The sequence below is a fragment of the Barbus barbus genome (genome assembly GCF_936440315.1).
Source record: "Barbus barbus genome assembly, chromosome: 25".
NCBI classification, from domain to species: Eukaryota; Metazoa; Chordata; class Actinopteri; order Cypriniformes; family Cyprinidae; genus Barbus; species Barbus barbus.
Genome location: NC_136753.1, coordinates 10,400,264 through 10,472,352, shown reverse-complemented (window position 1 = coordinate 10,472,352; position 72,089 = coordinate 10,400,264). Strand labels below are relative to the sequence as shown.

Here is a 72,089-nt window from a genome sequence, read left to right as displayed (position 1 = left end):
GTAACTACATGGAACAAGGGGGGAACAAGCACCACATTAAATTACAGCCCACAACTATTGTATTTACACTCTATCTACATGGAGCAAGAGGGGAACAAGTACCACTTTAAATTACAGCCCACAAATGTTGTACTTTGTATCTACATGAAACAAGTTGGACTTAAACACAGAACAAGTGTATATTTGCACAGTAATTACAGAGAAAATTGTTGTACTAGTTTTAATTTAATTGTTTGATCACCAAATGAAACCTCTACTTTTATTTATTTTTTTTGTTATAAAATCATCACAGTATACATCCACTGAAACACAAGTGATGTATCATGTTGTATTTTTTTCCCAGCAAACAGCTGGAAAGAGGTAAGCATTGGACTGCATTAAGCTGCATTGAACCTTGATGGTATATCATGCAAAGTTATTTGGTTATAGTGGTGTTGGGAAGTTGCTGGTGTGACTCAGCTGAGATCGACCAATTGTTTTAATAAGGTAAGTAGACTGGTGAATTAAAATTCATAGCAGAAACTCATTAACTCATTTCACTAGATGTCGAGTTTTGTTGTTCAGTAATCTCCATCTTGTATCCTTTAATAATAGAATATCTATGGGGGGCCATAAGACCACGATATGATAAATTTTAGATCATTATATCTAAACAATATTCACATATACACCCACATACTGTCAAGTTGTGGTGCGGGAGAGAAGCATTAATACGATGAAGATAACAATAAACAGTATTTAATAATCCACATATGGGTAATCCATAGCAAGGAAGCAACATACACACACACCAGGGTAATACAGACGTAAGACTGGATGAAGAAACACTGAACTGAATACAACTTATATAGGGACGTTAATTGACAGGACACCTGAACATAATGACACAATCAGACATAGACAGAAACTAGGTCACAAAGAGCACATGGGGAATGAAAAACACAACAAAAGAGTCCTGGGGTGTGACAGTTCGCCCCCCTCCTGGAAAGCGTGACCACGTGCAGCAGAAAAAAGGGCGGGATGGAGGGGGACTATGGAGGAGGACAAAGGATTGGATGTGGGATGGTAAAAGATGATTGGAGGAGGTTCAGGTGGTGGCCGGATGACCGGAAGGAGGACGACTAAGAGTCCAGGGTGGATCAGACGGAGGGAGGAGCCAGGACGGAGACAGGAGGGACCCAGGCCACAGCCATGATGGCGGCCCATGGTGGAGCCGACGGAGGGAGGAGCCATGGAGGAGGAATGGCCGCCGAATCCAGGGGGGCGACCAATGGCGGCGGAGCAGGTGGAGGTGGAGCCAAGTGGCGACAGAGATCTGGAGAGCCAGGATGAAGCCGAGGATCCGGAAGGCCGTGGTGGAGCAGGAGCGACAGAGAACTGAGGTGGAGGGAAGGAGGAGCCCAAAGGAGCCACAGGGATGGAAGGATGGAGCAGAGTTGGAGGAGTGCAGTCCCGAGGTGGAGGTAGGGGGACGACTGACCAAGGCAAAACCAGAGGGACGAGGGAACCTGGCGGAGTTGGTGGACTGACGGGCTCCGGTGGAGACGAGGGAGCTGGAAGCCATGGTGGAGCTGCTGGGTCGCAGGACCAAGGCGGAGTCTGGTCCTTGGAGGCTGAAGGCGGAGTCGAGGGATCCTCCAGACTCAACTCCAATGGAGTTGGAGATGGGCAAACCAGCGGGGAGCCCACACAACAGATGGTGAGCTGGGGGTGAGCAGAGGGGCTGACATGATCCAGTGGAAAGGGCGTTGAGGAAGGGAACAGATCAATTAGAGGCAGTGGGAGAAGGAGGTTTGTTGGGATATTTTCCCAGGCACACAGTTCAGGTGATGGCTGAAGGATGAGTATCTCTGAGTGAAAGTCTAGTAAATCTCCCAGGTCCAGTTTGTGCTCACCTCCAGCGGTGGCGCCATGGGCAGGGCTTTCCATTGCCCCCGTGATCTCCACAGCTGTATCCACTGTTGCTTGTGCTGTCAGCTCTCGCACCTGGTCAGACACTTGGGGCTCAGGCTCCGGGGCGATCGTCAGCTCTGTCGCTCCTGATGGCGATGGCTCAACGACAGCGGCAGGCTCTGGCTCTTCATCTGCGGTGGGCTCAAGCAGCTCCCGAGGACCGTCCCTGGACAACTGCACTCGTGTGGAGGTGTTCAGTCCAGTTTGATAAAACGAGCAGAGGCAGCTGTCCAGGTAGTGTGTTAGGTTGGCAAGAAACAAAGTCTTCGGTGTGGTCTTCAAGACAGCGGCCCCCCTGCTCCAGCAGGAGGACGAGGACAGCAGGAGCGTCCATGACAACAAACAAAAAACTGGCAAAAACGGAAAACAAAACAAGGGGAAGACGCCACTATACTTTATTTTATAGGTCTGGTCTTCTGTCACGGTGTGGTGCGGGAGAGAAGCACTAATATGACGAAGATAACAATAAACAGTATTTAATAATTCACATATGGCTAATCCATAGCAAGGAAGCAGCATGCACACACACCAGGGTAATACGGACGTAAGACTGGATGAAGAAACACTGAACTGAATACAACTTATATAGGGAGGTTAATTGACAAGACACACCTGGGGTGTGACACATACCTACCTACCTACATATGTGCATAGTTATTTTGCTATATAAGAATAAAGAAGCAAATTACAAACCATAAGATAAATATGATAGATAAAGTTAAATATGAAATAAACTAATTTTTTCTAATACTGTGGGTTTATTTAACATGTATACATTTATTTAACATCTTTTGTTGTTTGATTAACATTAATGAAACATTTAATTAGGCTGCTGTCCCTTTAAGACTGAATTAATGTAATATACTGACACATCCGGTTTTCACCCACCTGTTTACGTTATTCGTAAGCCATAACAGACACTGTATTTACGTGAGATACTCCACACGAAGGACATTTTGACAGCTATGTGTGTATTTGACAATGGCGCAAGGAGAAATGATCGCAGAACTGGGATTGCACAGGCACGCATCCAAGAGAATGATTCTGGTGTCTGTCATTCAGCATGATTCCGCCTATCTATCCTGCCTTCACTTACTGAAAGCTAATCTATAACGAATTGTGATTGGATTGTAATTTTGTACTACGAGAAGCTTAGTTACCTTTGATCAGGCTGTTCTCGCGTGACATAACACTAATACTACTTGCTCTGATCACCCAGGCGTAAAGAAGCGTTGAAATACTGGACAATTTACATTACATTACATTACAATTAAGTCGGGACACTAAAATTAGAGCTGAAATACGGTACTGTCCCAGGAAAAACGGGACGTCTGGTCACCCTATATAAATTGCAGGCTGTAATCTAAAGCGTTACCCAATAATCACTTTAGAATCCATACAACTATAACAGGGGATATCTATTATGCTGTTGCACAGAACTGAGAAAGAACTTATGATGGCACAGGTTTTTCTAACCTAAATGTAAAAAATGAAAAATCAAGCTGAATTCTTGTTTATTTTATTTTTGAAAAAGGCATTGTTTTATTGTTTTTCTGCTTTCAGTATAAAAAAAACAAACAAACAAATTAACACAACATACATGGACCCCAATAGCATACCTAAGAAAGAAGTTTAGTAGTTTACTTGCTGTTGCTTCTTGTCTCAGATGAATCACTGATCATTTTGCAACCTTTTCATAACCCTAAGAGTACTTGATAATACAGGGCTTCATGTTTTCATATCATCACAAGTAGTCTGGACACTTCATGCTACATTAATGAAGCACCAATTACTCAAAGTACTGAGCTGGCCTGACCTTCCTAGAACATGATGTTCCTAGGTGCCAGAGCTAATCTGTGCAACGTAATTAGCATTCTCAATAAACAACTCACTCTTTAAAAGCTGCATTGCCCAAGCCCTTTTTCAGAAAGAGAGAACGCAACACTTCTCGTTCACCTCTTTGACACCTCTGGAATTGTTGGGGTCACTCTGATTCTGTGAGGCTGTGTAATTATCCTGAGGTCACTGTTCCTGTTTTCCCCCTGTGGAGGCTGAGTGGTCTTGGGTTTAGCTCTGCCCTGTGATGCTGCATCAGCAGAGCTTTTAATTACCTGCTTACTTTTACACGGATTAAACACTGACACTGAATTATTCATGTCCTTAATCCTTCTGTGTGAGAGGGATAAAGATGGGGACAACTGCCAGTGTTATCTATCTATCTATCTATCTATCTATCTATCTATCTATCTATCTATCTATCTATCTATCTATCTATCTATCTATCTATCTATCTATCTATCTATCTATCTATCTATCTATCTATCTATCTATCTATCTATCTATCTATCTATCTATCTGCCATAATAACTTTTTTTCTCATTATTAATTACCTCCTGGGTGCAGAGTTCTGTTGAAAGCAGGATTACTGTTCACTGTACTATCAAACATTATGGTGATATAATGTTCATTATGGTGGCAGCTTGGAGGACTCGAAGATAGCATCCCTAATAATTGTCCCTCTTTGTAACTGAGTGTGCTTCATGTTTACCAAAATTCTAAACATGGCAATAGAGCTTAATTTCAACAGTAACAACTGGTGCAGTCCTCAAATGGAGACAAACATATGTGGCCTCATCACCATGACAATACTGGGAAAATAATAACAACAAGGACAACAAAAATTGGATAGTTCATTTATCTAATCAGGGAGGAAGCCTCCAGCAAGATCTCATTTGTGCAGTGCTGAAATTGTTCAGAGCAGAGTGATAAACCCCTGGGCTTAGCCAAATAACAGCATTAGTGAGGAAACCATGGCTCCCTATACATACATTTGTGTGGATTCATTTTTAGAATTTTAAGTCTTTTTTTGTGATATAACCCTCTATTTGTGTTGCTATAAATTGACCTGGTGATACTGTATATTATTTTTTCTGTGTTCATCTCTCACCGAATAATGAAAAGCATCAGTTTGCACAAACCACTCATAATTTTTCAGGCGTCTCCAACTTGACTCAACAAGATGAGAGTAATACACTTACTGACAAGCAACAGTATTCCATTGTAAACTTATTTGTCAGGATTTTCTCAAGAGATTTTAGCATCCCCTCTCTAATGGTATCACCTAGTTTACCATATTATGCAAGCAGGAACCCATTAGCTGACTAAAAGTCACATTTGATTATACACTAAATGCTCTACAGCCTTTGGCCTCCCATAAGAGATTGTGACAGATGGGAATGTTAAAGCCAGATTTGAAGACAGTCTGGTTTTGGTCAGTGAAGAAGATTTGGACAAGTCATATAGAGGGGAATAGCACATGCCAGTTTAAATAAATGCAATTGAAAAGGGACTTTCCAATGACTACAAATTAGAGGAGGGACAAATAATTTAATTACCCAATAGGTCCTTTGAGAAATATATGTGATTTAAATGTGAAATACAGATACTGTCTCTAATCTGATGAAATGAGTGTATACATTTTCTTAGAAATCTCCAAAGCAAACAGATTAATTACCAGCTATCTGGCCACTGAATTCAGGACACCGTTTGTATCTAAAACCCACATATGAAGAGAGAGAGAGAGAGAGAGATTTCAAACTTCATTTTATTACAATAAAATGTACATACAAAAATCCCCAGAAAAAACATCCATTTTATGCAAACATAAATTACTTCAACAGAAAAGAAAAACACAGCTCTTCTTCCACTACTTCACAAAGAATCCCATTTAAACACCAAATAATTTCAAACATTAGAAGATCATGTATTGATTTATGATAATAGAAATAAATTAAAATCCTAGATTTTACAAGTTTAGAGAAAACAGCTACTAAACTTTTGTTAATATTCATGTCAATTTTCTCTTTTCTAGTGACATAAATTGCCTTTTTTGCTTGCCCCAACAAAAAATTCATCAACTGAGACTAATAATACCTACTTTTAACATACTTAAAATCACAAATGAATAATTTCATTGTAAACATGACATTGTATGAATTAAAAAGCATCTCCAGCATATCAAAAAGGGGTTTCAGCCTTTCACAATACATAAATGCAAAAAAATGCACAATACATAAATGCATGAAAAAGGGTTTCTCTTTGTAAACAAAAAGGGCAACAATAAGTACCGTCAGAATTAAACAAAGAGATAAAAACATTTACAGCAATGGCACCATGCAAAATTCTCCATTGCAAATCCCCAGTTTTCTTAGCCAAAAAAGGTGACTTATATAAAGCTCTCCATTCTGGTTTTCATCTATATTAAGCTGAAGTACATCTCTCCAAGGTGTGTCAGATTTATTGTTCAAAAAAGTTTTATTAAAAGCTTTTACACAATTTTTATATAAACATTTGCCAGGTGCAATTTCTGAACCCACAATTATCAAATCTTCACAGTCTAACAGCATACCATTACATTCTCCCATAATTGGACATATACTTAAATTCGGAAAAGGGTCTTTACAATTAAAATGAATGGACCCCTTTGAATGTTAGTCTAACAGTTCTTTTTCCTCTCCAGTGAGGGCCGAGCTCCAAATTTCAAGAGCCTTTTGCACAATTCTACAAGATCTGAGTCTCAAATGTTCAGCAGTTGCAGTCACATTTATGAAATCAGGTCCTGCTATTTGATACAATTGACTGACTGTTGTCACCTCAGCAATCCGCAAAGTTCTTTCTGGTATTGCAAATATGTTTCATGTGACAGATCCAGAGAAGAGAAAAGAGAAAGACCAATATTTCCTCTATTAATTCTGAACAGAGACCACACTTTAAACACATTTCGATAAAAAACTGGAGAATCAGTTTTAGTCTTTGAGGATCCAGCCAAAACAAAGCTTTGTCCAGGCCTAAACCTTCAATGTTCCAGAGAATTGCACAGGCAACACTCACCGAACTTGACTCCATAGGAAACAATAAAAGTCTTTGTATATACTGAAATCAAAAAGCAGCCATCCTGCTCTGCAAATGTATTAGTCCAAGTCCTCCTCCTTTTGACAGGTACAACACACTTTTCTGTACCCAATGCAACTTATCCCAGAAAAAGTCAATTAAAATTGACTGGAGATTTGCTAATACATCGGCTGGAGGGTCTATACAGATTAAACGGTGCCACAGTGCAGAGGCTACTAAGTTATTAACAATCAAGATATGACCCTTAAAGGACATTTTTGGGAATAAATACTACTTATCCAGTCGTCCTTTAACTTTCTCAACAATGCCTTCAAAATTATTTTTAACAAAATTTTCATTTCCTAATAACACTCCTAAATATTTAAAACCATCTCTAGTCCACTTCAGACCATCAGGAAGCCTTGGTTCCCCTTTTAACCATTTACAACTAAAAAGGCTTCACTCTTTTTCCAATTCGCTTTGGCAGAAGAAAGAAAATTAAAAGCTTCCAAAATCTTTAACAATAATTGACATCATTGGATCCACTGATTAAAACAATCACATCATCAGCATAAGCTGATAACTTAAAACTGTGACCGCAATTGGGTATATGTAATCCACACACATCAGATCTTATTTTATTTAACAAGGGTTCTAATGCTAGGGAATATAGCATTCCCGACAGTGCACAACCTTGTCTGACACCCCTATATACTCTAAAAGGAGAGCATAAGTCACCATTCATTTTTAAAACACTCTCAACTTCACTATATAAGGTTTTTATCATTGAAATAAAACCAGAATCAAAACCAAAGGCTTTCATAACGCTCCATAAATATAAATGCTCGACTCTATCAAAAGCCTTCTCTTGGTCAATCGCTATTAGCCCAAAATCTAAATAAAAAAGTTTACCATATCTCCATAATATCTCTAATAAAATAAATATTATCAGAAATTCTCCTGCCTGGCACACAATAATATTGTTCAGGATGAATCACACGTTCCATAGCTTTACCTAATCTAATTGCAAGAGCTTTAGAGAGCAATTTATAATCAATGCACAACAGGCTTACAGGCCTCCAGTTACCAATCTCATTAAGATCACCTTTTTTTGGTAAAAACGTTATAACTGTCCTTCGGCAGCTATGTGGCAAAAGGTCATTTTTCAGACTCTCGTTAAAAATTGCTACTAATTCTGGGCCTACCTCTGACCAAAAGGCTTTATAAAATTCAACCGTTATACCATCTATTCCGGGTGTTTTACCATTTTCCATCATCTTCAATGCCTCTTCAATTTCTTCTAAGCTTAATGTTTTACTAATTTCATTATTAACATCATCGGCTATCTGTGGTAAATAAAAATAAAAAACCAAGATGATCATATTTTACTTCTATCACTTTTATATAAATCCTTATACAACTGTACAGCTCTTTTCCTGATATCTACAAGACTAGTCAATAAAACTCCATTTTCAGATCGCAAGGCATGGATACGTTTTTTCTGGCCATTCTTTTTCTCCAGATTTAATTTTTTTTTTGAAGGAGCGTCCATTAACTCAACACTTTGATACTGAGATCTAATTATAGCACTTGTGTAGTCAAACCCAACAACTCAGCTAATAAATAATTTTTCTTCTTAACATTTTCCATGACATTGCCTTCTTTCGTAAATATTGGAACATCTTGTAATGTTATTAACTCTTCTTCCAGGACAGTCATTGACTCTTTAATTTTCTTTGTGGCATTTTGCGTGTACTGCTGACTTAATTGCTTAATTTGCACCTTTACAAATTCCCACCACTGTTGCAATGACAAAAAAAGTAGATTTCATAATCTTAACATTCATCCAAAATTCTTTAAAAACTTCTCTAAAAAAGGAATCACACAACAAACTATTATTGAAATGCAAATATGCACTTTTTGCCTTTATATAATTATTTGTCATAACACACTTGACCAAACTGTGGTCAGAAAAACATACTGGAGTTATCATGCATTCTCTAAACATGCTTAACCGATGTTTAAAAATATAAAATCTATCAAGCCTTGCCAAAGATATTTGATTATCATGAGCATGAGCCCAAGTATATTGTCTCTGTGTGCCATGAAAATTCCTCCAGACATCAATAATGCTATTCGATTTCATTAGTTGAAATAACCTCTTCCATGTGAAGTTCGACATGATTGCTATCCATACCACTTTCAGTACAATTAAAATCTCCTCGTAGTATTAAAAAATCATTATTGTTAAATTCACTCCAAACGTTATCCAAAGTGTTTAAAAAAATCATTCTATCTAAAGCATTAGTTGGGGCATAAACACAAACAAATACAAAAGAGCTGTTTTTAAAAAACACATTGATCTCCAACAATCTTCCTTTATTAACTTCTTCAACATTGTAAGAATGTGGAATAAAATTCCTTGAAAATAACACGGCAACACCACCACTTAACGAGGTATAATGATTTAAAATTGCCAAACAATTAAATTCTCTAATCCAATCTGCAGTATTTTCTACATCACTATGAGGGTCTTGCAGAAACAACACATGCTTGAACTCTCTTCCTAACGTCTCTCGCTCCATTTATATTTAAAGAAGCAAAGCTTATTTCCCCCATAGAAAATAAAGGAGAAAAGCAAAAAAGACAAAGAAAAGAAAAAGGATGTACCAAACTACCCATTTTAGCTGTTTTCTTTAAATTCCTCTGACTTTAACTTCGTAAGAATTTTCTTCAAACGTACCGTTTGGTTACCTCCTGGTCAGTGAAGCAATTTTCACTTCTGAACGTCTTTATTTTTTCAATGAACTGCATTATGTCTGGAAAGTAATCTTCTATTTTCACCTTCCTCAGATTCTTCGTTGTTTTCAAAAAAGACTTAATGTCATCAACAGTGTAAATTCGACTGGGAAAACCACCCAGAGGCAGACTAGCACTGAAACTGCACTCTGAAACATCGCTTTCACTATCCGTGTCCGTCTGACTTAAACCAAAACCATCTTTTCTTTTACCTTGTTTATGACATTCCACCAACTTCCTTTTTTTGTGGAGTTTTAAAACAGCATCCATCATCACTCAACACTGGAACCTCAACCTCAGGATTTTCTTCTTCAATTACCTTTTCCTCCTTTTTACCATTACTATTATCTGACTCACCTAATTCTTCCGCTATCTGTTCTACTCCCGAGGAGATTCTAACTTCTTCATTCTCACTTGCAGCAATTTCATCTTTTCCAATTTCTTCTGAACATTCCATCGGATTTTCTGGAGCAACAAGTGTCGTACTTGGACCCAGCATCTCCGCAGCAACCGCTGCAACATCATTTTGCACATTTTCAGTGACAACAATCAATCCATTCCTATCATTTCCTTTCTTTGGACATGCACGGACGAGATGACCATTTTCTCCGCAACCATAACTTTTCATTACATTTGTCGTGGCATAAATGACATAATTAACATCATCATGACAGAAATTAAGAGTCAGATCAAGTTCATCAATGTTATCCTTCAGAACCATGTATGTAAAACGCCTGAAAGTCATTACATGTTTTAACTGAGGGAACTTAACTCCAATCGGAATCATCTTTAAGGGAGAAATCAATTTCCATACCTAGAAAGCATTCCGGCTAAAGTCTCATTCTTGATAAACGGTGGTACATTAGATAAAGTTACCCTCTTAGAAGGAGTAGAAAGAGGGAGCACTGAAATAAATATGCCATCAATCTCAATACCACTCTCTGTTAGCAAGTTTGCTAACTCAACCGTCCTAACAAACAAAACGACAGCATTATTCATCTGTGGCGCCGATAGAAGATTTTCATTCCCAACTCCTGCACCTATCGCTAAAGCGCACTGCTGTACACTCGCAGTCGTATCCACTTTTATTCCATGACGCCTTGTTAGAAAATCTAAACTTCTCGCACTTGGAGCCGCCATGCTCCCAGTACACAGACTGGGAGCGTAAATAAAATGTTAAACATGGTATTATTTCTCAGTTGATTCATTTGATAATAATAATAACAATAATAATAATAAAAATGCTGCATATAGCCTCCATATCAAAATTATTCAAAAAAGTGACTTTAGAATAAAGTCGTTACTTTGTAAAACGTTACTATAACATTGTATCATATTTCCCATGACAAAGATACAACACTCATGCTAAAAAGTAAGCATTTAAGCTAAAACCACTAAGCAGAACAGGAAGCATCCATATACAGTGCCCTCCAAAAGTATCGGAACGGTCAAGACAAAATTGCTCTGTTGGCTGTGGAGTCAAGACATTTGCAAATATGATTAAAAGATGAATATGAGACAAAACTACATAATGTCACATTTGATTATTAGTTTTATTATAAGTTTATTATAAGTTTTGGGACAGTTGAACATAAGGCAGATATAAAAGATTAAAAGCTATTATTTAGTTGCAGATCCCTTGTGTACAATCACAGCAGTGAGTCTGTGACCCATAGACATCACCAGACTCTTGGTCTCATCCTTTGAAATACTTTTCCCAGCCTTTAATGCAGCCAATTCCAATTGTTGCTTGTTTTGGGGAGTTTCTGCCTTTACTCTCCTCTTCAGCTGGTGAAATTCATGTTCAATCAGATTTAAATCTGGAGATTGACTGGGGTAATCTAAGACTTTCCATTTCTTTGCCCTTATAAATCCCTTGACTAAACTGGCAGGGTGTTTTGGGTCATTGTCCTGATGCAATATGAAGCACTTCTCAATGAATCTGGTGGCATTATCTTGAATATTGGTAGGCAAAATGGTTTTGTACCCTTCCAAATTTATTCTGCTACTGTCATCATACATTAAGTCATCAGTAAAGTTGAGAGGGCCTTTTCCTGAGGCAGCCATACATGCCCATGCCATGACACCACCTCCACCATGCTTTACAGATGAGGCTGTATGCTTGGGATTATTAGCAGTTCCCTTTTTATCTCCAAATTTTTGCTTTCCCATCACATAGATAAAGGTTCATCTTTGTCTCATCAGTCCATAAACACAGTTCCAAAACTCTTCTTGCTCACCTTTGTGCTTTTTTGCAAACTCTAATCTTGCCTTTCTATTTTTGGTGCTGGTCAGAGGTTTGCATCTTGCTGTGTAGCATCTGTTATTCTGTGTCAAATTCTCCTGAGGACAGTAGATTGTCAGAGCATCACCCCAGCTTTCTGGAAGTTGTTGGTGATTTTACAGACACGTCTTTTAGGGTTAATTTTCACAGCTTTTATGATTTGTCTGTCATCAATTACTGTTGTTTTCTCAGCTGACCAGGTCGTTGTTGGTTGCTGGTGGTTTCCAAAATCTTGATTTCTCCATGCCCTTTGTTTTTGCTATAGCTCTAATTGACTTCCTCTTTTCTTTTAGCATCCAAATTGCTTGCTTTTCTCTCAAAGTCAGCTCCCTTATCTTCATCCTGGTTTGTGTTTGTCATCATCGATTGCAGAATTCAGAAGTATTGGATATAACTGATACAACACATTCCCTGCTTTTAAGATCTGAAGAATTAATGCAACAGGACACAGCTGATCACTTAGAAAGGCCTGTTCGGCAACTGTTCAAATACTTATGCTCACATCAGATAGGGGGATGAAACTCTAAAAGTGCCGATCTTCTTAGCTGGTAAAATTGGTTGAATCACCCAATAATAAAATGTGACATTCTGTAGTTTTGGCTCATATTCATCTTTTAGTCATATTTGTAAATGTCTTGACTCCACAGAAAACAGAGCAATTTTGTCTTTACCGTTCCAATACCTTTGGAGGGCACTGTACATACATCTTAGGATCCTGTCACTGTGGTCTGTTGTGTTTGCTGACAGGATCATGACACCCATGTTCCATGTTTTTTGTTTGCTTGTTTTTGTGTCTGGCTGTTCACACATCTTCAGGGTTTTTTTCCTTGGCTGTCCACTTTCTACTTATTGTGCTTGGAGGATGGGGTTTGGATCCTGTCGCTTCTGTCTAGTTTATTTTTGGTTCACTGTTTGTATCTTGATACTCGTGTTCCATGTCTTTTCTTTCATTGTGAGCAAATCATGGGAGTTATTTGTTCCTGTGCCATGCACTCTTGTGTCTTTTGTCAAGCACATGGACTACTGTTGTGTTTGTTTGCCATGCGCTCTTGTTGTGTTATGTTTATTTTTTGCATATGGCTTGTATTGTCATGTTGGGTGTGAGCCATAGCTTCTGTCATATTTGTTTGTGCTATGTGCTCTCATGTCTAATGTCTTGAATCTGTCCCATTGTTTTCTCGTTATTGTTTCATTCACCCCATATGCTCTCCCTTTTAACATCCTCATTTACTTCCCTAATTATTCTCTCTGTGCTCTATACTGTCAGATTTTCACCAAAGAGGCATGGGTATAGAGTTATATGTGTTTGGACTCAGAATTGAGACACTCTGCTGTCACCACACCTGGTCCAGACACCTAGTTACAGATTCCAAAGCTCACAAATCACCATGGAAACACAACAGATAATGGGAGAGGCATCAGTGCCTCAGCCTTTGACTATATTCATTGGCAAGTGTGAGCTGTGTGTGTCCAGGATGATGGAAACCTATAATGGTACACGCCACTGAGACTATAATAAGTATATTTGTATATTTAGATTTGAGGTGTAATAAGTATATTTGTAATTGACATACGACAGAGCATTACATGTTTAAAACACACAGAAAACATTTATATTGTTTAACAAGTTTTAAGGAAATATGATCCACAATACCTTATTTATTTGGCTGTAGATGCTATGGATTTTCTGTTCCTTCTGTGTTTGTGCGTGTGTGTGTGTGTGTGGTACCATCTCGCTGAGCTCATCTGGATGACTGTTTGAGGGGGGATGAATGTTGATGGGCAGAGACAGAGAGACAGACAGAACAAAGAGAGAAGGGTGTCATCACAGATTAGTGTACTGATGGTAAATGAGCCGCAGGAATCTAATGACTCTTTTACTCTGCATTGCAAATCAGGGCGATTCTGACATGACTCAAGATGGAGGGTCTCCCTGACACCCCTGAGGGATGATGACTCTTATGGTGCCAGGATATCTGATTCTGCACTGGATTATATAACCACAAGACATGCGGAAATTAAGGAAATTTCAGTTATTTTCACACATCAGATATACTTCTTAAATTAAATACTAAAATGACTTTAATGTTTAATGTTTTAACCTGTACAGTATTTACCTGTATTTTTTTGTTTGTTTTGTTTTGTTTAGGCAGCTACAATTTTATTGGTTTCACATTTCTGGCAAACGCCATTATTGGCTAATTTATGAGTCCATTGGAAAAGCGATATTTCAGCTCAGAGTGGCAAACGTCAAGAGAGAAAATTTAATTAGCTTTTTCAAAAATGAATTTAAATTGTAATGCATACACATATCCTCAAAGAGGAGAAATTGCAGTTTATTTTTAATTATTTAATTATGCTTTATTTATTTGTTTATTTATTTTAAGGATATATGTAAGGACTGCATAACTACCCAATCCCATACCACCATGTGAGGAACCACTGTGTGTCTAATCCTCAGAGCTCAAGGGTGACAAAATGTCTCTCTATTTTTGACTATTAATTTAAGTGAATCTTTCCAGTTTAAATGATTTTGATATCAACTGCTGAGAAGTTTTAACAGCTTTGTGAGTGTTTGAGTGCAGCTTTATTAAACAAGCCATTGATAATGAAGAACCTCTCTATGCATTTTTTTTTTTTATGTAGAATTTTATATATTGTTTAAAATTTATTTTATTTATTATTTTATTACCACATAAACAAAGGTAGTGTGATTTCTCTGGCCGGTGTTTAGTTGAAATGCTCTGAAATGCAAACTGGTATCTCCACGTACAAAAAAGGCATTTGATGTTAATCTGTTAGAGGGCTGGATGCACATTCCCAGAATTTCATCAGAAATGCAAGAGACATGCTGAGAGGCTGCTTCCTGTCTGTCAGTAATGAGAATTTCATTCCAGCTGGGAGAAATCTGCATGTGGAGATGTCAGCTTTTGAACATAACCTTGAATTGTGCTTATAATGTGGCCTCTCTGGCTGTGAGTATGAATATTCACCAACCCTTTTGTTTCTTCCTGCCCTGAGATGGGTTAACATTTCGCTATGCTTAACACTACAGTTAGCAACTGTACCTATTTTATAACTGTGACAGCAATTCATGGGAATCTTATTCATGTGCGATTTTATAGAAAACAAAATCAACAACAACAAAACAATCTCATGCTTCTTTCAGGATGACACTAATGTTCAATAGTAATGGGGTCATTTTTAATATTTTGAATTGAAGCTCCTTATGCTCACCAAGGCTGCATTTAATTGATTAAACATACTATAAGAACAGTAATAGTGTGAATTATTACAATTCAAAATTGCTTTTCTATGATAATAATCTAATTTAATCTATGTGTGTGATGGCAAAGATGAATCAAGCCATTACTTCAGTCCTCAGTGTTGCATAATCTTTCAGAAATAATTCTAATATGATGATTTGGTGCTCAAGGAACATCTCTTACTATTATCAACTTTGAAATCAGTTGTGCTGCTTTTGTGGAAATTCACTTTGAAAAATATTCTGTTTTTCCCCCTTTTTCGTAAAAATGTAAAAGACTGTACTTTCACTATTGATGAGTTTAATCAGAATCAGAATCAGAATCAGAAAGAGCTTTATTGCCAAGTGTGTTTGCACACACAAGGAATTTGTCTTGGTGTTATGAGCTTCCAGTACAGAAACATAGTGCAGACAACATATAATTAAGGTGATAAAGAACACTAATGAAGAGAATATACAATAATTAAGAATAACAATAGTAATAAAAATAAAAATAAAATTATACAGAAAAGAGACATGACCATAGACAGAACTGTGAATGTGCATGTGTCCTATGTACAGATGAAGGTTTGATGGGTTATTTACAGATGTACAGTACCGGGGTGTGTTATGTGTTGTTCAGGTGGGATACGGCCTGGGGGAAAAAACTGTTCTTGTGTCTGGCTGTTCTGGTGCTCAGTGATCTGTAGCGCCGGCCAGAGGGCAACAGTACAAAGAGAGAGTGAGCTGGGTGTGAGGGGTCCAGAGTGACTTTCTTAGCCCTTTTCCTCACTCTGGAGGTGTAAAGTTCTTGGAGGCTGGGCAGAGGGGCACCGATAATCCTCTCAGCAGTCCTAACTGTCCGTTGTAGTCTTCTGATGTCTGTTTTGGTAGCTGAACCAAACCAAACAGTTATAGAAGAACATAGGACAGACTCGATGATTGCAGAGTAGAACTGTTTCAGCAGCTCCTGAGGCAGGTTGAACTTCCTTAGCTGGCGGAGGAAATACAGCCTCTGCTGGGCCTTTTTCGCAATAGAGTCAATGTGATTGTCCCACTTCAGGTCCTGGGAGATGGTGGTTCCCAGGAATCTGAATGACTCTACTGAAGTCACAGTGCTGTTCATGATGGTGAGTGGGGGGAGAGCAGGGGGGTTTCTCCTGAAGTCCACTATCATCTCCACAGTTTTGAGCGTGTTCAGCTCCAGGTTGTTAAGACTGCACCAGACAGCCAGCTGCTCAACTTCCTGTCTGTAAGCAGACTCGTCACCATCCTTGATGAGGCCTATGACTGTAGTGTCGTCCGCAAACTTCAGGAGCTTGACAGAGGGGTCCTTTGATGTGCAGTCATTCGTGTAGAGGGAGAAGAGCAGTGGGGAGAGAACGCAACCCTGAGGGGCGCCAGTGCTGATGGTGAGAGTCCTGGATGTGAGTTTGCCCAGCCTCACTAGCTGCTGCCTGTCTGTCAGGAAGCTGGTGATCCACTGACAGATGGAGGAGGGCACAGAGAGCTGTCTCAGTTTGTCTGAGAGAAGGTCAGGTATGATGGTATTGAAGGCCGAGCTGAAGTCCACAAATAAGATCCTTGCATAATTCCCAGGTTTGTCGAGGTGTTGCAGGATGTAATGCAGTCCCATATTGACAGCGTCATCCACAGACCTGTTTGCTCTATAGGCAAACTGAAGAGGATCCAGCAAGGGTCTAGTGATGTTCTTCAGGTAGGCCAGGACCAGTCTCTCAAGTGACTTCATGACCACAGACGTGAGTGCGACAGGTCTGTAGTCATTAAGTCCAGTGATTTTGGGCTTTTTGGGGACGGGAATGATGGTGGAGCGTTTGAAGCAGCAGGGAACTTCACACAGCTCCAGAGATCTGTTGAAGATTTGTGTAAAGATGGGGGCCAATTGGTCAGCACAGACTTTTAGACAGGCAGGTGAAATACCGTCTGGTCCTGAAGCTTTCCTAGATTTCTGTTTTCTGAAGACCCGGTTCACATCCTCTACACAGACTTTAAACGCAGGTAGAATGGTGGGGGATGGAGTAAGGGGGGTTGCAGGGGGGGAAGGTGAATGTGTGAAGTGTAGATCAGAGCAGGTGCTGGGTGTCAGTCTGGCCTTTTCAAATCTGCAGTAAAACACATTGAGATCGTCAGCCAGTTGTTGATTCTCCACAGACTGTGGGGGTGGTGTCTTGTACATGGTGATGTTCCTCAGACCAGTCCATACCGACGCCGGATCGTTGGCTGAAAGTTCTTTTTTCAACTTCTCAGAGTAGTTCTTTTTAGCCACTCTGATCTCCTTTGTTAGTCTGTTCCTGGCCTGGTTATACAAGATTTTATCCCCACTTCTGTAAGCGTCCTCTTTGGCCTGACGAAGCTGTTTGAGTTTCCCAGTAAACCACGGTTTATCATTATTGAATGATAATGCACCCTTGCTTAATAAATGTATTCATGTCTTAACAACAACAACAACAACAATAATAATAATAAAATCATACTGAACCCAAACTTTTGATTGGCAGTGTACATGTAAAATAATTTGTAATTCCAAATAATTTTATTTATTTATTTAGATAGTTAATTAGTTAGTTTAGTTTAGTTTAGTTTAGTTTGTGCTATCATATGTACCCTGGGGTTAAAAGTACCTACAGTATTCCTATAATACGATTCCAATGTATTATTATAAAAAGTGTATCTTCTTACTAAATCAGTCCCAAACATAAGTTTGTTGTTTAGCATAGGTCATTAATATTAGAATAGGTACCCCTTAGTTTCAAAATACTTACAGGATAAATTACTTGTAACTTTTTCCAGTTTGTTACCCCTTTATTCCACAAACTTTGCATATGATTCCCTTATACCTATGCGGAGGAGCTGAACAGGTAAACAATAATTACAAAAAAAATTATGCTGTAAATTCTGTTTACATAAGCATGGGTTTTGAAAAGCTATAACTTAGGGTTAAGAACCATGTGTACCATCACTGTACCGTGGTACTACCACAGTATTTATTTATTTATTTTTTTTGTAAGGGATGTGCACACACATCCTGGTGCATAGATGACCAGCTATCTTATGAACATTGTCTTCGTTTATCTCATGTTACTCATTCATCTCAATACTTTAGACTCTTCATTTCATGGCTGGACCTCTGCTACTCACTGTTTGACAGCTTTTTGTATCTTCCACACATCTCTTCAAGCATATCAAAAATGTTCAGATACTCCCATGTTACATATAGGGTTCTCACTCAGCTCCACAAATGTAACCATCATTGCCCATCCACATTTCTTCAAGATTCAATAGCTTACCTGCACAATTCCCTTGTGAAATCTACAATGTTAGTATTTACTAGAATTGGGCAAAGGCCAGCTTAAGACATTAGTTTCTTATTTAATTTATTTGAAAATCAAGTAGTATGTGTGTTTGTTACTTAACACCTTTGTCTTGCAAACACAAGAATGCATGTTCTCTTCAGATAAAATGTTTGGAATATTTTCATGAAACAAATTCTGAAGATCCCCTTGCAGTCCTTTCAGTATCCAAGTAAAAATAATATTTTTGTATGAAAAGGTTACACAACAGTCAGTTAATCCTAATAAAAAGCCTCTCATTGTTTAAATTCTCTAAAACATGAGGGGTAAGCAAAATGTCTGCTGTAGGTTTCCATATTCCGTGATTTGTTTGTTTCAGTTTTCAGCAGATGATTTTCCTTGCTGGTCTAAAAACACTTTATAGCAGGGGTGCCTACTCCTGTTCCTGGTGATCTACCTTCCAACAAAGTTCAGCTCCAACCCTGATCAAACACACCTGAACCACTTGAATTTTATATTCAGTAACAGAGCTCAACATTAATGCTTGTCTGGGAGAAGTAGATTTTTTGAAGGGGCAAGTGAAAGAGAATTTTACTTGCCCAACCTGACAACAAACTTGATTAAAACATCTATTTAGGGAATCATCAAAATTTAAATGAGAATGATTCTGATTTTATTACATTTGGTGCAAACGACAATTTATAGTGGATAATGTACTGACAGTGACAGGGTGGCACGGTGGCTCATTGGGAATGTACTGACAGGTGACAAGGTCGTGCAAAGCTGCGTGTGAAAGAATCTTGTGAAGAAATCTAAAGAAATGAACGCAACTGCACACAGAAGAAACATACCGTGGTAAAAATGTAGTTTTTATATTTATAACATTTGATAATAGCCTAGGCAAGCAACATGACATGACCAAAAGAGTGCAGTTTACCTTGAAAAGCAGTATGACTGCAAATTTGACATTGAAGCAAGAGTTCAAACAAGTAGTTAATATTAAGTGATTTACATTTTAGACACAGTCAATGCTTACTGTTTGTGCTCGATTTAACGAAAATAGTTCCAAACAAAGATCACAGCATTAGTCGCACATGTCTGAGCAACACAGGAAGGGTTTCCTTACCAAATGATTCAGTGTATTGAATGAATCAATGATTCAATAACTCATTAATAAAGACAGGCACTTGGTTCATTCTTGAATGAACGAGTAGTCTGAATGAATCATTTGAATTTATAATTTAGTAGCTTAAATGTATTCATGGCATGCTTCATTACATTTGTCTATGTAAAAATGCATCTAATGGCTTGTTTTCACCGAGCGGTACGTACAGTACGGTACAATTCGGTTTCCGAACACCCTAATCCAGCTTGCGTTCCCATCGCCAACATTACCCTTACTTTATAGGCGTGGTGTATGCCAGAAAGTAGCAATCGATGATAAAGCGTGATAATAAGCACAACTCTGACACTTTTTGTTAAATGTCAGTTTTAATGAACAATAATAGCCATTATAAAAGTATAAGTACAAAGTATAAGAGGCTTATATAAGAGGAAATAAAGACAAAAGCAAACAATTCAGTCAAACGTATGCTATAAAGTCAGCGCTGTACTACGGTAAAGTTCAAAATAAATATATAAAGATAAAACATAACTTTGTGCTCAGTCAAAATGATATGACCAGGAACAAATAATAGATTCATGAGACCACGGATGCCTGTTAAATATACCCAAAACGAATTGTATCCCATGTTTAATCACTACAGAGACAGTACAAATGTCGGAAGGACTAGCCGAGCTAAGGCTAGGAGGATACATGAGCACTGAGTGCCTGGTCATCGCCTGGAGCTCTGAAATCGGCAGAGCACATTTTCAAATAGGCACTTTCTTTATAAATAAATCACAGATTTGAGTTTTAAACAACTATATTATCGCCTGAAAACCTCTTAAAACTACATTTCATGACACAATAACAGTAATATTTTTAAAATTATGTGGGTTTTTGGGCAATGACGTTTCACAAGTCCACAAGAACAGAAAAGAATGCATGTTGAGAAACGGCTGTTGTCTGTGTGAAAATATAAAATGATAAAATACACTATTATATATTTATATTTTTTTTGTGTGTTTGCACACTCTGATGTAAATAAGCCCAACACTAATGAACAGTAGAGTGGAATGAGTGAAGGAGGAGCTTTATTCCCTTGTATCACGCAAAAGTGACGATTCTAGTCAACCAATCAATGTTCTGCAGTGAGTTTAGCTCCTGCCATTTGGTACCCTTTGCTGCGCTAGGTACCCCAATGGAAGGGTACCAAAAAAGTGGTATGGTACGGTTCACTATTTTGGTATCATTCACAAATTCTGACAATGGAAACAGACATAATTGCGTACCGTACCGTACAATACTGAACTGTACCGTTTGGTGGAAACGAGCCATAAATGCCACTTCAGCTGCTTAACTTTATTCTGCAGTGGAAAGATCTGTTTTGTAGATTCTGATTTAATTTGATTGGTAACAGTCCTATAGTGTCTCATTTTAGACAAAAATTACCTGGAAATCAATTTAAGTCAATTTTAGTATGCAGTCGTGAACTTCAAACATATATAAAAAAACATTTTTCCCAGCAACAAAATTATGGCCGGTGAAAATGCTGAGTGGCTAGTAATTATAGAAAACCACTAGCCACAGTGGCTGATGAGCAAAAAAGTTAGTGTCATGCCCTGTATATAACACTTTGGGCCCTATTTTAAAGATCTAAGCGCATGGTCTAAAGCGCATGGCGCAAGTGCACTCAGGGCGTGTCCGAATCCACTTTTGCTAGTTTAACGACAGGAAAACGGTCGGCGCGCCCGGGCGCATGGTCTAAACGGGTTGTCCCTATACTCTTAATGAGTAATGGGTGGTTTTTTTTTGGGCGTAACGTGTATTAAACCAATCAGAGTCTCATCTCTCATAACCTTTAAGAGCGAGTTGGCGGATTCGCTATTTAAATGGCGGAATTTTAAGGCGCACATACTGAACGCGTCTCCAGAGAGCAAACGGATCTGCTCATGCGCGAGCAAATATGTAGGCTAATTCTGATACACGTAATGACGATCCATTATGAAATGTATGACATTTTTATATTTATATAGCCTACATAATACTATTCTTTTACACTGTAATCTTTTAATTTTTAATATTTGGCATGTTTGTGTGCTGCTGCGCGTCCCTGTGTGTAATAAGCAAAGTTAATGCGCGTTGTAGACCCACCAGAGGTGTATTTTCTACTAACGTGCTCTTTAAATAACAACAACAACAACAAATATTGCGCCATTGATTTTAGACTTTAGACCAGGTTTGAGTTGGTCTATGGCCAGTCTATTTTCAGTTCCTCAAAATAGCAACGCGCCAAAAATGCGCCTGAACACACCTCATTTTTAGACCAGCACGCCTATGGGCACACAAATGGGCGCAAATGCATTTGCTATTTAAACAACGTGGCGCAGGATGGGAAAATGAGAACTGCGTCGGTCTGAAACTAGCAAAAACACTTGCCTTGCGCCGCATTGCACCAGGTGTATGATAGGGCCCAAAGTGTTTTTAGTCATTTTCATGTATCCATGTAAATGGGGATCATTTTGACAAATTTGTCATATGTACACACAACTTTTCACGTGTGTTGTCAAATTGATGAAGTTGTTTTCTTAATTTGCAGGTGTTTTTTTTCTATTTGCAGTGCGTTTCTTCATTTGGTTGTGTTGTGAGCATTTGCAGCGCGTGTGTTGTCAAACTGATGAATTTGTTTTCTTAATTTGCAGGTTTGTGGACTTCAGCTCGGCCTTCAATACCATCATACCTGACCTTCTCTCAGACAAACTGAGACAGCTCTCTGTGCCCTCCTCCATCTGTCAGTGGATCACCAGCTTCCTGACAGACAGGCAGCAGCTAGTGAGGCTGGGCAAACTCACATCCAGGACTCTCACCATCAGCACTGGCGCCCCTCAGGGTTGCATTCTCTCCCCACTGCTCTTCTCCCTCTACACGAATGACTGCACATCAAAGGACCCCTCTGTCAAGCTCCTGAAGTTTGCGGACGACACTACAGTCATAGGCCTCATCAAGGACGGTGACGAGTCTGCTTACAGACAGGAAGTTGAGCAGCTGGCTGTCTGGTGCAGTCTTAACAACCTGGAGCTGAACACGCTCAAAACTGTGGAGATGATAGTGGACTTCAGGAGAACCCCCCCTGCTCTCCCCCCACTCACCATCATGAACAGCACTGTGACTTCAGTAGAGTCATTCAGATTCCTGGGCACCACCATCTCCCAGGACCTGAAGTGGGACAATCACATTGACTCTATTGCGAAAAAGGCCCAGCAGAGGCTGTATTTCCTCCGCCAGCTAAGGAAGTTCAACCTGCCTCAGGAGCTGCTGAAACAGTTCTACTCTGCAATCATCGAGTCTGTCCTATGTTCTTCTATAACTGTTTGGTTTGGTTCAGCTACCAAAACAGACATCAGAAGACTACAACGGACAGTTAGGACTGCTGAGAGAATTATCGGTGCCCCTCTGCCCAGCCTCCAAGAACTTTACACCTCCAGAGTGAGGAAAAGGGCTAAGAAAGTCACTCTGGACCCCTCACACCCAGCTCACTCTCTCTTTGTACTGTTGCCCTCTGGCCGGCGCTACAGATCACTGAGCACCAGAACAGCCAGACACAAGAACAGTTTTTTCCCCCAGGCTGTATCCCACCTGAACAACACATAACACACCCCGGTACTGTACATCTGTAAATAACTCATCAAACCTTCATCTGTACATAGGACACATGCACATTCTCAGTTCTGTCTATGGTCATGTCTCTCTTCTGTATATTTTTATTTTTATTACTATTGTTATTCTTAATTATTGTATATTCTCTTCATTAGTGTTCTTTATCACCTTAATTATATGTTGTCTGCACTATGTTTGTACTTTCTGTACTGGAAGCTCATAACACCAAGACAAATTCCTTGTGTGTGCAAACACACTTGGCAATAAAGCTCTTTCTGATTCTGATAAAGCTCTTTCTTCTGTTTTTTTTTCTGTTTGCAGCTCGTTGCACTCTCTCGGCCACCATGTAATAGAGCTAGTTTTAATCTCTAAAATATATAAACTCTCTGAAAGTGTTGTGTCAGCAAAGAGATGGGACTATGACTAAAGGCCACAAGACAGGTAGCTCATCACGTGGCAGTGGTCAAAGAAAAAGAGAGACTTTAGTATTTATTATATTCATATTCATATCTTAATTTTATTTTATTTTATATTCATTAAGTAGTATGATCCTTCCAAGATTAGTACCATGAACCAAAAGAAAAACAAAAGTAATAATCATAGTCTTTTGATATTGATACACCATAATAAACTCAAATACAGAAACTGTAATAGTTAGAAAAATAAACATTTACCACAGAATATTCATGTTCATATTTGTAGGTTGTTACTTTAATTAGCATTTTGGGAAATAATATCAGTACTATGTTGAGCACAAACCCAGAAAAACTGGTTTTGAAACAGTCTGCAGTCAAGTCCAAGTAAATCTTAAAGCATTTGTCCGTAAAATACAGCTGGACCATTGTTTGTGTGCATTTGTGGATGTGTGTGATTCAAGGGAAACCTGGCACAGGCCATTGCACAGAGACAGGCTCACTACCAGCAGGTGGAATTAGCTAGATAATGGAAAAATGTAATGGAAATACAGAAAGAGAGGAAAAAGTCAAAGAGTGAAGGCAAAGAAGAGGAAGAGAAAAGTGATGGAAAAGCTGATAAAGAGAAGGAGCCTATTTTAGAAAGAAAAAGCTGATTGTTTAGCTGGAGATGGAGTGAGGTATACAGGGAATAATATATACGTGGAAGGATGGATGCTTGGATAAACTAGATAAATCTAATTAAAATAATAATAAGAAAAAAATCCACAATCACACACCGAATAATAAAACATATTGTGTAAAAGACATATAATGCATGACTTTGGTGCAATAGACCATAATCAGTTATGCTTTTATGTGTGTGTATTATTGTACCACTATTTGGAATGATATGTTTCTGAGTGTCTGAGAGCTCATTAGAATTAATTTTTTCATCCATTATCTATTTTATCTTTTTCTTTTTCTTTTTTGATCAGCAACAAGTTCCTGAACATAATGACATTTGTGTTTGTGTTATTAACAAGTTACGTTAGTGATTGTGCTCTCTGGGATCTGATACATTAAACTGCAGCATTAAACTGCAAATCTGAGAATAATGGGTCACCTCTTGAATATGCAATTTTATTCATTTATACCTCTCATTTATGGGAAGCAACAATAAGTTTATATTCAATACATATGATTAAAGTACTGAACGATCAAGACTTTTGTGTGGTTTTTATTTAGGAGAACTCTATTGTCTTGATAAAACTGACAAATGAACAGCAGGTTTACGATATTCATTTTCATTGGTCTTTAGTAGGCATTGTAATTTAGGTGTAACATTATCATATATATATATATATATATATAACACAAGCCTAAAAGACACATTACACTACACAGCACAGACAATATCTTTGAGGATGAAGTTATATATACAGTCGAGGTCAAAAGTTTACATACACCTTGCAGAATCTGCAAAATGTGAATTATTTTACCAAAATAAGAGGATTCATACAAAATGCTTGTTGTTTTATTTAGTATGTTTACATATAGTCCACAAGAGAAAATAATAGTTGAATTTATAAAAATGACCCCATTCAAAAGTTTACATACGCTTGATTCTTCATACTGTGTTGTTACCTGAATGATCTACAGCTGTTTGAAAACTTTTTGAATTTTGAAGATCAGGGTAAATTTAACTTATTGTGTCTTCTGGGAAACATGTAAGCATCGTCTGTAGTTTCTGAAGGGCAGTACTAAATGGAAAAAAAAAAGAAAGACATTTAAAAAAAAAAAAAAGGCATAATAATGAGTTGGAATGTGCACAGTCTAATTTTGAGCTACCAAATGTACAGGCAAAAGAAGTGAAAAATGTCAGTTTTGATCAAATTTGAGGTTGTCACAAAAATTAGTTAATTAAGCCCTCTTCTGGAGATCCAAATGTTCCAAATAAACATCTAAAAGGATTTTTATTTGTATAATTTCTGATAGGAATCGCTACCTTTTTCTCTGTTCATGTGACAAGTACTTCTGGACGACTGCTGCTGCTTCTCACAACATGTTGTAGGTCTATTGTTGCAAAGCGCAGCATTCCGGCTTTGTGAATATTTATGTTAAATTCTCAGTGGCATGTGGTCAAACCAGTGAAATATGATTTTCAAACCCATGTTGATGTAAACAAAACGATCATGCTGACTGACATTTGTAAAGCGCGTGCATAAGAAGTGCCTCTCAGAGAGTGCGCAATCTCCCTAAAGTACATTATTGCAAAATATATCTTTGCGAGATTCACACAAACAAAATCTGTTATGTCTTACATGAACGTTTAGTTAATGGTTGGGGAAAAATCTGATGTGTAATATTATATTAGATCGCATTACAATAGCTTTTAATATAGCTCTGTATTTTATTCAAACATTAAAAGAAAAAGTGAAAATCACTTGCTCCTCTTGATTAAACTACTGTTTATTTGCATCTTTGCTATTTTTAATAAAAAATTTAAAATAAAAAAATCACTATATTGTGATTAATAGCAATCATTAAGAAAAAAAATTGGAGGAAAATATGCAACGTTGCGTGGTGATTTTGCCTTGGAATCTTCAGAAAACTTTAACTTGATTTTTCTCAAAATAAACTTTGCTGACCCCATCGCATTCAAACAGCTGTAGCTCAGTCATTTTTTTATCCGATTCCAACAAGTCATATATCATTTTGAAGGTATTTTAAAGCTGCAGTCAGTAAGTTTTGCCTCTTTGTCACCATCTCTGTTTGAAAACCTGGAATTGCAGCTTTGTGTGTTATTATCTTCCGTGCGCGGGATTGTGATCCAGCACAGCTCCAGTGCGGATGAATCTAATGTTTTGAGGAGTATGTGTGTCGGTCTGTCAGTCACCGCACCGGTGCGGATACTGTACTTAGGAATCACAGATTCTAGCCAACGTCTTGGAATATATGACCCAAATAAGAATTCACCATACATTGTCATCTGAACAAGTAAGTAACAAGTCTGCCACGTTTGTTCTGACCAACTGAGGAAAAAGGAATTACAGTAAATTGCGCTACCAATGGTAATTAAATCTAATGATCGGTTAGCTCATATAACATATAACCGTACAAATTATTGTTATTGTTATACTTTATTCTCATATTATCAATGTTAACAACATCAGCATTGCGTGGCAATGAGTATAGTGTGTATTAGTGTGTAGATTTTAATTTATGTATAGTCGAATCTAATTGTTATGCCATTCTAATTTCATATTAAGAAATTCCCAGGCTATCTGTAATCAGAAGCACATTTAAAACTGAAATATAATTTAATTTCATTCATATGTGTTTTATAAACACATAATCCTTTTTGGATTACAATCCGCCATCAAAATGATACATTTAATTATTCTAGCAGCTGTGAGAAAAGGCTATAAACGATCTACCACCTCCTGCAGGTGGTAGATCGTTTATAGCCTACTATATGCTATAAACGATCTAGTTTATAGCCTACTAGCATGCGATAGCCTACTAGCCAGAACAACAACTTTATGTTTACAGACATGATGTAATGACGCAGCAGCATGCTCGAATTTTCCGCGAAAACCTACCCGTACCACTCAAACTAGAAAACATTATTATAAGCTAACCGTTGTGAATTGGGCTAAAGTAAGGTGATACTTTTGAGCACTGGCTGGATATGTACTTGCTCATATATTGATTTCGGATCATTTTTAACCCAAAAAAGTTACGGACTGCAGCTTTAATGGAGAATGTGAAAATAAAGATAACTCATTTTTGAAAATTTGTTCATTCCGACTCATTTTGCCAGCACGGGTCACAAATGTACCAAATGTACTTCACTCTGTTCAAAAGTTTACACCCCTGGCTCTTAAAGCGTTAGTTCACCCAAACATGAAAATTAGCTTGTGTTTTACTCATCCTGTATATGACTTTCTTCTTTCAGACAAATCCAATCAGAGTTATATTAAAAATTGTCCTGGCCCCTCCAAGCCTTACAATGGAGATAAGCTGGTGCTTTTTGTCAACAGTCCAGAAGATGTGAAAAAGTGTGCGCATCCGTAATAAAACGTGCCTCACACAGCTCTGGGGGTGAATAAAGGCCTCCTCTAGCGAATCCATGCATTTTTGTAAGAAAAATATCCATATTTCGAACGTAATAAACGCTTTTTCTCAATTCCGCTGACTATGGAACTAGGGGTGAGAGAAAAAATTCTGAGCTTCCTTTTTTTCCCCCGCATATGGCACGTGTGTGCGCTAGAGACGCAGCAGACTTCATTGAACAGAATTTGCGCTGTGAGACACGTGCGCCAACCGCTGTGTTTTACTATAGATATGCTTTAGATATGCTTTCATTTATGCCGTTTGGAATGCAGTACTATTAGATGCACGAAACTCGCGCACTAACATACTTTCACGTGCGCTTTGTGTTTGTTTGTCCTGAAGCTCGATTGCGGCTGTGGTTAAATGCACTTGCATTTTCGATATATAGATCTGTGCACAAGCCTGTTAAAGCTGCCACTGTCTCTGATCTCATCAGTAATAATCAAATGGCAATAATGCTGAGAAAAAAAAACAAAAAAAAACATAAATATTGTCTGATACTTAAAGAACTCTTATTTTAAATAAGTATTTTTTTAAGTAGCCTGCTTATATAATAAAAAAGTACATTTTGCACAAAATAAATTTGATATAAAATTTATATGAAAATGTAGCCATGTGGAGTAATATTGAAAACTGAGAATGTGACGCATCGTGATATTGAGATGATATTGATAATCGTAATTGAATTGAATCGTGAAGCCAGTGAAGATTCACACCCCTAGTTTAAAGATGGCAGTACTGACATACAGAGATTCCAACTATAAACAAAAAGCATAGAAACTGCAATTTTGGTTAACATGTAAAGTTGTAAAGATGCATTTGCACAGCAGAAGAATTAATTGGGGAAAAAATGTAGCTCAAGAATCATTTTGGAATTGGATCATGACTCCCAGAATCGGAACGGATCGGGAAGTGCCTGAAGATTCCTATCCCTATATGGTACACAGAAGTCATTCCGGAGGATGACGGCGTTGCATGATTAGTGACGAACGCGGAGGGAGAACAAAACAAAACGCCGGTCACAAATTAAAAGCAAAAAAAACCCCGAGGATTTGTAAAGAAAAAATTTGGAGGATTTCCATGAAGCCAAGAGGAGACTGGTTTTCCTTTCCTAAAGTAAGGAAACTTTGCTTCCTTTGCTCCTGTATATGTCGCGCAATGTCCTACATCATATGTCCTACATGTCCACATATGTCCTACATCATCCACCGGAACGGCTTGCACGTATGACAGTCAGTGGATATGTGAAAAATAAGTGTTTATTACATTTGAAATATGGATTTTTTTTGTACAAAAACACATGGATTCGCAACAAGAGGCCTATATTCACACCCCAGAGCCGTGTGAGGCACGTTTTATTATGAATACGCGGTACTTTATTTCACATCTTCTGGACTGTTGACAAAAAGCACCTGCTTATCCCCATTGTAATGTTTGGAGGGGCCAGGACAATTTTTAATATAGCTCTGATTGGATTCGTCTGAAAGAAGAAAGTCATATACACCTAGGATGCTTTGAGGGCGAGTAAAACACAGGCTAATTTTAATTCATGGGTGAACTAACCCTTTAAAGCATCGTTTTTCCTTCTGGAGCATCAGTGAGTGTTTGAACCTTCTGTAATAGTTGCACAGTTGTCCTCCTTGTGAAAAGCTGGATCAGGTAACAGGTAACAACACGGTATAAAGAATCGAGCTCATGTAAACTTTTAAACAGGGTCATTTTTATAAATTCAATTATTATTTTCTCTTGTGGACTATGGATAAATGTCTTTTATGTGAAACATCTTATATAGGTCAGTACTAAACAAAAAAATAACATTAATTTTGTATGATCCCTCTAATTTTGGTAACATAATTAACATTTTACATATTCTGCAAGGTGTATGTAAATTTTTGACCACAGCTGTATGCTAAAAATGTATAAAAGGAGGTGAAAGAGAATGATGCATATGATGGAAAACAACTTTCTAATTCTATTCTATTTATCTTTTTTCCTCTTAAGTCAGTCCTTTGGCTAGACAAGCTGATGGGTTACAACCAGTGTTCATGTGTAGTGGAAATGAATGCCTAATCTCAGACCGCTGAGCTGGAGAGTTTGAGCCACCCCACCTCAGTATAGGCCCCTGTGATATACCAGTACAATGCTGCCATCAGTTTGGTCCAGGATGTCTGCACTTCTGGTGTAAAGCACTCTCCAAAATCCTCTGCAAGTATCTCCAGAATAACCCCACTTAAGATCTGTTAAAAGAAAAATATCTTCTGTCAAAGGAAATAAAAAAACAGTTAACATAACAAAGACAGCACAAATAATTCATTAGCTGGCTTTAGAAAGGGATCAGTAACTTTCTTCTGGCTAACAAGGTGTTATATTTGCAGGATTTAGAATGAATGCCAGACCAAAGTAGGTGAATGAATTACATATCTTAATAACTCATAACGCATACAAACTCATGCTGTCCATTCTTTTTTTACGTATATATATAATTCGTAACCATTATGTGTACTCTTTTATTTACTTTCATGGCTATTCAACCAAACTGGTAGTTTACACAGTTTAGTTTGGAACAACATACATTGTTTGGTTCCTGTTGTAGAGCCCCCACAGCAGGGCAATTGGGGGACTTGTGAGGCACCAGCCACTATAGTCCAATGTTTACAAGAATCCTGAGCACCTGGCATCTTGGCAAATTTAAAAGTGCTGGCTAATGCTAAATGTAAAACACAAATATTGTTATTCACGTTGGCACTGATGGTGTGCATCTTCGCCCGTCAGAGATCACTAAAAATTACATTAGCATTAACTGTTTATGACCTCTGGAACCAAGGACAAACAAGAGCAAAGCCACATTTGTTGTGGGTACATCTGGCAACATGTACTCACTTGCTCCTTTTCGATACTACACTCATACTGTGTCACTAGATGCTTATGGGGAAAACTCCTTTATCTCCAATGACTGAAGCCTTTACAATCACGCAGTGAAACTGCACGGCCATTGGTTCGAGCAGTGAATTAAAAATGAACTAATGGCTCGGCAACGGCTCTGCATGAGCCTACAGAGAAGAAGCCCCCCAGAATGGGTGGAGCCATCTGGCTATATATGCGGTCATTGTGCCATAGCATCTCAGATAAATTTTCCTTCAGCGACGACAATCTTCTCTTCGCTGATCCAAAGGACTTGAAGCCGCTCGCTGTTGACACGCCACGCTGCAGACAGAAGCTGATTCGCCTGCACCTTCCTGCTGTTCCCGCCCACTCTTCAAGCCATCTTCAGCATCCGGTGCGGATACCAGCACGTCCCCTGCCGCCATCTGATGAGCTAAAATAGCAAATTTCTCTCTAAAAGAGCAGCGGCATTGTTGCAAATGTCATGCCGTCGTTGCAGCTCGTGCAGGACCACACTGCACGCTGACGATGGCCACTCAGAGTGCGTTTCCTGTCCAGGTAAACCCCACGCAGAAGCTGCTATGACTGAGATGGAATGTTCACACTGGGTGAACATGAGTCTCGCCTCTCTGTGCGCTCAGATCGCTTTCTTTTCAGAGAGCGACTCAGCCCCTCACGCCCTCCCATTTTCTTCCTCCCAGGGACCTGTGAGGAAAAAACTGTGGGTCAGAGGGACCCCACGTGCCTTGCTCTCCCCATGCAGAGATGACTCTCCTGTCCTCTTTGAACGCCCGGACCAGCGTCTCTCGGCTGATGTGAGCGACATGGTTTCATTCGGTGTGATTGAGGACGAGCTGCTAGATGACAACATGTCTCTAGCAGCGTCAGACGTGGAGGATATAGACCCTTTTTCTGTTAGTAAACATTGCGACAATTTTCTGTGGCCGGAGCTTAGGTGAAGGCAGAAAGATTCCTCTGACCGCTTCACTAACGCTAGCTAAGAAGTTTGTTTGCTTGTTTTTTAACAATAACTGGAGAAATTCCGATTTTGTCTGCTTATGTAAGGTCACTCACTGTCCGGAACTGTGATTATTATTTGAAAAGGTTAAGTTTAACGGATGGCACTGGCATCAGGTATGCCTTAAAATGTTAAATTGGAGCCTCTACATCGATTCGAGCACCCAACATCACAACAAGATGATATTTTAAGCTCCTTGTGTAGCCAAATCTGCAATGGTTTGAATTGGCCACCTCCAGTGTTCACTTTGTTTTGCCTCCAGCTAGCGATGTGACGTAATTATGACATCAGCCCTAAAAGGGACTATATCCCTTCTATCGACCTTGCCCCTTTGCCATCTACGGATCCCAGAAACCCCAAAACAGGGATGGACGCCGAGCTTTTCTGCGTCCTCTCTAGAGTGGTGGAGGAGCTGGGATTGGAGTGGTCCACGCCGGAGGAGCCCACTCGTAGCTGTCTGGACGAATGGTTTCTGCTGGGGCGCCATCAGGCCCTTCGCACGTCCACTTCATCTGCACTTTTCTCAGTCAACGACGCTTAGTGGTGCTGGAGCGCCACCTGTGGCTAAACCTCACTGAGATCAAGGAGGCTGACAAGGTCCTGTTTCTAGACTCTCTGGTCTCCCCCGCGGAGCGCTTGCTGTGCAGAATTCGTCCCAGACTTCTTGCCTAAGCGCTCCAGCTCTGCAAATGCCACCAGTCACCACAAACCTGCACCTAAAGCAGCCAGGGAAACCAACGTCATCGCCTGCTCAGCCTACTCAAAAGCCTGAGCCTCGACAGTGCTCTCACTCGGCCAGACGCTATCCATTTCCGAAGCGCCAAGGACCCGGCCCAAGCTGACACTAGATCCTGTGCCTCAGGCATCGTCCTGATCCACTGGACAGGAAGAGGAGGGGACAAAGTCTCGTCATCCCAGGACGACCCCCCAAATGGCCTCTGTTATGCCCCCAAGTACCCTGTTCTGTTTCAGGTGCCGGTGGCAGTGTGTTTGTTATACAATCTCTTGTGAATACTGGGCCTGTTCCAGTGAGAAAAATAAAATAATAAAATAAAAAGATTTTCAAAAAGAGAGCAAATTTTCTCTTCCACTTATCATGAGTGTCAGTCCCCTCACGGCGATCTACCACTCGAACCAATCCAACCCCTTGCCACACAGGCCAAGGCCTGGCAGGCCAACCCCGGATTATTAGATTGGGTTATTAAAAAACGAGGTAACTTCAGTTCATTCGAAGACCCCCACGATTCAGCGGCGTGGTTCTCACCGTAGTGCAGAGCAAGGACGCTCATTTCCTTTCAATTGATTTCAAGGCTGTTTAGGGTGAATATTTTGAAACACATCATCTCACAAATACGCCCAGGGGACTGGTTCTTTTCTCTGGATCTGAAAGACACTTTCACATCCAGGTAGCACCCCATCACAGACGATTCTTGAGATTCGCCTTCGAGGGGGTGGCATATCAATACACAGTCCTGCCCTTTGGATTGTCCCTGGCTCCTCGCACTTTTACGAAGTGGATAGATGCTGCTCTTTCCCCTCTGAGACAGATGGGAATCCGCATTCTGAATTACCTCGATGACTGGCTCATTTTAGCCCAGTCAGAGGCCGAGCTGGTAACCCACAGATCCCTCCTCCTCAGCCACTTTGAGTGCCTAGGACTCAGGGTCAATTTTGCCAAGAGCTCACTGTCTCCTAGCCAATGAACCTCGTTCCTAGGAGCAGTCTTCAACTAAGCCCGCATGAGGGCAGTAGTCGCACCAGAACGTGCACTGGCCATACAGCAGCTCACAGCTTCCTTCAAGGTTGGAGCCTCTCGCCCCCTCAAAGTGTTTCAAAGGATGCTAGGCCTCATGGCCTCCGCATCGCCAGTGCTACAGCTAGGCCTGCTTTGCATGAGACCCCTTCAGTACTGGCTGAAACCGCAAGTTCCACCCCATGCATGGCGTCACGGACTCTTTTGTGTCAAGGTTGGAAAGACCCCCATTGGTTAAAGCAGGGCGTGACCGTAGGCATTATTTACAGAAGGAAGGTGGTCTCAACAGATTCTTCCAACACAGGTTGGGGAGCTCTGTGCGAGGGCAAACCAGCTTTCGACTCCTGGTTGGCCACGGAATGCCGGCTACACATCAACTACCTAGAGATGATGGCAGTATGTCGAGCCCTTCAGACTTTCTTACCAGACCTGAAGGGACACCACATGCTAGTCCGCTCACACAGCATGACAGTGGTATCTTATATAAATTGGCTCACCTTGAAACACCTTTTTCGATATGGTAAAACACCTCTTGGACAGGGCGCATCTCAACCTGAGGTCATTGAGGGAAGCGCATGTGCCTGGCGTATTTAACCAAGGAGCAGACATGTGTCCCCTCAGAGGAGTGGATGCTCCATCCACAGATGGTTCAGAAAATCTGGGAGATCTTTGGCAATGCAGTTTACCCAATGCCCAATTTGCTTTTTTAAATAGTGAGGATGTGTTGGCCAACGATTGGCCCAACCTCTTCCTGTATGCTTTTCCCCTGATCGTTCTGATCCCTCAGGTAACCAGACGAATCAGGGATTACAAACACAGAGTCTTCCTAGTGGCCTTGCTCTGGAGGAACCAAATTTGGTTCTGTCTCAGCCACTGACAGCAGCCCCATGGCCCATTCCCCTGAGGCAGGACATCCTCTCTCAGGCGAACAGGACGATCTGGCACCCCCAACCCAAGTTGTGGGCTCTGCACCTCTGGGCTCTTAACGGGAATTAATAGATCTTCCCGAGAGTGTCCTAAATACTATATCACAGGCTAGAGACCCGTTCACGAGACGCCTCTATACCCTGAAATGGTCCGTCTTCTCCGCTTGGTGCACAACGCACTGCGAAGACTCAACTTCCTGTGAGATATTGGTGATATTGTCCTTCCAACAAGAGCTGTTGGATAAGGGCCGCTCCCCCTCCAAGGTCAAGGTCTTTCCACGCTCCTATAGCCGGACAGTCTGTAGGCAGGAACAACCTAGTTGTTCATTTCCTGAGGGGGTCCAGGAGGCTCAATCCGCCTACAGTCCCTACGTGGCACCTGCCCACGGTCCTGATTGCCCTCAAGGGATCCCCCTTCAAGCCACTACAGTCTGCGGATCTAAAGTCCCTATCGTTAAAAACTGCCCTGCTACTGGCGTTAGCATCGGTTAAACGAGAAGGTGACTTGAAGGCACTCTCGGTGAGCCCTGTCTGCCTTGAATTTGGGCCTAACGACTCCAAGGTTGTCCTAAAGCCAAGGCATGGATACGTTCCTAAACTGCTCTACACCCCGTTTATAGCACAGGTTATCACTCTCTCTGTGCTTCCTCCTTCAGCGGAAGACCGGGAGTTAAACCTTCTCTTCCCTGTCAGGGCACTGAGAATTTACATTGAGCGTTTCGCCCCCTTCAGGCAGTTGGAACAACACTTTGTATGCTTTTGGCGGTCGCACCAAAGGGTCCCCGGTCACAAAGCAGAGAATTTCTCGATGGTTAGTTGAAGCTATTGTGCTAGCATACTCCTCCCTGGGCCTGCAAAGCCCCATAGGAGTTAGAGCCCATTCCACTCAGGGCATGGCCTCGTCTTGGGAGTGGTCTAGCGGTGTGTCCATGGTAGACATTTTTGTGGCGGCCGACTGGGCCTCACCATCCACATTCGTCAGGTTCTATAACTTGGACGTTCCGGCCTTACAGGCTCGGATCCTATGTGCTTAAAGGGGCATGCGCCAGCTTAGGGCGAGTATATTCCTTGTACACTCTTGGCCTTTTTAGAAGTACTGAGGCTGTACAGAATTATTTGGAATGATTATCAGAGGCTGGGCTGACCTCGGTGAGTTCAGCCCTCTTGCCTCCTGCGGGGCTCACCCTACTTATACTTGGTCCTTCTGAGCCTTAATTGCTCAAGGCCAGTTCATGCCAGTCATTTCTCTTTCATGGCACGGTGTGATTGTATTGGTTCCCCATAAGCGTCTAGCGATGCAGTATGAGTGTAGTATTGAAAGGGAACGTACTCATAACATAACCTCGGTTTCCTGAGATACGGGAATGAGTACTGCATTGCCGGACATGCCATGACACTGCACGACGCTGTCGTCACTTCAGTCGAAATTTACCTGAGATCCTATGAGCTCCGCTGCTGAGCCATTGGTTAGTTTTTAATTCATTGCATGACCCAATGGCCGTGCAGTTTCGCTGCGTGATTGTAAAGGCTTCAGTCATCGGAGAAAAATTAGTTTTCCCCATAAGCATCTAGCGACGCAGTACTCGTTCCCGTATCGCAGGGAACTGAGGTTACGTTAGTAACTGAGTACGTTTCTCTATCTCCTTAGGCTGTGTGAACTTTGCGCTTCCTTTTTGAACATGTGTTGGTTTGATCTGATGAATCGATGAACTGATGAACTCACTGTCTGACTTCATAATCCAGAGTATTACTGGAAGGAGGTGTGAACACTGTATGTTTTGGTTCTCATTGTCCATGAGACCATATAACAGTTAAAATAGTAGTAGAATGGTAGGTTTGCAAAAATCCAAAACTGACTTTCCATGGTTGCTTTTGTAGAATGACCATTTATACACAGTACTTAAGAACCTAAATTAATCTTTCCATATCTCATTTGGCTGCAGTATGATACTCTGAAGTTCTGGTGTGCACTATATTTAATTCATCCAGAGAGGCAGCAAAGAGTGAGGAGGTGAGTTGCCGTCCATTCTCTTTAACCAGGCATTCAGGGGTTCCATGTTGGTTAAAAACAGACTTCAGAAAAATCTTCAGAAAAAGATCTGCAGGAGCTAGAGACCACCACAGTGAAGCGGATGGGGCGAAAGATCCCCACAGTGTAGAAGACCACCACAGCAGAGCAGACAGGACAGAAGATGGTGGAACACAGAGTTGAAGTCCACCGCGACGCAGCAGGCACAGCTGGAAACCACCACGGGAGAGGGACAGATTTCACGGATGTGACAGGACAGGCAGAGTGTTTGGGAGGACCTGGAGTGGATAGAGGATCAGGATCAGACACTGCCACCTCAGGAGAATCTGGAGCAGATGACCAGTGTGCAGCTTAAGCACACAGGATGGCGGAGGCCATTACTGAGAGCACTGCAGATGAAGGAAGGACCTCCAAGACCACCTGACTTGGGACCACCAGCCTGGAATGTGCTGGAACCTCTGAGCTTGAGTGTACTGAGGTCATGGGCAACATCCTCCTTGTGGCACTGACTGATAGCACTGGGGGGGGGGTCTGTCACCCAGATTCCTGCCATGTGCATCAAGACCTTGTAGATTCTTGCATAGTAGCCCTGACAGCTGAGGAAGTTCTGTAAAATAATATACTTCTAAATGAAGGAATTATCAAGGGTACAGAACCGCTCTGTGTTGTTCTCATATGTCTTACTCCCCTGCCAGAGAAACAAGATTCACTTTACAGGATTGTGGTCTATTCTTCTGTTATGCTTGGTACAACTCACAGACGAACACGAAAGGATCCAAATGCAGATGAGCTTTAATAATGGAATTAACAAGACAAGAGAAACCATGAACAAAACAAAACACAAAACAGCCATCAAAAGACAAAACTAGACAAAGAACATGGGCAAACACCAAAGTAAATATACACAAGTTGCTAAGTGCAAATATTAAGATGAGCACAGAACATTTTTCCCATCAGAATGGGAAGATTTATATATTTTTTTTAAAAAATGGAAAAGAATTCTGTTTGACATGCCAAACAAATGTTGTCACATTTTAATCTTGTGTGCAATTTCCATTCTTCCATGGCCTGAGAATATCCCAAAGGCAGTGAACTTTGCATGCACAAGGTAAACACTCTGAAACATCAGTTAGAGAAGCAAACTCAGCTTTTTCAGAAATTGACCAAGCATTCAGAGACAGTGATATTAGCTAGCATGGAACATTACTTGTGAAAAAAGAAAAAACTTAATGGGGAATTTGTTAAAAAGTGCCTTGTTGATGTTGTTGCTATTATTTGTCCCAAAAATGAAAAATGTATAAGTTCAGTAAGTGATCTTTAACTTTCCCAACACAATGTTGAACTGAGAATAGACATTAAGAACCAACTTAGTAGAAACAAATTCATAATTCAGATCTTCTGGAGTGCCAAAATTCTGAATTTCAGCATTGTGTTGGATGAGATTTGCGATGTTCAAGAAAAGCCACAGTTGGCAATATTTGGACAGTTTGTGTGAGAAGACTGCACAATCAACGAAGAGCTGCTCGACATTGTGCTGTTGAAAGACAGAATCCATGGCAACGATCTGAAAGAGGCACAGATGGCTGTTATTGAGAAACCAAATCTGCAGTTATTAAAACTAACCATAGCAATAGCCACGGACAGAGATTCAGCCATGTTGGGATCTAAGAAATGCACTTGTAGGGCTACGTAAAGCTGATGACCTTTTTCCAGAATTCTTTTTCCTGGCAATTGAAAATTTTATATGTTTATATGTTCATAAATCTTATTGCTGAACTGGATGAAGATCTTACATCTGATCTGCTTCTTCACTGCACTGTGAAATGGCTTTTTAAGAGGTAATGTACTTGTTTTTTTAATGAATCTGTTCTTCTCAGTGAAATAACTATCCTGAGCTACATGATACCCAGTGGATTTCAGATTTGGCATTTTTGGTTTACATGCTGCATTTGCATGCTGCATTTACATGCAAGCTGTTAAAGACACATCTACAAAAGAAAGAGTTCTCACATTTCCCATCCTTGTTGAAGGCAAGTGGACAAACAGCAGAGGTTGTAAAAGAGAGTACTGCATGGTATGCAACACTGCCAGGTGTCCCACTGAGTCATGTAAACGGAGGTAGGTTGATTAGGGAAACTATTATTTATAATGTAATTAGGTCTATAAGTTATTGTGAGACACAGTTGTTTACACATCTATTGTGTAGCATTTTTTAGTGAGAAGTTTTTTGCCGAATCGGTTCATCATCCCTGAACTAATGCAACTGCCATTTGGTCCTCTTTTGCTCTGATGATTTTTGTGTGCTAAAGTGACCATGGTTCTGCACAATGTCATTGGCACCACCAAACATGAACCCTGAAACGCTAAAATTGTCCATCACACAAAAATGGCAGCATGGGATTTAGAGGTTTTACTGAGGAAGGTCAACGCTTTTCAATCTCAAGGCAGAAAGCTCAAAGCAGGCCCTTGAAACAGACTCAAACTCATTAGGAATAAACAGCATCAGCATCATGTTGACAGCAACGCCACAAGCTAGGGTTTCTTGTTAGGTTCCACAGCTGTGATAGCTGTGGCAATATGGAAAGGCGGTAAACTGTATAATTCAAAGAACCTGCATATAATGTCATCGAGGTAGTTCTGCACATTTGGTACACCCTTGAGTATGCACTCCATCATCTTTTAGAAAACCAACGGTGCTGAAACCAAAACATGAGAGATTCTGTAAAACCTGAACAGTCCCTTCATTTGTAATGCATGCTGTTAGACCATAGCTCTCTGGATGCAAAGGCACTTGATGATACATGCTCTCAAGATCAACTGTGGAGAAAACCATTGAACCAGGTAAAGCAGTCAGTAATTCCTCCATATGAGGAATCAGTTCTTTGAAATCCACACGCATTCTTATGCCATCTGTCTTCTTCCATGTCACCACAGTGAAACCAGTGGAGAAGCATTGATTTATTCTGTGATTCCAGTAGAGAGTATTCTGTTCAACTCAGCAGATACAGCTGTTCTCACTGAGAAAGGAAGAATCCTTATTTTTTGTTGCACTGATATGACCGAATTTCATACTTTGACTTTATGCATAAATCCTGTAACATATCCTACTGAGAATGACTCCTCTGGCGTCTGAAGAGCAAGATGCATGGATTGTAGCAGACTAAAGCAGAATTGTATCTCAGAATTGGAATACACAGTTTAAGAGCTGTAATCAGATTCATGTAATCAGATTCATTAATGCAGTTATTGTCCACTACATAGAAGTTCACAGGGCATTTGCATCCATCTTTTACCACCATTGAATTGCATACAGCTGATCGCATTTATCTGAGTTCAAAAGTAATTGACTAGATGCAATGTAAGTGTACTTGGTAGCTGTAAGGGTACTTTCCCAAAGTAATACGTATGCTCTTAGGCAAAACTGAAACAGAAGCGCCAGTGTCCATTGTCAGTTTAACAGGTCTCTGAATTTCACTAACCAAAATGTAACAGAAGAGCTGTTTTTCCTGGCTTCAAACCATTCCTGTCCTGCAACACTGATCACTAGAATATAATTCACGGGCTCACCCAGGGCAGCTAAGAAATGATGCAAATTATGCCATCGTTTGCAGCACATTTAAGTTGTTTGCCTCATTGCCAATTTGTTATATTTGGAGGTTTCAAGATGAAAAAGATAAAAGAAAATGCTTGTTCATATTTTTACAGCAATTAGAGTAATTATAAAAGAAAGAAAGTTAATTAATAAAATTAAGTAATTTATTAAAAAGTGGCATGAGCAGACATGTAGTATCCAGAGCAACTTGCAGGACACTGGAGTGCCATGTTCAGTTGGGATGAAAAAGGGAAATTATATTTATTCCTTTAGTAATTTATAAGTCATCATGTATCAAAATAAAATTCTGACTTTTTTAGCATCCTAAATCTTTAATCTCTTGGCTACTACTGTCATAACACTTTATACCAGTGTGCAAAATCCTTATCTTAATCTTGTCTTTCTTACTTTGAAGTACATTGGCTCCACTTTGTATTTGAGTGCATGTGCTTTTCCCACTAGTCCCAGAACAGAAGAAACCTTCTCTGGGTCATGAAGATTCTCCACAACTGTGTTGATTGCGTTCATGACACGGCGGGCATGTTTCCTCAGCTGAGAGCTCTTCTCCATCTCTTCTGGATCTTCCATGTCCTGGAACTGACTGAAGTACTGCTTTGCTGAGGGGAAGTTCACAAAGAACCTGAGGAACACAAAAAAAGAAAACAGGGTAATACTTTAGAATACTGTTCCATCATTAATGAATATCTAGACAAGAAAACGAGCAACGCAATATAAGCAACTCTAGTAACTACTAGTATCTAACAAGAAACTTATTAATGAATTAGTGAGTAATAGTGCTTAGTTGAATGTGGTAGTTCACTATTAGCTAATCAGTAACTACTATTTTTGTCATACCTCCCAAATAACTACTAAGAACTACTGTATACAGGTTCATAATTTATATGAATTATGCATAAGGTGTAATTCTAAAGTGAAGGTCATGGTAACACACTAGTAATCAAGTATTACCAAATTCTTCAGAAGGAATTACTAATTATTTTTTGGAACAGTATTCTATAGTCAAGCTCATGATAACTCCCTAGTAATACTGAAATCATTGTAAACTTTTGAGGTTTTTATAAGGTTTTGGTTAGTAATTAATTTTGCTAGATTTGGTAACACTTAAATAATTACTAGTGGGCTACCATGATCTTTACTTTAGAATACTGATCAAAATAATTAGTAATTTCTTCAGAAGGATGTAGTGGTAAGTCGGAATCAGTCATCAATCACTGTGAGTAATGGCTTCTTCTTGCATTGTCACCTGCACCGCTTGCCACATGTACAGTTTGTCTGTCTCTGTCAGCAGCGAGTGATTCACAGAAGATTTCAGAATTAGAGATACGCATTCAAACTTTAGTTGAGGACAGTAAGAATGTGAATGTGCGCCTCTGCAGCAGGGCAATTGGGTGACTGTGAAGCGGCATAGTCCCGGGTCAAAACACTGCTCTTCTGTTCCGATCAAAACATCAAACAGGTTGTCCCCACAAATGTAAATTATTATTCTTTAGCTTGGGTTGAACAAATCATTTTTGCTTAGATGGAACAGCAGCTACCCTAATTATGTCTCTATTTGTTTCTCTGTTTCTGCCACATCTGATTAACATCCCGTGGTAACTAGAAATTACAGAAGCTTCAGTCTAGATCCAACCCTTAAATGATCTGAGATGACCGAACACCTGAGAAAAGATAATGCCAACCCCTCAGAGGATCTCAGAGGATGCCAAAGCTCAGACAACATACAGAATGACCAAATTTTGCCATAAGTTAAATATATTAAGGTTCTGCAATATATAAATATATTGTGGAAACTTAATTTCCTGTAAAGCTGCTTTGCAACGATTTGTATCGTAAAAAGCGCTATACAAATAAACTTGACACAATATACAATTTTCAAATTTCACATTTTATGACCTCAACCTGGCAACCTACAACCCAGTTGCGCTGGTGATTTCTGCGCAGGTAGTAGATGCGGGAAGTTGAATCTAGCATCATTGGTAGATATGGAAGGAGAAGAGTCAGAGTGGCACTCCGGCGAAGAAAAAAATATTTGTGTTAATTTAACAACAGCTGGACGGAAGAATTTAATTTCTTGTCATCTCTAGGTGCTGATCCATCATCTGATCTGGATACGGACTGGATACGGGTGACTGCAGTGACCATCTGAGCTGTATATGGACTGGATGTGGAGGACTATAATGCGTTAAGAGCTTGCTCAAGAACTGAGGGGCTAAACCATTCAGGGCTTTAGAAGTAATTAACAAGATTTTTAAATCTATCCGATGTTTAATAGGGAGCCAGTGCAGTGTTGACAGAACCGGGCTAATGTGGTCACACTTCCTGGTTCTAGTAAGAAATCTAGCTGCTGCATTTTGAACCATCTGGAGTTTGTTTATTAAGCGTGCAGAACAACCACCCAATAAAGCATTACAATAATCTAACCTTGAGGTCAAAAATGCATGAATTAACATTTCTGCATTTGATATTGAGAGCATAGGTTTCAATTTAGATATTTTTTTAAGATGAAAAAATTTGTGGTTGTCAAAGGAAAGATTGCTATCAAATAGCATACCTAGGTTCCTAACTGATGACGAAGAATTGACAGAGCAGCCATCAAGTGTTAGACAGTGTTCTAGGTAATTACATGTGGGGATTTTAGGTCCGATAATTAACACCTCTGCTTTTTCAGAATTTTGTCTATAAAACCAATTGTATATAAAACCTGTTATTCTGCAGGCACCACTTAGACATCCAGCCACTGAGTGACGACAGTCTGCCATGAATCTCATCACCCCGGTAAGCAGGGAGGGGACCAGAGCATATTACAGTGTCTGACATCATATTTGCAAGTTCACCCATCTCTTTAACATTATTTTTAGTGATCTCCGACGTGGATAACAATCTTACTGAATTTATGTTTAGCATTTGCCAGCACTTTTAAATTTGCCAAGATGTCAGGCGCTCTCGCTCCCAGTAAACATTGGACTATGGTGGCTGGTGTCTCTATTTTCACGTTCCGTACAATAGAATCGCCAATAACTAGAGCACTTTCATCAGGTTTCTCAGTGGGTGCGACACTGAGTTGGGAGAACCTGTTTGATGTTTAGATCGGAACGGATCTAAATCCGTATTAGTATTCTAGTATTAGTAGGATGGTGGTCACAAAAAGTAAAACCATGGTCCTCTTTACCATGGTTATATGGTTTTTAAAATAAACAATATACGATCAAATTTGTAGTTAAAAAAAAAAACACTAAACATGAAGAAACTACAAAACAACTTATATGAAATTAAAATATTTCCCAATATGTAATAACAGTAACATTTCTAATAAATACAGTTCTGCCAACACATAGGCTATTTGTACAATGTTAATAACTGTTAATAACAGTTTTAATTACTATGGTGCTGAATTGGCAAGCCTATTGGCGTTTTCCAGTATACCACATTGTCATGGGTACATTTCAGCCTGCATCACTACAGAACCTTTACTGTTCTCATATCACACGACTGTATAACAATTCTGTGTCACATCTGAATGGATGAAGTGATTTGCGCTGTTTATCTCTTATAAATCATGGCAGAAGTGTGGTGTTGTGCGGGAGACTGATCCTACTCTGCTTTGACGCGTGGCTGGTGGATGCATCGGGTTGCGCCGCTTCACACTTTTGGAGTATTTGCTTTCTGCGGTTTCGTATGGGCTGTAATTTAAAAACCACGCATAATATCGGGGAGGTCTCCCTCGTTTCGGTGATCGGCCCACTATGCAAATGGAATGTTCCAGTGCTCCCGATGGCCGGTAGGCGATTGCAGGCCCCCCAGACCTCTGGGCCCTATGCACTCTGTCACCCTTTTCCCCCCACTAGCGACGCCCCTGACATAGTTAGCCCATCCCTAAATTTATGGATTTTTGGAATGGCTGGAATTTGAAATCCAGGTTCTGGAGGACATTACAAGGTTTGCAATAGTCAATGTAGAGGGCCAGTGACACAAACAAAGCCATATAATACATACAAGACAATAACAGTTGTTGGTGCTGTGGTAGAACCCAGAAGTCATCAGAGTGCAACCTAAAAATGTGCTGCAGACAGTGCAGCACCTGACTACTAATAGCCCTCATCATTGTCACAGCACAACATCATGGTCAGGAGTCCAGAGAGTCCAAAGTCTGCTCAATACCATGAATGAGATTCTCCTGGAAACCAAAACAGTAAGAGCTAAGTTTATGGTGTTGAGAAAAATGCACTCCTCATTTGTGTATCCAGAATGGCAGAACTCAGAGAACCTAAAGAAGCATTCTTATTGCAGCTGACAGCCAGAAAAAGGAGACCGACCAAAACCCCACAGTAAGCTTATACTGCAGAGATTTTAAAACTTAAATGAGCAAACTATGTTAGGAAACATAATTTTGAGAAAGACCTTCCTATTACTGATACACACCACATGGTTCAGCACAATTGGAAGAACAGGATAGTTTTCAATTGCTTCCTCTAATATTGAGAAACAAAAATACCAAAATCCGAATTAGCTTCTCCTCCCTAGACCAGTGTTGGGGCCATCTCTACTTTCAGCTGCTGTCAGCAGTGACATCAACAGAATGTTCTACCAATTAAGATTGCTCCAAGAAAACAGACTGGTAGGCTTCCTGTGAAAAGATCTCCAAAAACAAGAACCTAGTGAGTTCTTCCATCCAGCACCACATAATGCTGCATCATTTTTGCACTACAGAAACACGTCCTGATAATAGCCGCCCTACGGATGATATCTGCCATTCCGTACTGAAATTGTTTTATGTGAACAATCGCCTACAAAACCTTCACTTCAACAAAAGAGGCAAAACCTGTTGTTGATGAATGAATGAATGAATGAATGAATGATGCATTTATATAGCGCCTTATTGTGTATTGCTGTACACCCAAAACGCTTTACAATCATATGGGGGGTCTCTCCTCAACCACCACCAGTGTGCAGCATCTACTTGGATGATGCGACGGCAGCCACAGCACAACGGCGCCAGTGCGCTCACCACACACCAGCTACAGGTGGAGAAGAGAGGGAGTCATAGAGCCAACCAAGTGTATGGGGATTATTAGGAGGCCATGATAGACAAGGGCCAGTAGAGAGAATTTGGCCAGGACACCGGGGTTACACCCCTACACTTTACGAGAAGTGCCATGGGATTTTTAATGACCACAGAGAGTCAGGACCTCGGTTTAACGAGGTCCTGTTGATAGGCTCAGGAAGCTACTGGCAGATGAAGGCTTTGAGCTAAGGGAGTGTCTAGCAACACAATCTCAGTCATCTGTCCCAAAAGGCAATGTCAGACAGTGCAGAAGTCTGGGCTCCTCTGGAACCATCAGACCAACACAATCTCCTAATACCATGAAGTTACTATGCATAACATACAGTATACAGAATTCAGAACCTGTTAGGTTATCTCATTCCTTAGTATGGGACAAGAAAGGGGACTAGGATGATCCACACTTGCCTAAAGAATTACTACAAACCTAGACATACCTTCCAAAAGCAACCCAGCTGGTGACATAGACTAACACGTGGAAGTAGTATACGGGATCTTACTGAAGTCACTGGTGCCAGGGACCCCCTTTTCTTGTAAGATCCACCTAATCTGTGGCCCGAATGCCAAAGCTTGGTGACTCTAGACAATAATGAACTACAGTTGTGCTCAAATGTTTGTAAACCTTGGAAGAAACTTTTGGCATTGATTTTGAAAGTATGACTGATCATGCAAAAAGCTGACTTTTAAGGATAGCGATCATTTGAAGCTATTTATTATCATATAGTTGTTTAGCCCCTTTTAAACAGAAATCACGCAAATGGCCCTGATCAAAAGTTTACATACCCTTGAATGTTTGGAATTGTTACAGACACACAAAGGTTGAAATTTTTGGTTAATTTTTCTTTTCCTGTGGCTTTTTAAATTGCAATTAGCGTCTGTGTATAAATAGTGTCTGTCAAGAGACCTGCGAAACAAGGTAATGGGACTTTAAAAAGATGGAAAAGGATATAAAAAGATATCCAAAGCCTTGGAAATGCCACTCAGTACTGTTTAATCACTTATTAAGTGGAACATTTGGGGATCTCTTGATACCAAGCCAAGGTCAGCTAGACCAAGAAAGATTTCAGCCACAGATGCCAGAAGAATTGTTTGGTATAAAAAAAAAAAACCCACAGGAAACCTCAGGAGAAATACAGGCTGCTCTGGAAATAAAATAGTGTGGTTGTTTCAAGGAGCACAATACGATGATACTTGAACAAAACTGAGCCCCATGGTTGAGTTGCCATAAAGAAGCCTTTACTGCACCAGTACAACAAGAAAAGCCTGGTTACAATATGAACGACAACACCTTGTATATGTTACTGTAATTTGGAGTGACAAGCCCAAAATAGAGCTTTAGGTTCGCAACCATAAGTGCTATGTTTGGAGAGGGGTCAACAAGGCAGGGAAAAGTGAAAAGAATACCATCCCCACTGTGAAGCATGGTGGTGGCTTACTGATGTTTTGGTGGTGTGTGAGCTCTAAAGGCACAGGGAATCTTGTGAAAATTGATGGCAAGATGAATGCAGCATGTTGCCAGAAAATACTATCAGAAAATACTGTGCATGGGACACTCTTGGACTTTCCAGCATGACAATGACCCTAAGCACAAGGCCAAGTTATCCCTCCAGTGTTTACAGCAGAAAAAGGTGAAGGTTCTGGAGTAACTATCACAGTGTCACAACAGAGGCGGAAACAACAGGTGAGTGAAACAACAGGATGATTTATTGAACAGAGGATGTTGATCGTACGGAGAGACTGGCAGGTAAGGAATCCGGGGAGAGAAACAGTTCAAATGGGTCTTAGCTGTAAACTGATCAGAGACCTTTCTTTGCAGGGACAACGGAGAGCGGGAATCAGAATCAAACCAGGAACGAAGACGGGGAAAACGCAGGAGGATCGCAGGAGAATCTAGAAGGCAAGTAGCACAGATAAGTATAGCTGGGTCTGGTGACTGTTCAAGGTCGTGAACGGTAGACCGGACGGTGAGTTTCTGTGGGAAGCGTGTATTTAAAGTGGAGCTGATGAGTGCTGATTAGTGACTGCAGGTGTGGGTGATCAGAAGGCAGGTGATTGTGATCTGGTGATTGTTGTGGCTGGTGACTGAGGTGGCTGTGAATCCCTGACAGTACCCCCTCCTCCAGGGGTGGCTCCCAACGCCCTCATGCGGCGATGGGGGCGACCACGGCCTCTGGGTGCGAGACGCTCAGGGTGGACTTGGTGAAATTCGATCAGTAACATGGGATCTAGGATGTCGTCCCGGGCCACCCAGGATCTTTCCTCTGGTCCATAACCCTCCCAGTCGACCAGGTACTCGAGCCGGCCGAGGCTCGTCTGGCTCGGGGTGTTCTGGAGTGGAAGGAGAAAACGGTTTTAGAAGGGAAACGTGGGGTGAATTCGATACCTGGGTGGTAGTTGGAGCTGGTAGGTGACCTCATTTATCTGCCTCTGGATTGGGAAAGGACCAATGTAGCGGGGACTCAGCTTTCTGCAGGGCAGGCGGAGGCACAGATCCCGGGTGGATAACCATACTTGGTCTCCTGGATGGTAATTGGGAGCAGGGGCATGCCGGGCATCTGCGAAGCTCTTATGCCTCCATACTGCCTGTCGGAGGTGGATGTGAGCTGAGTCCCACATTCTCTCGCTCGCTCTGAACCAGTGGTCGACAGCTTGAACCTCCGAAGGCTCTTCACGGGAAGAGTTGTGGCTGGTAGCCGAGCATGCACTGAAAGGGCGTGAGCCCGGTGGAGTTCTGTCGGAGGGAGTTCTGTGCATAGTCGGCCCATGGGAGGAAACGGCTCCAGTTGTGTAGGTCTTCTTGGCAGTATGCCCGGAGGAAATGTCCGAGTTCTTGGATTTTCCACTCAGTCTGGCCATTCGCCTGGAGATGGTATCCGGAGGACAAGCTCACCGTGACTCCTAGCAGATGGAAGAAGGCTTTCCACACATGGGAGATAAACTGCGGGCCCCGATCTGAGACAATATCCTCAGGTATGCCGATGCTTCTGAAGACATGGGTGAATAGCATTTCGGCGGTCTCCAGGGCAGTTGGCAATCCATGAAGAGGAATAAATTTACAGGCTTTTGAGAAGCGATCCACTGCTACTAGGATTCAGGTGTAACCAGCTGATTCGGGTAAGTCATTCACAAAGTCTATCCCCATGTGTGACCAGGGCCGGTGCGGAATGGGGAGGGGAACGAGCTTGCCCACCGGAAGGTAACGAGGAGTCGAGGATATGGCACAGACTGAGCAACTGCGGACATACCTGGTGACATCATGGGACATACTGGGCCACCAGTACCAAGCTTGGAGGAGCAAGAGGGTCCGTTGGCTGCTTGGATGTCCAGAGCCCGATACATTATTAACTGAGCTCAGAAGGGATTGCCGTTGGGAAGTGGGGACGAAAGTTTTCCCTTCTGGGCATCCCAGCAGAGCAGGTTCTGTTTCAATGGCGGCACAGATGTCCTCTATGTTCCAGAGGATAGGACTCACAGTGAAGGCTGGATCGGCTCGGGATCGGATGGAGCGTTGGTGGAATGGAGGCGGGATAGGGCATCGGCCTTACAGTTACGATTTCCAGGGCGATAGGTGATGACGAAATCAAAGAACAGTGCCCAACGGGCTTGAGCCTCTTGGCTTCACGGAGGTATTGGAGATTCTTGAGATCAGTAATGACCGTGAATGGATGGTTTGCTCCCTCCAGCCAATGCTGCCACTCCTCCAGGGCCAGCTTGATGGCCAACAGCTCCCTGTTGCCGATGTCGTAGTTCTGCTCCGCTGGGGTCAGTTTCCTAGAGTAATATGCGCAAGGCTGGAGGCGTGGAGGCTCACCAAACAGCTGGGACAGCACAGCCCCGACTCCCGTGGTGGAGGCATCCACTTCCACCACGAATGGTACCTGGGGATCTGGATGTTTAAGGATGGGGGCCGTGCTGAATGCTGTCTTGAGCTTCTCGAAGGCTTCGTGGGCGCTGGAGCTCCAGGACAGGGACTTGGGCTTACCACGGAGCATGGTGGTCAAGATAGTATGTCAAGTGGTATGCAGATAGAAATCTTGGATGAAACGACGATAGAAATTTGTAAATCCCAGGAATCGCTGGAGCTCTTTCACAGACTGTGGGACGGGCCATTCCGTGATGGCGGTTACCTTCCCCTGGTCCATTTTAATCCTCTCCTGGCCGATGATGTAGCCGAGGAACTGAACCGTGGGGAGGTGGAACTCTCACTTCTCCAGCTTGAGGTACAGGTGGTGTTGTCAGAGTCTCTGAAGGACCTGCATGACGTGGTGGCGATGGTCGGCCAGGTTCCGGGAGTAGATGAGTATGTCATCGATGTACACAATTACGACGTCGTGGAAGAACTCCCGGAACACCTTGTTCATGAACTCCTGGAAGACAGATGGGGAGTTGGCAAGGTCATACGGCATGACAAGGTATTCGTAGTGGCAGGAAGGGGTAATGAATGCTGTCTTCCATTCATCGCCTTCCTGGATCCGAACGAGGTTATACGCGCTCCGCAGGTCCAGCTTGGAGAAAATGCGGGCCCCATGGAGTTCCTCGAGTGCTGCAGGGACCAGGGGAAGTGGATAGGGGAGCTTGACTGTCTGGGAATTCAGAGCTCGATAGTCGATACATGGCCGCAAGCCCCTGTCCTTCTCACCCTCGAAGAAGAATCTTGAGGCTGCTTGTGAGCTGGATGGCCAGATATATCCCTGGTGAAGAGCCTCCTTGATGTACTCCTCCATAGCCTTGCGCTCTGGGATGGACAATATATATACTCTACCCTTGGGGAGTTTATGTCCAGGCAGCAAGTCGATGGCGCAGTCTCATGACCGATGAGGTGGTAGTTGAGTGTCTGCCTGCTTACTGAAGACATCCTGGAACGCCCTGTAATCAGATGGGATGGAGGGAGACACACTGGATTCGGGACTCTCAATGAGAGTGGAGGCGATCGGAACGGGTGATGACTTATGGGATGGACGTGGAAGATCGGTGAGACAGTGTTGATGACAGCGAATAACCTCACAGATGTCCCATCTGATTTCTGGGGAATGTAGGATGAGCGAGGGGCGTCCCAGGATGATGTCCACTGTGGGTCCCTCCAGTACCAGAAACGTGATCTCCTCTTCCTGCAAATTACCGATCTTGAGCTTCAACGGAGGCGATTCAAAGTTCACGTGCCCACGTCCTAGCGGCTTTCCTTGGATAGTCTCGACTCGGAGCTCCCGGGCATGCTGTCAGCAGGGCAGATGGAGACAGCTCAGGAGGCCTTTCGAAATGAAGTTGCCCGAGGAGCCCGAGTCGACAAGGGCGGATGCTGTGACGGAACAGGCTGGAGTGAATAGTTGTACTGAAAGCAGGGACAAGGTGGCAAGGTGGTCTAACTGAAGGGTACTCACCGCAGGACATGGGGGTCTGATGGGGCAGGATCTATTGAAATGATCGGCAGCGGCACAATAGAGGCAGAGTCCTGCCGCCAGCCAGCGAGCGCACTCTAGATCAGACAGCCGTGTAGAATCCACTTGCATAGGTTCTGGTACTCTGGTACTGTGGCTTCGGCGGTGTGGAAGGCTAAACGCTGACAAATCCGAGTGGATTTCTGCATAAAGCTCTCCTGTCCAACAGAATCATCATAGATTGCCATTCCATCCACTAATCGCCCCCAGAGTATGGAACTGCAGGGTGTACTCATGAGTGGAAGAAGAGCCCTGGCGCAGGCGCAGTAGCTGATCCGAGACCGAGAGCACTCCGGTAGCCAAGCCAAACACCACCTTAAAGTGGTTAGTGAAATCTTCACAGGAGTTAATTATGCCACTATTGGGGTTCCATATTGCCCTCGCCCATAGAAGAGCACGGCCGGAAAGGAGGGAAATCAGAAAGGCTACCTTGGAACGCTCGGTATGAAACTTCTGCGGCTGTATTTCGATATACAGCGCCATCTGGAGGAGAAAGCCGCCACACGCCGCTGAATCACCCACGTAAGCAGAAAGCATGGCCATGGGACTGGCCGAGGCTGATTGAGGGACAGGAGCTGGCATCAACGAAGCCCGAAGGGTGGTGACCAGCTCCTCCAGGATATCGGTAGGTGAGGAAGGCCGGGGATCCATCAAAGTGTCAGTGTAGGTCCAGTCTTCTGTCACAAACAGAGGCAGAAACAACAGGTGAGTGAAACAACAGGATGATTTATTGAACAGAGGATGTTGATCATGCGGAGAGACTGGCAGGTACGGAATCCGGAGAGAGAAACAGTTCAAATGTGTCTTAGCTGTAAATTCTGTTCTTTGCAGGAACAACGGAGAGAGGGAATCAGGATCAAACCAGGAACGCAAGAAAATCTGGAAGGTAAGTAGCACAGGTAAGTATAGCTGGGTCTGGTGACTGTTCAAGGTCGTGAACGGTAGACCGGACGGTGAGTGTCTGTGGGAAGCGGGTATTTAAAGGGGAGCTGATGAGTGACTGCAGGTGCGGGTGATCAGAAGGCAGGTGATTGTGAACTGGTGATTGTTGTGGCTGGTGACTGAGGTGGCTGTGATTGTGAATCCCTGACACACAGTCTCCTGACCTTAATATCATCAAGCTGCTCTGGGGAAATCTAAAATGTGTGGTTCTTGCAAGATGACTAAAGACTTTGCATGACCTGGAGGCATTTTGCCAAGGTAAATTGGCAGCTATAGGCTACCGCCTGCACGAATTTGGGGCCTCACTAACAAATTTTATGCAGACTACTATGCAGACTTTTGAACAGGGGTCATTTAATTTTTTCCTTTGTTGTCATGTTTTGTTTTGTTTTATGATTGTCTATAATTAATTCTCTAATTATAGCCAATTCAACATTTGCAATGAGTTAGTGGAGTCCATTACTTTTTAAAAAGTTGGCTGATGGTAGTCAACGGAAGTGACAACAAAACCACAAAGGTTAAATTACAGAAGGAACGTAAATTACAGAAGGAATGAATGTGTCTGACTTTGAACAGTGAAGGAATGATAAACCACTTGCCTATAACAGTTGTCTAAGATTGCTGGCCCCAGAGCTTGATGAAGAAACTAAGGTAAACAGAGACTCCTACAGTGGGGGAAAAAATTATTTGATCCCCTGCTGATTTTGTACGTTGCCCACTGACAAAGAAATTATCAGTCTATAATTTTAATGGTAGGTTTATTTGAACAGTGAGAGACAGAATAACAACAACAACAAAAAATCCATAAAAACGTATTTCAAAAAAGTTATGAATTGATTTGCATTTTAATGAGTCAAATAAGTATTTGACCCCTTCGCAAAATATGACTTAGTACTTGGTGGAAAAATCCTTGTTGGCAATCACAGAGGTCAGACGTTTCTTGTAGTTGGCCACCAGGTTTGCATACATCTCAGGAGGCATTTTGTCCCACTCCTCTTTGCAGATCCTCTCCAAGTCATTAAGGTTTCGAGGCTGACGTTTGGTAACTCGTACCTTCAGCTCCCTCCACATATTTTCTATGGGATTAAGGTCTGGAGACTGGCTAGGCCACTCCAGGACCTTAATGTGCTTCTTCTTGAGCCACTCCTTTGTTGCCTTGGCCATGTGTTTTGGGTCATTGTCATGCTGGAATACCCATCCATTATCCATTATGCAGTTGTCCTGTCCCCTTAGCAGAAAAACACCCCAAAGCATAATGTTTCCACCTCCATATTTGACGGTGGGGATGGTGTTCTTGGGGTCACAGGCAGCATTCCTCCTCCTCCAAACACAGTGAGTTGAGTTGATGCCAAAGAGCTCGATTTTGGTCTCATCTGACTACAACACTTTCACCCAATTCACCCAATCATTGGCAAACTTCAGACAGGCCTGTACACGTGCTTTCTTGAGCAGGGGGACCTTGCAGGTGCTGCAGGATTTCAGTCCTTCACGGTGTAGCGTGTTACCAATTGTTTTCTTGGTGATTATGGTCCCAGTTGCCTTGAGATCATTGACAAGATCATCCCACGTAGTTCTGGGCTGATTCCTCACGGTTCTCATGATCATTGAAACTCCACAAGGTGAGATCTTGCATGGAGCCCCAGTCTAAGGGAGATTGACAGTTATTTTGTGTTTCTTCCATTTGCGAATATTCGCACCAACTGTTGTCACCTTCTCACCAAGCTGCTTGGCGATGGTCTTGTAGCCCATTCTAGCCTTGTGTAGGTCTACAATCTTGTCCTGACATCCTTGGACAGCTCTTTGTTCTTGGCCATGCTGGAGAGTTTGGAATGGTTTTTTTTTTTTTTTTTGCTTCTGTGGACAGGTTGTCTTTTATACAGGTAACAAACTGAGATTAGAAGCACTCCCAAGAGTGTCCTCCTAATCTCAGCTCCTTACCTGTAAAAAAAAGACACCTGTGAGCCAGAAATCTTGCTGATTGATAGGGGATCAAATACTTATTTGACTCATTAAAATGCAAATCAATTTATCACTTTTTCGAAATGCCTTTTTCTGGATTTTTTTTGTTGTATTCTGTCTCTCACTGTTCAAATAAACCTACCATTAAAATTATAGACTGATCTTTTTTTTTTTTTTTTCAGTAGGCAAACGTTCAAAATCAGCAGGGGATCAAATTTGTTTTTTCCTCCATTGTATGTCATAGCTCATATCTTAAACCAGGCAACATGCACCTAGTTGTGCTTGATCCAAAGCACCCATTCCAAATAATCCAAGCATTACTAAACTCATCATGCAAAGTTATCACTCAAAACTTCATCATCCAGGTCATGAGAGGATATTTACTGAGCTCTGGTGAAAATTCAGGATCCATTGTGGAAGAAAAGCCATCAAGAATTGGCTGCAATGCTGTGTAAAGTGGCAAAAATGGAGGAAGAAACCACAGGAATCAGCAGATTTAGTCCCATTTCAACCCTTCTAATTCTCTGAACTTTGGTTGCTGGGAGAGAGATATTTGATCCATACTTGCCACACTCGGTCCTAGGTACTCAATCTGTAACCTTTGAGGTTCTTCATTATTGGACCAGGCAACCAAAGGGGTCATCATAGACATTCTAATTCATCTGCGGCTTTGTGATACACTGTGTTTTGTGGCACATTCCTCTGATAACCATCATTAAAAAAAAAACAGCATCATGTTCTGATCTGCTTCCGGTTGAAAATCAATCTCCCCCACCCTCACAGAGACTTTAGGCAAGTTCATCGCCATAATAATCTGTATAGATAGTGTTAAACTCAAACTAAGTCAGTTGAGTGTGAGCAGTGACAATAAAAGGGTTATTCCCAGAAATCCTTCGCTAGATCCATACAGTGAGCTGGCAAATAACTTTAAATGGTAAAGGAATGTAATTACTTGATGTATCACATAGTTGCTGTATGTTTTAATTATATGTAGAATATTATGAATATGCATTGTTAGTGTTTGTAGTAGTGACAGAATGTTTAAATTCATACTACCCTCAGCAATACACTAAAAATTTCCTAAGGCCCATGATAACCAAACCCATCACTCTTTGTTAACATTTTGCCCATGGGTACCCTTTGCCGCTGAGACGAAATGGAATATTTATGCCTTTGAAATCCAGAGAGCACAAGCTGCATAAATTACATAGACACAAGCCAATAAATGCAAATTATGAAAAATGATAAACTGGAAGACTAGGAAGAAGGAATTAAGATAGCTGAAAGGAGAGAGCGAGAGAGAGAGAGAGAGAGAGAGAGAGAGAGATATTTTGGGAAATGAATGGCAGTGTGGTGTATGACTGCAGTGCAAAGCTTAAGTGGCTCTGATGAGAAGGATGTCATTAAGTCACAGCAGGGAAAATGAGAGTCAGGTGCACACAGAGAGAGGAAGAGAATTCAACCATAACCAGAGCTTCAGCTCTTTTGGTTTAAAAGCCTCAGCACTGATAATGAACATGCTCTAATAATCATAGTGCAATTCTGACATAAATGACGGACTGCTGCTCTGTTTCTGTTTTCAGTTCCACAGCAGGCGCTAAAATTGTCAGCTTTGTGCCTGGCAGTATCCTGTTATAATGGCTGTATCCTTTATGAGGATCACATGTCATGGTTTGAATACATATCAATGATCAAGGCTGTTTAAACAGGCATTGGTAACAATAATTAAAAATATACTTTTTTGTATATGCTTTGAAATTATTTGTCGTGCTGAAAAAGCATAACATTTTATAGTGGTGTACATTTAATGTTATTCCTTATACAGTTTAGGGGAAATCATAATCTTGGTGAGATGAATATATTATTAACACCATCAGCATTACCAGTAGTAACCTAGTAATCAGTTTTAATGACAGTTTTAAGATCAGCTCCTCTAGCTTTCTCTTAAAGTTGATGTTGATTGCAGGAGATTTTAACCTAGAAACACACATCACTGCATAGCATCACTGTGCATGTGATGTGATTTTAACTTGGTTTAAGTGATGAGGTTGTTATGAGTCCTGCTGACAACTGATGTTTTTCCTGTGAATAAATCTATTAATCTAGTATTTCTTTTCTCAGAATCCCACAATATACTGCTCTCTTCATATTGACCTTGTTTCACTTATCTGGATGCTCTTTTATGCCACTAAGACAAACTAGAGACATTATTAGCTTTAGCCTTTGGCCAATACACTAAAGTGCATCCTAGATCCCATCACTGAAGATGAAAATGTGTGACAGCTCATAGCTGGCCATGCGTAACCTCCGCAGCTGTCACTTCACTCTCTTAGAAACACAGACATTGAGCACAACAGTGCGCTCAAGAGTATACCAAATGCTGCACTGTTTAGTGAGATTTAACATGGTTCATGCAAGCTACACATTTATCCTAAAAGATATGTACACAAACTGTGGTACCATGTCAGAATACTGAAACTGTTAAACCCAATTTTTGGGCCCTTCATACTTGAGTAGTAGGTAGCACTTTGTATACTTTACAGCCCATAAGTGTGCAGCTGGAGGATAACATCTTATATGCTTGTGTAACTCTTCCTCCTGAATCTGAATGAATTCATAAGAACGGTTATCTAAAGGCTCATTAACATAATCCATATTAGGACATAATCTCAATGTGACCAATGCCTCTTGTGTTTTGACTTTAAAGGGGTCATCGGATGCCCATTTTCCACAAGTTGATATGATTCTTTAGGGTCTTAATGAAAAGTCTACAACATACTTTGGTTAAAATATCTGAATGGTAGTGTAAAAAACACCCTTTTTACCTTGTCAAAATAAGCTCTGTTTACAGCAATTTACTCAAACTCAGTTCCTGGAGGACCACAGCTCTGCACAATTTAGCTCCAACCCTGATCAAACACACCTGATCCAGCTAATCAAGGTCTTCAGGATTTCTAGAAACCCCCAAACAGGTGTGATTTGGAGCTGGTTTGAACTAAACTCTGCAGAGCTGTGGCCCTCCAGGAATTGAGTTTAAGACCACTGGTTTACAGCAACCCGTTCTGTTGCATGTCGCTTTAAATGCTAATGAGCTCTGCTTACAGCAGACTGAAAACTTTAGCCACGAAACTTGCTAACTAGCACATTATTAGGAAAGGCAATTTGCAAAGATTCATAAAAAAAACCTTATAGAGACAGAGCGCATTTAGGCCACGCCCACACCGGAGGGGGGGGGGGCAGTCCAACACTCTCCATTGACTTTGTATTGCGGGAAGCTGCCTCCTTGTCATTTCTGACTTACAACAAAAAACAGAACAATGCCTAAAAGCTGCTATGTGACAAGGTGTGCAGAAAACAAGCTAAAAAATCCAGAACAACGTTTTTATAAGCTATCTAAGTTTAAGGACACAAATAGTTGTAGATTTTATTTATTTATTTATTTAGTAATTTAGCAGACGCTTTTATCCAAAGCGACTTACAAATGAGGACATAAGAAGCAATCAAAACCAACAAAAGAGCAACAATGTGCAAGTGCTATTACAAGTCTTGGTTAGCCTAACGCAGTACAGATTACAGTTATTATTATTATTATTTTAAATAAAAAGACATATAGATCAAATAAAATTAGAATAGAGAGTGCTAGAGTTAGAGGGCCAAGTAAAGATGGAACAGATGAGTTTTTAGCCATTTCTTGAAGATGGGTAAGGATTCGGCTGCTCGGATTGAGTTGGGCAGGTCATTCCACCAGATGTAGAAGTCAGGGTATTTCATGTTAGGCCTTTCAGTTGGATCATTTCTCAAACAAAAGGAAGGTAAAGAAAAGGGGCACTGACATAAACCAATAAAATTTAGTTTCTCAATATATATCCTCCTCTCAGGTTCACATAGGGTGGTAAAATAATCCTTTGACATGGTTAAAAATAAAGAATGGTTCCTGTTGCCGATTACATTTCACGTTAACATTTTTTATTAATGTTTTTAAGGGCTCATAAAGGGTTCTTTAATGACTAACTGATATCATAATTTAATGACTAATAACTCATCCAAATACATAAATTAAAGATAGGCAGTTATAACAGCATGAATAAAAGGGTGAATTTTACATAGTACTTAATACTCACCTAATCCCAAAGCTATGTTTAATTCATATGTTTTAAAATGTCTCTATGATATCTGAAGGTTCACAAAGGTTAAGATATTAAAATGTCCAGGCTGTGTTATAACTCAATTTCTAATTGAATGAAAAAAAACAAAAACAAAAGAAAAACAAAAACATGAAACTATGAAAAAAATATCATGAATTAAAACATGAATTAAAATAAAAACCCAACAATAACCGAAAGTTTTTGCATATATTTGCAAGTATAATCCAAATAAAATTATTTAAAGCTCCGTGCTGGATGCACAGTTATTTGTAGTATGGATTTATACTAAACAATATGTCTAATGCTTCATGGTTTAATTGCTTTTCTTTGCAGCGATGATGTTCATAGATTATTGTTAGACAAGATTTTGGCTATATCTTAAGATTTTCAAGCAACAGCCAATTCACGTAACAAGAAACAAAATGTTTTGCCTTTGGGACATTTGGGACATACACTGCAGCAAAGTAAAGATGATGATGGTGTAAAGTGCATAATATTAATAAATGAATTCAAAAATGTTTGTAAAAGTATGTGAAAACTGCATGTTTTTACATAATTACACGTGAAATTTTAAAATAGGCACTAATTAATTTTTATTGTCAAATGCTTCCAAGAGGAATTGTCTTGAGAGACTGAAGGAATATAGCCTTAGAACAGTCTGAATATTGAGGGTTAAATGAATAAAATCAGCTACAAGTGCATTAGTGTTAATCATAAATGTATTTAATTTAAAATAGGGTGTTTAAATTCTCAATGTAATCTAAAATGTTTCTTGTATTATAGTTGTTCAGATTTAAACATTTAAATCAGATCTGGTGCATATGTTTGAACAGTTCATAGACAACACAGTCTACAGTTTTTATAAAGTTAACATAGAGGGAGCTGAATGATGCATACCGAAGGTGCCAAGGAAAACAATTTTTATGTGGCCAAAAGGAGAGTGAGAGACATTAAAGAGTGACAACAGTGGTTACTGAAATCCACAGATAACACGCACGCACGCACACACACACACACTCTAATGACCTAAAATCACAAAATTATCCCTGACAGTTGTCCTGGCAACCTAAAGCATTCTATTTTAATGACTCCTGTAGGCACTGCCTATTTAAAATTTATGTTTGCATAAGCATGTGCTAAGTTATATTTATTTATTAATTAGGTGGTTTTTAATAGACATTTTTTGTCAAATCTGCCACTGGAATTTGTTCTACACTGGCATGTACAGCATTCTGACATAATCTACAGAATTACCCCAGAAACCATACAACGGTATTGCAGGGTTTAGGAAATACTGTGCAAGGTGTACCTGCTATATTCAATTAAAAATAGAAGCTCTAAGGAAGGATAGATTTACTTGACGGTGTGGATGTTAGAGATGCTTTCACAATGAGAAAAAGCATGCTGAAAAAGATGTCACGGGACATTTTCCTTTGCTAGCCGTCCATTATCAGTCTAAATTTGGTAAAGCCATCTGAAAGAGCAAAAAATGCACTATATATATATATATATATATATATACACACACACACACACACACACACACACATCTATTTTTCCTTTCAAATAATATATTTCATGCAAAATCATGTTAATAATGATTTTTCCTATTTTCCCCCCATCTGTATGTATTTACTATGTATATATCTGTGTGTTTTTATGCCAGTGACTTTTTCCTATATGCTAGAATATCCATCATGCACAATTAATCTGCTTGCCAAATAATCTTCTCTGTCCACTGTGCAGCTTCACATGCTGTTTTGCCAAATGAAATGTACAAGAAACACATCTAATAAAATGAAAAAAAAAAAAACATCATTATAAAATAAAGTATCCTATTGGTCGTTTCTTGGGGGGGGTAAATTTACTGCACCTGATCAGAATAGTGACGCCCACATCCTCACAGCTCTGGTAAACACGCGCCCAGGTGTCCTGAATGATGCCCATCTCCACATCCGTCAGCGGCTCCGGTCTCTCCCTCCCCTCCGTCTCTTCATCCTCCCTCTCTTTCTCCATGCCACAGACACACCACGGGGTACTTGCGCCTGAAGCAGGCACAGACGGTGGAATGAGCGGTTGTGGTGGTGGAGAGGAGCGACGAAGTTGGCGGAAGGGGCAACAAAAACGCAGGGCAAGAGAGTAGAGAGTGTGCATCCGCCCCCCTCTCACCCTGTGCCCCTCACTTCCTTGAGCAGGCAGGATGATTTCACTTCTGACAATCGTTCGATGAATATATCTGCCGTCACTGTTCTCTCTCTCTTTCTACTTGCTTTTCCTCTGCTTGTCTTCCGAGCTGCTCAGGTCTTTGTCTACCCTCTCACACAGATGTTCTCTATGCTTGGAACTTCTGGATTTGTAATGACCTCAGATATGGAATGTGGGGAAGAGAGGGAGGGAGCGAAGGGAGGTGACCAGGGGGGGTGGGGGGTGGTGGGTGGAGAGAGAGAGAGAGAAAGGGGGGGGGGTAAGAAAGGAGATAATTTCCTGTTACCTGTCAACCCTCTCAAAACTGTGCCTTTACACACAGAGATTTCAGATACATTAATTCACATATTCAGCAATCAATTTCTTTAAAAAAGTTATAATAAGAATATGAAGTATGTACCACAAAATAATATTTATATTACTTCCAGTACTCTGTGATTACAATGCAATACTAATATCACCCCCCCCACACACACACACTGTCATAAAGTCTCATGTCCTTTATAAATAAATAAAAAGTAGATAGATAGATAGATAGATAGACAGATAGACAGATAGACAGATAGATAGATAGATAGATAGATAGATAGATAGATAGATAGATAGATAGATAGATAGATAGATTTTCCAACCATTGCTACAGTTTTCACTGTCAATCATAGCAACGATTTTGCGCAAACTATTTCCCAGTACCATTTAAAGGGTTGCATTTGCGGTGCGAAAGGGCCTTATGCTGTTTGTCTCTCTTGAAACAGTAGGCTATACATGGACGTTCTGTCTTCTTAGATGATAGACAAAACTTTTATTCAAATTGTGAATGGATTATATTGAGAAAGCAAACAATGGTGCTCCATTTATAGTGTAACTGACGAGCTCACTCACATGAAAACTCCTGTTATAATCAATTACACACCACACAATAATTCTGCTATTTACATTGTGTTTGTTTGTTTTAATTACTAAATTAATTATTTAAAAATTATTTGTTTTAATTGGAGGATTTGCGAGTGTGTAGATCTCAGTAAACTTCTGAAAAAAAGTTCTGTAAACACATCTGATTGGCCATTACTTTCAACAGAGACACCTGTGATTGGCTACAATACTCAACACTGCAAATCATGTTGAGAAAAAAGTAATTTTGGAGTAATTTTCTGCGTTAGCTGTTTTGCAAATGATTTTTTAACACTTTATAATAACTGCATGCTATGAATCATTAGGTAAGCATTATTAAATAGTCAGTCCATCCTTTATAAAGCATTGTCCCAACATTAATAGTCATTAGTAAGCAGTTTATAAATAATGCTATAAATGCCTTGTTCTTGATTTATAAGCATATCTATTACAAAGGAGATTTAAAGGCTCAGTTATATTCTTAACAGAAACAAACAAACACAACACAAAACAGAGAATTGAGAAATATTTATTTCAAGATGCAAAAAAAACCAAAAAAAAAAACTGTACAACTGTACACTTGAATTTTTATTTAAATTTTTTCTATGAAACTGCAGAGGTTTATTTTTCATTTTTTATCAATTTTAAAGTTGTACAGTTAAATTTTTTGCATCTTGAAAAAATATTTCTGTGTTCTGTATCCCTCTGTGTTGTGTTTGTTTCACTTTTCTGTTTGGAAGATAAATGTGCCTTTAAATTTCCTTAATGCTTTACAAGGTATGAATTGTCCTCACTTTAGATGAGCTCGCAAAAAAATAGATGGCTGGCAACTACTAAATGTTTTATAACTACCTGACTTAATCATGAATTACAGCAGGAATATGTGTTAATAAAGCATTTATTAACAAACTGAGCAACTATTATCATGTGTCTAAATAATAGGATTTATAAATGTACATTTAAATAGTGTATTAATTATTTACTTACACTTTCTAAATGATCTTATGAACCACTGACAACTCCTAAATAACTGGTTTGTAAATAACGTAATAATTTAGAAATGATAAATTGATCATTAATAAAGTATGAAAATAAAATTATGAAACATTATAGATATGCTCAAGAACAAAACATTTATAGCTGTATTTATAAACTGCTTATATTGGAACAATGCTTTATAATTGATGAATTGACTATTTACTAATGCTTAACTAATGATTCATAGTGTGCAGTTATTATAAAGTGTTACGGACTTTTCTTAAAGTTTCATCTGTTGAGTAAGGGTTTGCAATGCACATTCATATGTACTTGTAAATAGTAGGTAATTTTATTTCTATAGCACCCGTCAAGTGTCTCTGCATTCACAAGTAAAAAAGAAAATCAAAATAAGAGAGACAGACATTAAAAACAAACCACCATGTAAAACAGAGCAATACAGAAAAAGTAGGTAATAACAGCATTTATTTAAAATATAAAACTTTTGTAACAATAGCCTGTACTACCATTCAAAAGTTTGGGGTTAGTAAATTTAATTCTTTCTTTCTTTCTTTCTTTCTTTCTTTCTTTCTTTCTTTCTTTCTTTTTTTTTCTTTTTATGGAAATAAATTAATACTTTTATTCAGCAAGGATATATTTTTAAAAAGTGATAGTAAAGGCTTACATTGTTAGGAGGGAAAAAAATCTGCTTTGAATTCAAGATTCAATAGTCTTTATTGTCATTATGCTCACACATAACAAAATTTTGTATGAGACTCTCAGCTTAAAACATCTTCAAGAGCAGAAAATAAACAAGCAATTAAAACACAACTTTTAAATAGAAAATATAAAATAGAAATATAGACTATAAAAACACCTCAAGTAAAAACTGGACACTGGGATATACTGTATGTACATTATAGACATTATGAAATGAAATAAATAATTAGCAGCAGAGTGGATATAAACTAGAGTGTAAATGTAAATAAAATAAAGCGAAGCAAATTAAAGTAAAGTGCGGCAGTGCAAGACAGTCAGAGTTTGTGGATTCAATGTCCTTTTGCAGAGAACTGATGCCTGTGTGTGAGAGTCAGTGGGTGTGTGTGTGAGAGAGTGAGTGTGTGGTTGTGGGGGAGGTTGCATGTGTGTGTGACTGCGAGGGAGTTGGGGGGGTGATGGCTTTCACAGCTCTGGGGAAGAAGTGTTCCTTTAAACTTTTTATTCATCAAAGAATCCTGAAAAAAGTATTACAGGTTCCAGAAAAAAATGTAAGTGGCGTACTTACAGTTTCTAACATAAATAGTTTCTAACATAAATAAATCACCATAGGACGATTTCTGAAGGATCATGTGACACTGAAGACTGGGATAATGGCTGATTAAAACTCTGCTTTACATGACAGAAATAAATTATATTTTTAAAGTAGTATTTTATTTTTACATTATTTTACATTGTAATAATATTTCACAGTATTATGTTTTTGTTTTGTTTTTCTGTATTTTTGATCAAATAAATGCAGCCTTGATGATCATTAAAGACCTTTAAAAACATTAAAGGTTTTTGAATGACAGTGTATATATTACAGTGTATATAAGAGTGAACGTGGCCATTTGTAAATTTTATGTGCGAGCCTTCCAGTCTCATCCACTTCCAGCTATTTTTAGCTGTACAAAACAGCTCATTTCACTGCTTGATATTGCAAACTGTCTTACCATATTATTTTAATGTATTATCTTAATTATGAACACAGGGTTTGTAGAGCAAACACTTTTTATGCTCGCTTCGAGGCTGCAGCTAATCACGCTAGCGGCGCTAGCAGTGCTAACTGCATGCACGCTGAGGAAGCCGGTGAGGACAACGTGTTCACCATCACGGAGCATGACGTGAGGAGGGCATTCAGGAGAGTGAACATCAGGAAGGTAGCAGGACCAGATGGCATCACAGGTCGGGTTCTGAAGGCCTGCGCTGACCAGCTAGCACCGGTGTTCACTGAGATCTTCAACCTCTCCCTGGAACAGTCTACAGTCCCCTCATGCTTTAAGCAGTCCACCATTGTTCCTGTCCCCAAGAAACCCCAGCCCACCTAGCTCAACGACTATCTCCCTGTAGCCCCTCAAGGTTGTGTTCTGAGCCCCCTGCTGTACTCACTGTACACTTATGACTGTGTGGCCACTTCCAACTCCACCACCATCATCAAGTTTGCTGATGACACTGTTGTGTTGGGCCTGATCTCAGACAACGACGAGACGGCCTACATACAGGAAATTAAGAACCTGGAGAGTTGGTGCCAGGTGAATAGGCTACACCTGAACATCAGCAAAACTAAGGAGCTGATAGTGGACTTCAGTACGAAGCAGGAGCGGTCTTACCAGCCGATCACGATCAGCGGGACTCCAGTGGAGAGAGTGGACAGCTTCAGATACCTGGGTGTTCACATCACGCAGGACTTGACTTGGTCCTGTCATACCAGCACCCTGGTGAAGAAGGCCAGGCAGCGTCTGTACCATCTGAGACGCTTAAGGGACTTTAGATTTCCCTCTCTGGTGCTTAAGACTTTTTACACCTGCACTATCGAGAGCGTCCTGACGGACAGCATCACTTCCTGCTTCGGGAACTGCACTATGTTCAGCGGAACGTACCATCCACACCGAGCTCCCTGACCTGCAGGAGATTTACAGCAAGCGGTGCCTGACCAGGGCCAGGAAGATAGTGAATGGCCTCAACCATCCCAACAATGGACTCTTTTCTCTGCTGCGTTCAGGGAGGCGCTTCCGCTCCATGAAGGCGAACACAGAGAGAATGAGGAGGAGCTTCTTCCCGCAGGCCATTCGGAGTCTTAAGCACTCTCCACTCTAATCACATCACCCCACACTTTCACTTTGCACAATTTCAACTACAATCTGCACTAATGTCAGTCTCAGTTGTAGAAGGTTATGTGAGGATAAATGAATGGGATTTACATACCATTTGTCTTTAGTATTCCTTTTACTCACTTATACACTTTACTGCACTGCACAACACACGGACACTTTATCACTGACATACACTTTACTTTATTTTATAGAATCTATATAGAATCATATTCTATTTTTATTCTTCATATTCTATTTTTATTCTCATATCTATTTTTATTTTTTTCTATTTTATTTTATTGCTAGTTTATTTCTATATATATGTTTACTGTACTTATTTTTCTATTTGTATTTTTGTAAGCTTGAGGTTTTCTTAATTTTGTTGGACAATTTGTTGGACAGTCGTACAATACATTTGACTACATGTCGTACTATGTATGTATATGTATGTGACAAATAAATTTGAAATTTGAATTTGAATTTGAAACAGTTTTACTGTTTACTGCACTTTGTTATTCAGCGGCTAATGAACTGGACATTTTGCACATTCACAGAAAACATCTTACTTGCGCGTTGAAAAATACGGTGGATTAACCAGGGATCTCCAACCCTGCTCCTGGAGATCTAACATCCTGCAGACTTCAGTTCCAACCCTGCTCCAATACACCTGTCTGTAATTATCAAGTAGCCCTGAACATCTTGATTAGCTGGTTCATTTGCGTTTGGTTGTGGTTAGAGCTAAAATCTACAGGATGGAGACCCCTGGTGTACAGGGGTCAGAATAGGTAAAAAATCAGAATAGGTACAGGTAATCATAGATGAATATAAAGTCTTTGCTTTCTATTAACACTGTTCGGGAGGCAGACACACTCTGTCAGTATAAATCTGGATTAAAAACCCATCTCTTTAACCAGGCTAACACATAACACACTAACACATTTCTATTATTCAAATCCATTAAAGGATTGTTAGGCTGCATTAATTAGATTTACCGGAACCGGGAACACTTCCCATAACACTCAATGCACTTGTTACATCGTTAGAAGTCTGTAGACTATCCAGATCAGATGGTCACGGCATTCACCCAGACCAAGCCGTATCCAGACCAGATGGTGGATCGGCACCTAGAGACGCCCTCGACAGTCCTGAATATCAGCGGAGACCACAACTACAACCCGAATTCCTGAAATGTTGGGACGTTTTTTAAATTTGAATAAAATGAAAACTAAAAGACTTTCAAATCACATGAGCCCATATTTTATTCACAATAAAACATATATAACATAACAAATGTTTCAACTGAGAAATTTTACACTTTTATCCACTAAATGAGCTCATTTCAAATTTGATGCTGAAATTTGAAAGCCCGGTCACCCCTGCTCTTCAGCCTTGCCAGCGGGACAACCAAAAGCAAATGGTCAGCAGACCTAAGTGCTCTTAATGGAACATATGGCTTAATCAAATCGGACAGATATGTAGGTGCTACCCCATTAAGAGCTTTAAAAACAAAAACCAGAATCTTAAAATTAATCCTAAAACGGACAGGTAACCAGTGAAGGGAAGCCAGAACAGGGGAGATATGTTCCATCTTTCGTGTACCAGTCAGCAGACGAGCTGCCGCATTCTGGACCATCTGTAGTCTAGAAAGAGAGGCCTGACTAATGCCTATGTAAAGGCCATTGCAGTAATCCAAATGAGTTGAAACAAAGATATGTAAAATTCTTTGAAAGTCTTTAGGAGACAGAAAAGATTTTACCTTGGTAAGTTGTCTCAACTGGAAAAAACTAGATTTAACTACAGAGTTAATCTGTTTATCCGATTTAAAATCACTATCCAAGATAACTCCTACATTTTTAACATAAGGCTTCACAAATGGATTCAATTCACCAAGGTCCAAACCAACTGAATCACAGATACCTCCCGGAGTAAACAGCATAACTTCAGTTTTGTTTTCATTAAAATTTAGTGCCATCCAGGCCTTAATTTCCTCTAGGCACTGCATTAGAGGCGCTAGAGAACTGATATCTTCACGTTTCAACGGCAGATAAATTTGCGTGTCATCTGCATAACAATGAGAGGAAATACCAAACTTCCTAAAAATCTGTCCCAAAGGAAGCATATACAAGGAAAACAAAATAGGCCCCAAAATGGAGCCCTGGGGGACCCCACATGTGAAAGAAGCAGTTGAGGAGACAAACTCTCCAAAACTGAAACATTTCATGTATACCATGTAAATCTAGGAATAAATACAGTTGTCCAAACACAACCTTCTCCAGTAGTTTGGAAAGAAATGAAAGTTTCGAGATGGGTCTGAAATTAGCAAAAACGGATGAATCCAGATTAGATTTTTTGATTACTGGTTCCACCACTGCATGTTTAAAAAACTTAGGAAAATCTCCAGAAACCAGGTTACTATTAATAATTGCAAGAATTTTTGGCCCAATAGTTTCAAAAGAATCTTTTAAAAGACAGGGAGGAACAATATCCATGCCGCCTGAGGATGATCTCATTTTAACAATGATCTCTCTCAATGAGGCAAGAGACACCGGCTCAAACTGATTAAAAATGGCCGAGCACTCAGTGGAAATAGATGAAAACATTGATGGGGCATTAATATTAGCTCTAACAGCCTCAATCTTATCAATAAAAAAGTGTAAAAAGTCCTCACACATGTCAACAGAGGGCACTAACAAGTAGCTTGGGGAGTGTTCAATACAACATTAATAGTACTGAACAACACAGCTGGCTTATGAGAATTATTACAAATAACATTAGAGAGGTACTTAGATTTTTCGGATCTAACAGTTTTTTGATATTTAGACAAGTTCTCCTTTAAAATATTAAAAGAAATCTGCAATTATTTAGATTTAAATAAATAAATAATTCATAGTCCTGTTATTCAATAAATCCTTATAATACGACTTATTCACTCACTATGGGGGGGGGGGTTGGTTTTGGGAGTAGCTTTGCTACCTCAGTATGCTTCCTCAGATTTGATGGAAAACTTTTGATGCCAGAAATGTATCTGATTAAAGTTAATAATTGAAAATGAAATATGTGTGTGTCAGACTTTGTTTCCCTGTGTCTTGTGTTTCCACGTGCTCCCTGTGTTTCCGTGCCCATATTTGATTAGCTCCTGTCCCTGTCCTCGTTTCATGTCTTCATTAGTTAATTAGTCCCCAGCCTTGTGTTGTTAATTATCTATTTTAGTCTGCCCTGCGTTTCCTTGTGTCTGTGCCCGGTCTAATCGTCATTCCATGTTCTTCCATGTCTCCAGCGATTCCTGAGTTTGTTAAAAGGTTTAAGTTTGGAAGAAGTTTCTCGTTTCCCTTCTCCTGAGTGGATTTTGACAGTGTGCTTCATGTGTGAAAACAAACCTCATTGGTTCCTGCATGTCAAAAGCACTTTCGAGTTTGTTTACTATATTTACTATGCATGAGGAAAAAAACAACAAAAAATGTAATGAGTACTTAAGTTTAAATAAAATTGTAGGGAGTAAAAAGTACTTTTTTTTTTTAACAAATGCAATCAAGTAAAAGTACAAGTAGTCAGTTTAAATTTTGGTTAAAGTACAAATACCCTAAAATTATACTTAAAGTATACATTTTTCACCCAAAAATGAAAATTCTGTCATTTACTCACCCTCAACCTGTATGAATGTCTTTGTTCTGCTGAACACAAAGGAAGATATTCTGAAGAATGTGGGAAGCAGAGCAGTTCTGGGGCACCATTGACTTCCATAGTATTTTTCTTTTTCTACTATTGAAGTCAATGGTGCCCCAAAAAACTACCTTTGTGTTCGGCAGAACAAAGAAATTCATACAGGTTTAGAACTACTTGAGGGTGAGTAAATGATGACAGAATTGTCGTTTTTGGGTGAACTATCCCTTTATGCACAGTCATCAAGTAAAATTACTCAAGTATTTAACACCCCTGCCAAAAACCTGTCAATCATTTTACATGCTTAGGTTTGCTGAGAAGTATTTGGAGAGAGTGGTTTTTGGAAAGGGAGTGTATGGTTAATAATTTGGCTGAAATCACAAAAATGTAGGTTTACAGCACAGTTTTAAACATGTTTCCATTATTCCACCACACTCTCAGACAGCAGAAAAGCACAAAAGCCTGACAATGGAACTTTAAAAAGGTATTAATATGCACCCTTTAGGGGTAAATAAGGTATGAATTACCCCAGTGGCAGATTTGTACTTGTTGTACTTTTCCTGAGAGGGAAAAGCCCCTCATTTTTGTTTGGACAGGCAGGTGTTCCTGTCACCCCAGTGTCAGTGATTAAGCCATTGAGCCAATGTCCATCAGTAACCCTGCTTCAACAGTTTTTAGTTCTGTCTGGTGTTGCTGGTGGAGAATCACACAGCAACTTTAAAATCAAGATTTTTTTTTTGTTGTTGTTTTTTTTAGAGGACTGTGTATAGGACTATATAAGGCATTTTCATATTCAGGATAGAACTCAGTTCATTTGAGAACTATTTACTGGCCAATGGGATGGTGTCATCTTTACTGAAAATTACGTAAATAAATTAATAATTTTAACTTTCCAGATGAGTTGATAACATGTCTGTGTTGTAGATGTGGGGTGCGATTTGTGGGGGGGGGGGGGGGGGGGGGGGGGTGCTGTTTTTTCTCTCCAGGGTAAAGTTATAGCCTAACCTAATGTTAGTGTAATCTGTTAACAACGCACATCATAAATGCGTCTTTTTAGGCAAGTAAATGGGTGTCACGTTATGAAATGTTTTTAATACGACGGAAACTGTATTTAACGTGATCATAATTTAATAAACACCCCCATCCCCCCCGGCAAATCGCACCCTGGATGTGGTGATAAAAAGACCAGCATCCGGTTTTGTGCTATTGCTTGATTTGACCATCTTCTGCCCTCTTGAGGATTAAAGGAGCACCTGCATTCCATTCTCTCCCAGTTATGCCAGATTTCCCGAGAAGTTGAGGTACACGTCAGAATGAAACCTGTACTGGTGAGCGGACGTGTACAGTGACCTCAGCAGTTTGTGCGTATCAGCTGACACACATACACAGACGGGAAAACATGGAACGCGGTAAGACCTGCCGAAAAACCGCAACGTTTGAATAGATTGGAATATATTAATTATATTCTCGAATCTAGAATCTATAGTATCTATTCAATTCAATTCATTCAATATCATATTCAAAAATTCATTGATTCTGTTCTTGAATCCAATTTCATTTTAACTCTGTTTTATTAAGTTGCACTGCACTGCACTGCTAAACGGTGTCATACAGTCAACGCGCTGTAAAAGCCTGGGCTGCCCTGTTGATGTTTCTGTGTCAGTAGTTAATAAAGCACCAATGACGCTCTACGTTAAAGAAAAACGGTGTATTTGTTTTATTAAATGTAACATACAAGTCAAAATAATGGCCCAAACTCAAAATAATAAAGCAAAAACAATAACATTTTTTATAGGCAATACAACACATTACCCTGATAAAAGTGTGTGGCATAGGCTACAACTGGAATGAAAAAAGAAATGCAAAAGAGAAAAGTGTATGGACCTGCATGCATTTTAAGTAATTAAAATAATAACTGTAATAAACTATGTTATGCATGTGGAAATTGGTTAATCTGAAGACATATTAATGCTGCTACAGTATATCAAAGAATTCCAGATAAATACACAAAAATGTTTGAAAATCCATTGCTCAGATTTTACTCTCAGTATCTCACATGTTTCTGTGCTTTTGCAGGTTTCTCTCTTGCTGGACCTTCTACTAATCCTCGTAAACGTCAAGTACGATTTTCAGCACGTCATGACATCCTGCTCCTCCGTGAAGTGATAGCACAGAACCCCTTCACTTCTAAAGAGTCAGGCCGAATCTGGGCAAGGGTGGGTGAAATTATTACTGCGACCCTACAGGATGAGAACTTTGAGGTGGATGGACGCAGATGCAGGGAGAGAACCATGCTACTGCTGGATTATTATAAAAAACAGGACTTTGCAAGTCTACGCAGGTTAGGAGAGGTCAACTTCCCTTTTTTTTTAACTTGCCTTGAAGGTGCACTAAGTACTTTTTTCCAGTTGAAATACGTGAATTGAAGTATATAAAATTAAAATAAATAAATGAATTATATAAATAAATAAATGAATTGTAGTAAATAAATATAGAGTAAAGATTAAATACTCTTAGTATTTAATAGCATATGATAAAGATTCCAGTAAGGGGAATTGAAAAAGCTTTTGTATTCTTCATAAAGGTGGGCTCCCCTTCACGGCAGCTGTCATGTTAAATACTACTCACTTTATCTTGGTAACACAACATGAGTGTTAAATAGAATATTTCTAAAATGGTATCTGTAAATGAAAACATTTGCTTGATGTTGCAAGTCTCAGCAAGTCCAAAACACTCCTGTTTCAAACTGTGAAACAATATTATTTAGTGCATCTTTAATCATGAAATGGTTATAAATGTTGTGATTAACTGCATTTCAAAGTTCTTATTTTTTAAAGAGGTAAACAGTATGACTTGACACTGGTCAATTAAATGTGCACAGAAAAATGCTTTTTAAATCTTCTACCAGAAAACTCAGTTGATAAGCTACATACATATTTTTTAAGAAAATGTTTTTACAGGGTTAATTATATTATATTAGATTTTTTTTTGTATATATACAAAAGCTATTAGATCTGAGTTGTGTTTAGGTTTGGTACGGAACGCCTGTATGCACAGAAAGAAGACCTGTTGCACGAAGTTCTGGAGTTGGAGGCAGAGAAGAATCTTCTGGCAAGTGGGGAAAGTAAATGCCAAGATGAACTCAGGAAGAGAGCACTGGAGGAATTATCCCCTGAGCCTGACAAATCCACTGTGCTCTCAGTAACAGCAGCTCCTCCCGCTGGTAAGGAGTTTTTAGTTTAGAAATATAACCACAGCTCATAGATCATTACACAACAATCCACAATTGGAGATCTTTAGATTTTATTGTCTCTTACTTAAAATTCTAAAATTACATATACATTGTATTTAACATACTCTTACATTTGTGTAATTTTTTTTATTAGTGGTAGCCAGTCCAGAACCTGAGGAGCAGGAGGAGGCTGAGCTCACAGCTCCTACAGCCAAACAGCCTTGTCAGTGCTGCTGCCAGACCTACTCAGAGATCCTAAGCTTCTTAGAAAAGCGATTTGAAGCAGAGCAGAGTCTGCGAGAGGAGGAAATGGCACTGAGAAGAGAGGAGCTAGAAATCCAGAGGAATAAGATTGCCCTGGATCGGGAGCGTCTGGGATCAGAAAGAAAAGAGCGGGAACGTCGGTTTGAGCTGGAGAGTCAGGAAAGGCAGGTTATATTGGATTTGTTAAAAGAGAAGGTCCTAAAAAACGAACGAAACTCTGACTGAAATTAGAAGTTTTTAGTTTCAGTCGTTGATGTTGAACTGTCTTTCCAGCCAATGCTATATTCTGTTTTCTCTCTTTGAATCGGTCTTATAGCATGAAAATAATACAAACCCATAATATTAAAGTTGATTGTCATAACACTGAATAAAATATGCGCCGCAGCATAAATTGCTGCCCACTGCTCCGGGTGTGTCTTCACAGTGTGTGTGTGTTCACTGCTGTTTGTGTGTGCACGTTGGATGGGTTAAATGCAGAGCATGAATTCCGAGTATGG

General features: G+C 40.2%; 2 protein-coding genes across 2 annotated transcripts in view; one reads left to right on the top strand and one right to left on the bottom strand.

Annotated features, from left to right (window-relative positions):
- Nucleotides 1-29,823: 29,823 nt before the first annotated feature.
- cygb2 (cytoglobin 2) lies at nt 29,824-59,667 on the bottom strand (the record flags this gene model as incomplete). The annotated part of the gene is made up of 3 exons (XM_079377314.1): nt 29,824-29,988; nt 40,361-40,592; nt 59,387-59,667. The coding sequence occupies 3 exons, from the start codon at nt 59,665-59,667 to the stop codon at nt 29,824-29,826; spliced, it is 678 nt and encodes a 225-aa protein (XP_079233440.1).
- A 9,789-nt stretch (nt 59,668-69,456) lies between these two features.
- LOC306845174 (uncharacterized protein) overlaps nt 69,457-72,089 on the top strand; it is a 3,876-nt gene continuing 1,243 nt past the window's right edge. Inside the window, exons 1-4 of the mRNA XM_079377820.1 lie at nt 69,457-69,505; nt 70,173-70,437; nt 71,126-71,319; nt 71,483-72,089. The exon at nt 71,483-72,089 is cut by the window's right edge and continues 1,243 nt beyond it. Of these exons, the coding sequence (XP_079233946.1) occupies nt 69,496-69,505; nt 70,173-70,437; nt 71,126-71,319; nt 71,483-71,817 (804 nt within the window). The 5' untranslated portion in view covers nt 69,457-69,495 and the 3' untranslated portion in view covers nt 71,818-72,089. The remainder of the gene's footprint in view (nt 69,506-70,172; nt 70,438-71,125; nt 71,320-71,482) is intronic.